General features: G+C 39.9%; 4 protein-coding genes across 5 annotated transcripts in view; all 4 read left to right on the plus strand.

The window, feature by feature from the left end:
• The first annotated feature begins 18,649 nt into the window (after nt 1-18,649).
• Nucleotides 18,650-25,915, plus strand: LOC142661625 (phospholipase A2 inhibitor NAI-like). The gene is made up of 5 exons (XM_075839046.1): nt 18,650-18,701; nt 22,778-22,897; nt 23,805-23,951; nt 24,731-24,868; nt 25,641-25,915. Exons 1-5 carry the CDS (start codon nt 18,650-18,652, stop codon nt 25,835-25,837), a joined length of 654 nt encoding a protein of 217 aa, XP_075695161.1. The 3' UTR covers nt 25,838-25,915.
• A 3,709-nt stretch (nt 25,916-29,624) lies between these two features.
• LOC142661626 (uncharacterized) lies at nt 29,625-38,267 on the plus strand. Its single transcript, XM_075839047.1, has 5 exons — nt 29,625-29,701; nt 32,890-33,006; nt 36,734-36,886; nt 37,257-37,397; nt 37,691-38,267. Exons 1-5 carry the CDS (start codon nt 29,647-29,649, stop codon nt 37,882-37,884), a joined length of 660 nt encoding a protein of 219 aa, XP_075695162.1. The 5' UTR covers nt 29,625-29,646; the 3' UTR covers nt 37,885-38,267.
• An 8,264-nt stretch (nt 38,268-46,531) lies between these two features.
• Nucleotides 46,532-55,357, plus strand: LOC142662692 (phospholipase A2 inhibitor and Ly6/PLAUR domain-containing protein-like). Its single transcript, XM_075840903.1, has 5 exons — nt 46,532-46,583; nt 48,247-48,363; nt 51,120-51,266; nt 54,020-54,160; nt 55,140-55,357. The coding sequence occupies exons 1-5, from the start codon at nt 46,532-46,534 to the stop codon at nt 55,331-55,333; spliced, it is 651 nt and encodes a 216-aa protein (XP_075697018.1). The 3' UTR covers nt 55,334-55,357.
• A 9,483-nt stretch (nt 55,358-64,840) lies between these two features.
• LOC142661627 (phospholipase A2 inhibitor and Ly6/PLAUR domain-containing protein-like) overlaps nt 64,841-72,089 on the plus strand; it is an 11,506-nt gene continuing 4,257 nt past the window's right edge. Inside the window, exons 1-3 of one of the 2 annotated variants that reach the window (XM_075839048.1) lie at nt 64,841-65,035; nt 68,567-68,641; nt 71,825-71,941. In XM_075839048.1, the coding sequence (XP_075695163.1) occupies nt 65,026-65,035; nt 68,567-68,641; nt 71,825-71,941 (202 nt within the window). In that variant the 5' untranslated portion in view covers nt 64,841-65,025. The remainder of the gene's footprint in view (nt 65,036-68,566; nt 68,642-71,824; nt 71,942-72,089) is intronic. The other variant, XM_075839049.1, reaches the window with a different exon arrangement.

Genomic DNA, 72,089 nt, shown 5'->3' on the forward strand with positions numbered 1-72,089 from the left:
CTACTTACCGAGAACTCCCTGCTTCTGTCTCCAGTCCGGCTTCCCAGGATGACGTTTCAGTCCAAGTGACGGCTGCAGCCAATCACAGGCCAATCCCAGGCTGCAGCCAATCACAGGCCAATCACAGGCTGCAGCCAATCACAGGCCAATCCCAGGCTGCAGCGGTCACATGGACTGCCGCGTCATCCAGGGAGGTCGGGCCGGATGCCGAAAGAGGGACGCGTCACCAAGACAACGGCCGGTAAGTATGAAATTCTTTTACTTTCACTAGGGAAAGTGCTGTCCCTTCTCTCTATCCTGCACTGATAGAGACAAGGGAAGCCCTCTTCCCCTGAATACGCAACGGCTGGTCCGCATCAATTTAATGCCCATTTTGGGCAGAGCCGCAACAGAATCTGCAACGTAGATTCTGTGCGGCATTGATGCGGACAGTTGCGGAAGAAATATGCCACGTATGGGCATGCCCTAATTCCGTTAGAGCAGCAAGTGTTCAATTCCTCTGCAGCGCCGCCAGAGGAGAAATGAAGAATTACACTGTTCTCATTGAAATCAATGAACTGTCGCTGTAATACACTGACATGCCGATCCCTCCAGAGGAAGAGACAGATACTCTTTGTAGCCATTCTCCTCCTTAATAGGGCTTGAATGGAGACCCACCTTTATTACCCAAAATTCCCTCATACAGTATACAAAAATGGGTTTTGTAAACTAGACAAACCTTAAAGCCCATGTATAAAGTTTGAAAAATACGGAAGAAAAAAAAATTGAAGATTTCATTCCTATGTCCAGCTATTGGCAGTTAGAATTCCAGAACTCATTCTAGATGAGCTCCTCTGCCTGTGTACCTATGACAACACTTCCTGCTTCTGAAAACTGGCAGCTCAGTGTTATCATAGGGACTGGACCTCAAAGCAAACAATTAAATCCCTTGTTTAATTTTCTTACCTGTGCTGGAAAAATACAAGCCAGACTCTGATTGGTTGTCATAAGGACCAATAAGTTAATGGTAATAGTGAGCGGCCAGTGTCTAGGGTCAGTAAATACAGTGAACACGTACCCAGATTATTAGGATTCCTGGCACTGCAGCACATAAGCACAGGATTTACAGAAGTGAATATAAAGCTTCATGATATGTGAACATAATCCCATAACTACAGTGAAGACTGGCACAGACCGTTCAGTAGGAGTGAGGAAGGAAAAAACATGGTATGTCTGCAGAACAAGGGAAATTTAAGTGATACTCGGGGTCTGCAAAAAGACATATGACAACTCCTATAGGCAGTGTAATGGCTGTTATTAAAGATTGGCATCTCGGGAGTAGAACATAAAAAGACTTCACACAAGAAGATGACTCTGAAGGAAATCATATAAAAAACAATAGGAAAGAATGTTTTCATGAAACGCGGCTCTACTGCTGATAAGTGAGGCGCAGAGTGAAGGGTCCGCACTAGAAAAGGATTTCCTTTCACTAAACATTAAAGATTGTAAGACAAGAGCTGCAGTCTAAACACTGACTTCTTGATTCAGAGGGTTCTGCTGTCTTTCTGTGGGATGTAAAACAATCTGTGCATTGTGACAATAGGGAAGACTCCACCAGCGCAAATATATACCTCCATCTAAATAAAAGGCTCATGTGGTGTAAAATGCAGAATTCTCCAACTTTACGAAATGAAAAGGAATTTTCATACATTGTTCTCCATGAAAACTCTCAACAAAATATAAATCAACAAAGGCAATTAAAGAGCAGTAATAATTGTACAACAAAACAAATATATATCTTGACAATAACAATTGCAATCATACTGCCCCCTTACAAGAATATAATGACTATAATACTGCCCCTATATACAAGAATATAACTACTATAATACTGCTCCCTATATACAAGAATATAACTACTATAATACTGCTCCTATATACAAGAATATAACTACTATAATACTGCCTCCTATATACAAGAATATAACCACTATAATACTGCCTCCTATATACAAGAATATAACTACTATAATACTGCCCTTATATACAAGAATATAACTACTATAATACTGCCCCCTATATACAAGAATATAACTACTATAATACTGTCCCTATATACAAGAATATAACTACTATAATACTCCTATATACAAGAATATAACTACTATAATACTGCCCCCTATATACAAGTATATAACTGCTATAATACTGTGCCTATATACAAGAATATAACTACTATAATACTGCCCCTATATACAAGAATATAACTACTATAATACTGCCCCCTATATACAAGAATATAACTACTATAATACTGCTCCTATATACAAGAATATAACTACTATAATACTGCCCCTATATACAAGAATATAACTACTATAATACTGCCCCTATATACAAGAATATAACTACTATAATACTGCTCCTATATCCAAGAATATAACTACTATAACACTGCCCCTATATACAAAAATATAACTACTATAATACTGCCCCTATATACAAGAATATAACTACTATAATACTGCCCCCTATATACAAGAATATAACTACTATAATACTGCCCCTATATACAGGAATATAACTACTATAACACTGCCCCCTATATACAAGAATATAACTACTATAATACTGCCCCCTATATACAAGAATATAACTACTATAATACTGCCACCTATATACAAGAATATAACTACTATAATACTGCTCCTATAAACAAGAATATAACTACTATAATACTGCCCCTATATACAAGAATATAGCTACTATAATACTGCTCCTATATCCAAGAATATAACTACTATAACACTGCCCCCTATATACAAGAATATAACTACTATAATACTGCCCCTATATACAAGAATATAACTACTATAATACTGCCCCCTATATACAAGAATATAACTACTATAATACTGCCCCTATATACAGGAATATAACTACTATAACACTGCCCCCTATATACAAGAATATAACTACTATAATACTGCCCCTATGTACAAGAATATAACTACTATAATACTGCCCCCTATATACAAGAATATAACTACTATAATACTGCCTCCTATATACAAGAATATAACTACTATAATACTGCCCCTATATACAAGAATATAACTACTATAATACTGCCCCTATATACAAGAATATAACTACTATAATACTGCCCCCTATATACGAGAATATAACTACTATAAAACTGCTACTATATACAAGAATATAACTACTATAATACTGCCCCTATATACAGGAATATAACTACTATAATACTGCCCCCTATATACAAGAATATAACTACTATAATACTGCCCATTATATACAAGAATATAACTACTATAATACTGCCCCTATATACAAGAATATAACTACTATAATACTGCCCCCTTACAAGAATATAACTACTATAATACTGTCCCTATATACAAGAATATAACTATTATAATGCTGCCCCCTTACAAGAATATAACTACTATAATACTGCCCCTATATAGAGGAATATAACTACTATAATACTGCCCCCTATATACAAGAATATAACTACTATAATACTGCCCCCTATATACAAGAATATAACTGCTATAATACTGCCCGCTATGTACAAAAATATAACTACTATAATACTGCCACCTATATACAAGAATATAACTACTATAATACTGCCCCCTATGTACAAGTATATAACTACTATAATGCTGCCCCCCTATATATAAGAATATAACTACTATAATACTACCCCTATATACAAGAATATAACTACTATAATACTGCTCCTATATACAAGAATATAACTACTATAATACTGCCCCTATATACACAAGAATATAACTACTATAAGGGCATGACCACACGTGGCGGATTTCCTCCGCAACTGTCCGCATCAATGCCGCACAGAATCTGCGTTGCAGATTCTGCTGCGGATCTGCACAAAATGTGCAGTAAATTGATGCGGACTAGCTGCTGCGGACTGCGGGAAAAGTGCTTCCCTTCTCCCTATCAGTGCAGGATAGAGAGAAGGGACAGCACTTTCCCTAGTGAAAGTAAACGAATTTCATACTTACCGGCCGTTGTCTTGGTGACGCGTCCCTCTTTCGGCATCCAGCTCGACCTCCCTGGATGACGCGCCAGTCCATGTGACCGCTGCAGCCTGTGATTGGCTGCAGCCGTCACTTAGACTGAAACGTCATCCTGGGAGGCCGGACTGGAGACAGAAGCAGGGAGTTCTCGGTAAGTATGAACTTATATTTTTTTACAGGTTGCTGTATATTGTGATCGGTAGTCACTGTCCAGGGTGCAGAAACAGTTACTGCCGATCGCTTAACTCTTTCAGCACCCTGGACAGTGACTATTTACAGACGTCTCCTAGCAACGCTCCCGTCATTACGGGAGCCCCATTGACTTCCTCAGTCTGGCTGTAGACCTAGAAATACATAGGTCCAGCCAGAATGAAGAAATGTCATGGCAAAAAAGCAGGACGCATCCGCAGCACACATAACATGTGCATGACAGCTGCGGACTTCATTGCGGAACTTAGAATCTCCATTGAAGTCAATGGAGAAATTCCGCCATGAGTCCGCCACTGCTCCGCAACAGACAGAGCATGCTGCGGACACCAAATTCCGCTCCGCAGCCTATGCTCCGCAGCGGAATGTTACGCATCGTCTAAACGAACACTTCTAAATAGAAGTGGAAGTCAATGCAGAAACGGCTCCGCTGCGGATTAACGCTGCGGAGTGTCCGCAGCGGAATTTAAGTGAAATTCCGCCACGTGTGAACCCAGCCTAATACTGCCCCTATATACAAGAATATAACTACTATAATACTGCTCCTATATACAAGAATATAACTACTATAATATTGCCCCTATATACAAGAATATAACTACTATACTACTGCCCCTATATACAAGAATATAACCACTATAATACTGCCCATATATACAAGAATATAAGTACAATAATACTGCCCCTATATACAAGAATTATAACTACTATAATACTGCCCCCTATATACAAGAATATAACTACTATAATACTGCTCCTATATACAAGAATATAACTACTATAATACTGCTCCTATATACAAGAATATACCTACTATAATACTGCCCACTATATACAAGAATATAACTACTATAATACTGCCCCCTATATACAAGAATATAACAACTATAATACTGCTCCTATATACAAGAATATAACTACTAATAATACTGCTCCTATATACAAGAATATAACTACTATAATACTGCCCCTATATACAAGAATATAACTACTATAATACTGCCCCCTATATACAAGAATATAACTACTATAATACTGCCCCTATATACAAGAATATAACTACTATAATACTGCCCCCTATATACAAGAATATAACTACTATAATACTGCCCCCTATATACAAGAATATAACTACTATAATACTGCCCCTATATACAGGAATATAACTACTATAACACTGACCCCTATATACAAGAATATAACTAGTATAATACTGCCCCTATGTACAAGAACATAAATATTATAATACTGCCCCCTATATACAAGAATATAACTACTATAATACTGCCCCCTATATACAAAAATATAACTACTTTAATACTGCCCCTATATACAAGAATATAACTACTATAATACTGCCCCTATATACAAGAATATAACTACTATAATACTGCCCCTATATACAGGAATATAACTACTATAACACTGCCCCCTATATACAAGAATATAACTACTATAATACTGCCCCTATGTACAAGAATATAACTACTATAATACTGCCACCTATATACAAGAATATAACTACTATAATACTGCTCCTATATACAAGAATATAACTACTATAATACTGCCCCTATATACAAGAATATAGCTACTATAATACTGCTCCTATATCCAAGAATATAAATACTATAACACTGCCCCCTATATACAAGAATATAACTACTATAATACTGCCCCTATATACAAGAATATAACGACTATAATACTGCCCCCTATATACAAGAATATAACTACTATAATACTGCCCCTATATACAGGAATATAACTACTATAACACTGCCCCCTATATACAAGAATATAACTACTATAATACTGCCCCTATGTACAAGAATATAACTACTATAATACTGCCCCCTATATACAAGAATATAACTACTATAATACTGCCTCCTATATACAAGAATATAACTACTATAATACTGCCCCTATATACAAGAATATAACTACTATAATACTGCCCCTATATACAAGAATATAACTACTATAATACTGCCCCCTATATACGAGAATATAACTACTATAAAACTGCTACTATATACAAGAATATAACTACTATAATACTGCCCCTATATACAGGAATATAACTACTATAATACTGCCCCCTATATACAAGAATATAACTACTATAATACTGCCCCTTATATACAAGAATATAACTACTATAATACTGCTCCTATATACAAGAATATAACTACTATAATACTGCCTCCTATATACAAGAATATAACTACTATAATACTGCCCCTATATACAAGAATATAACTACTATAATACTGCTCCTATATACAAGAATATAACTACTATAATACTGCCCCCTATATACAAGAATATAACTACTATAATACTGCCCCTATATACAAGAATATAACTACTATAATACTGCCCCCTTACAAGAATATAACTACTATAATACTGCCCCTATATACAAGAATATAACTATTATAATGCTGCCCCCTTACAAGAATATAACTACTATAATACTGCCCCTATATAGAGGAATATAACTACTATAATACTGCCCCCTATATACAAGAATATAACTACTATAATACTGCCCCCTATATACAAGAATATAACTGCTATAATACTGCCCCCTATGTACAAAAATATAACTACTATAATACTGCCACCTATATACAAGAATATAACTACTACAATACTGCCCCCTATGTACAAGTATATAACTACTATAATGCTGCCCCCCTATATACAAGAATATAACTACTATAATACTACCCCTATATACAAGAATAAAACTACTATAATACTGCCCCTATATACAAGAATATAACTACTATAATACTGCCCCTATATACAAGAATATAACTACTATAATACTGCTCCTATATACAAGAATATAACTACTATAATACTGCTCCTATATACAAGAATATAACTACTATAATACTGCCCCTATATACAAGAATATAACTACTATACTACTGCCCCTATATACAAGAATATAACCACTATAATACTGCCCATATATACAAGAATATAAGTACAATAATACTGCCCCTATATACAAGAATTATAACTACTATAATACTGCCCCCTATATACAAGAATATAACTACTATAATACTGCTCCTATATACAAGAATATAACTACTATAATACTGCTCCTATATACAAGAATATACCTACTATAATACTGCCCACTATATACAAGAATATAACTACTATAATACTGCCCCCTATATACAAGAATATAACAACTATAATACTGCTCCTATATACAAGAATATAACTACTAATAATACTGCTCCTATATACAAGAATATAACTACTATAATACTGCCCCTATATACAAGAATATAACTACTATAATACTGCCCCCTATATACAAGAATATAACTACTATAATACTGCCCCTATATACAAGAATATAACTACTATAATACTGCCCCCTATATACAAGAATATAACTACTATAATACTGCTCCCTATATACAAGAATATAACTACTATAATACTGCCTCTATATACAAGAATATAACTACTATAATACTGCCTCTATATACAAGAATATAACTACTATAATACTGCCCCTATATACAAGAATATAACTACTATAATACTGCCCCCTATATACAATAATATAACTACTATAATACTGCTCCTATATACAAGAATATAACTACTATAATACTGCCCCTATATACAAGACTATAACTACTATAATACTGCCCCTATATACAAGAATATAACAACTATAATACTGCTCCTATATACAAGAATATAACTACTATAATACTGCTCCTATATACAAGAGTATAACTACTATAATACTGCCCCTATATACAAGAATATAACTACTATAATACTGCCTCCTATATACAAGAATATAACTACTAGAATACTGCCCCCTATATACAAGAATATAACTACTATAACACTTCCCCCTATATACAAGAATATAACTACTATAATACTGCTCCTATATATAAGAATATAACTACAATAATACTGCCCCCTATATACAAGAATATAACTACTATAATACTGCCCCCTATATACAAGAATATAACGACTATAATACTGCCCCTATATACAAGAATATAACTACTATAATACTGCCCCTATATACAAGAATATAACTACTATAATACTGCCTCCTATATACAAGAATAGAACTACTATAATACTGCCCCTATATACAAGAATATAACTACTATACTACTGCCCCTATATACAAGAATATAACTACTATAATGCTGCCCCCTATATACAAGAATATAACCACTATAAGGGCGGGTTCACACATGGCGGATTTTCACTTAAATTCCGCTGCGGACACTCCGCAGCGTTAATCCGCAGCGGAGCCGTTTCTCCATTGACTTTCACTTTAATTTAGCAGTGTTCGTTTACACGATGCGTACAATTCCGCTGCGGAGCATAGGCTGCGGAGCGGAATGTGGTGTCCGCAGCATGCTCTGTCTGTTGCGGAGCAGTGGCGGACTGGTTGCGGACTCATGGCGGAATTTCTCCATTGACTTCAATGGAGATTCTAAGTTCCGCAATGAAGTCCGCAGCTGTCATGCACATGTTATGTGTGGTGCGGAGCGTATTGGTTTTTTAACATGACATTTCTTCATTCTGGCTGGACCTATGTATTTCTAGGTCTACAGCCAGACTGAGGAAGTCAATGGGGCTCCCGTAATGACGGGAGCGTTGCTAGGAGACGTCAGTAAATAGTCACTGTCCAGGGTGCTGAAAGAGTTAAGCGATCGGCAGTAACTGTTTCTGCACCCGGGACAGTGACTACCGATCCCAATATACATGTATCTGTAAAAAAACATATAAGTTCATACTTACCGAGAACTCCCTGTTTCTGTCTCCAGTCCGGCCTCCCAGGATGACGTTTCAGTGTAAGTGACGGCTGCAGCCAATCACAGGCCAAGCACAGGCTGCAGCGGTCACATGGACTGGCGCGTCATCCAGGGAGGTCGGGCTGGATGCCGAAGGAGGGACGCGTCATCAAGACAACGGGCGGTAAGTATGAATTTCTTTTACTTTCACTAGGGAAAGTGCTGTCCCTTCTCTCTATCCTGCACTGATAGGGAGAAGGGAAGCACTTTTCCCGCAGTCCGCAGCAGCTAGTCCGCATCAATTTTCTGCACATTTTGTGCAGATCCGCAGCCGTAATCCGCAACCCGGATTAGGTGCGGCATTGATGCGGACAGTTGCGGAGGAATTCCGCCATGTGTGGTCATGCCCTAATACTGCCCCCTATATACAAGAATATAACGACTATAATACTGCCCCTATATACAAGAATATAACTACTATAATACTGCCCCTATATTCCAGAATATAACTACTATAATGCTACCCCCTATATACAAGAATATAACTACTATAATACTGCCCACTATATACAAGAATATAACTACTATAATACTGCCCCCTATATACAAGAATATAACTACTATAATACTGCCCACTATATACAAGAATATAACTACTATAATACTGCCTCCTATATACAAGAAAATAACTACTATAATACTGCCCCTATATACAAGAATATAACTACTATAATACTGCTCCCCATATACAAGAATATAACTACTATAATACTGCCTCCTATATACAAGAATATAACTACTATATTACTGCCCCTATATACAAGAATATAACTACTATAATACTGCCCCCTATATACAAGAATATAACTACTATAATACTGCTCCTATATACAAGAATATAACTACTATAATACTGCCCCTATATACAAGAATATAACGACTATAATACTGCCCATATATACAAGAATATAACTACTATAATACTGCTCCTATATACAAGACTATAACTACTATAATACTGCCCTATATACAAGAATATAACTACTATAATACTGCCCTATATACAAGAATATAACTACTATAATACTGCCCCCTATATACAAGAATATAACTACTATAATACTGCTCCTATATACAAGAATATAATTACTATAATACTGCCCCCTATATACAAGAATATAACTACTATAATACTGCTCCTATATACAAGAATATAACTACTATAATACTGCTCCTATATACAAGAAAATAACTACTATAATACTGCCCCTATATACAAGAATATAACTACTATAATACTGCCCCTATATACAAGAATATAACGACTATAATACTGCCCCTATATACAAGAATATAACTACTATAATACTGCCCCTAATATAATTACTATAATACTGCACCTAAAAAATTAGAAAAATGGGGTGGACACTGGGCTAGTAGAGTGGACTCTAGAGAAATGAGGTGGATCAGAGTTAGTTCTAACAACATAAGTCAGTCTCATGGCCTCTACTCTTCATCTACCCAGGGTAGGTTTGGTGGATTTTAATTCTTTGTTTTTTTCAGGAAACCGTAAATTCTCAACCTTCCAGATCTTTTACTCCAAGCCAAAATAGATCTGGAGACAACAGGACACATCTAGAGATGGAGATTATGTTCCTCATGAGATGAAGACAGAACACTGGAAGGGAGCTGACCTTATTACAAGTTACAAATGAGGGAACTTTAGAGTGAAGTTTGGCAGTAGCTTTAGCAAGACCCTGTCATGGAGGAATCTGATGTATGAATCCACTGATGACAATTCCTGAAGATCCTCTATTCTTATAATAGATGTTACGGCGGACATATCACATGTGCAAACTATGCAACTGCACAGGGCCATCCGTCCAAGTCCATACAGGACAGCGAAAACAAGACGGGAGGGGCTATATGTCAATGGGAGGGGTTAGACATTGTGGGAGGGGCTGGATTTCAATAGGAGGTACTAGATGTCCCTTTAGAGGGTCAGGGGCCTCTAGTTAATTAGTGATTAATTTTATTAAATTCAAAATTTCCATCTGTCCTACTAGTACACAGGGGCAGAAATACCCCATTATTGTGCTGCTGGTGGGACGTACAGGAAACTGTATTCTGAAAACAAGGTTGATTGTATAGTAATAATCTGGATGCAAACCTTTTAATCTATACTGCCACCTAGTGTCTAATATTATAATTGCACGTACAATTCAAAATCAGCTGTCATATGAAGCAGCAAAAAAACAAAAAAAAAAAAAAACATTATTCAACCCGTTACTAGAAACAGCGATTGTGTCCTACTTATCAATTTACGGGGCAACTGAATAAAATTTCAATACCCTTTAAGTTTATTTTTACATCCCTTCTACTAGCAGTTCAGGATATACCTCCAAATAAGCCACTGATTTATATATATATGTAGCAGAGCTGAATTTGTTGTATAGATAATATGGCACGTTTATGAAGAACCCCAGATAACACTTTGTAATCTCACCGTGAGTTGTTGATGACCAGCTCAGCCCTGCTACATCTTCATAATAAAAGGTGTTCGGGTAAGGATACAAATTGTGAAACTATCACTCCCAGCATGCCGAGCACTGGACCTTCATGATAACTGGAGCCTCAGGTTGCAGCCACAGATCTTCTCCTATATAATGTATGGACTCTGCAGTGATTATAGGATACTATTACCTTATATACTATTATATTACACTATATTATATTATACCCTACACATTATATGGTATTTGACACATTTGCTACAATTTGGTGCAACATTTCCACATTTCAATATGTAGCGTCTCCACACAGATCATAGGATATTGTATTTATCTTCCTGAAATAAACTGGAATTTGCAAATTTGGCACAAAAAATATTTAAAATTCCATCTAAACATTACTTTTCCGGCCTGAGGCTTGTGATAAATATAACTGCTATAGTAAGAAAGCGAAAAATAATACAAAAGACATTTCTTATACTGTATGTCCCAGTAGAACAAGTTTTATATCTAGAAAATGTAATGCCTCCCATAAAAAAATTATAATAATAACATAAAGAAATAAAATAATTGTCATCTAAATATTTACTCTCGCCTTTTCTTCTTCATGGTTTTGCTTGAGTGTCAGTCTTTACTGTAGTTTTGGTATTCTATTTATAAACTCATGCTGATCTTGGAGACCATGGTGGAGGAATTGCCCGTGTTTGTTTACAGCCACATCTATTCCTGCTGAAAATGATCTGTTGGCATTGAAATGTATATACACTGCTCAGCCTGCTCAGCCCGGGGTGCAGGGTTGGACTTGGCCACCAGGGGGCTCAGACTCTAACACAATATTTAGGGAGCTGGATGACAAGTGACGGAGTATCTGATGCTGACAGTAGAGCAGGTCACTTGCTGCTGAGATTTAGGGTATGTTCACACGGCGGGGGTCCGTAACGGCTGAAATTACGGGGATGTTTCAGCCTGAAAACATCCCCGTAATTTCAGCCGTATCGGCATGTGCAGGCGCTTGAACGCCGCGTCAATTACGGCCGTAATTAGCGCTGCTATTCATTGGAGTCAATGAATAGCGGCTCCAATTACGGCCAAAGAAGTGACAGGTCACTTCTTCTACGCGGGCGTCTATTTACGCGCCGTCATTTGACAGCGGCGCGTAAATATACGCCTCGTGTGAACAGACAAACGTCTGCCCATTGCTTTCAATGGGCAGATGTTTGTCAGCGCTATTGAGGCGCTATTTTCGGGCGTAATTCGGGGCAAAAACGCCCGAATTACGTCCGTAAATAGGCCGTGTGAACATACCCTTATGAGACATGTATAATGGGAGGTCAATCTTGTGAATAATTTTATCTGGTCGGATCCATGTGCCTCAGTCCTGGCAGCGTCCATAAAAACAGCCGTGTGTTCAGTCCTGCTCCCCCAGACTCCCTCTACAAAAAAAATAAAAAAATCAATCTATCTATCTATCTATCTATCTCATATCTATCTATCTATCTATCTATCTATCTATCTATCTATCTATCTATCTATCTATCTATCTATCTATCTCATATCTATCTATCTATCTATCTATCTATCCCATATCTATCTATCTATCTATCTATCTATCTATCTATCTATCTATCTATCTATCTATCTATCTATCTATCTATCTATCTATCTATCTATCTATCTATCTATCTATCTCATATCTATCTATCTATCTATCTATCTATCTATCTATCTATCTATCTATCTATCTATCTCATATCTATCTATCTATCTATCTATCTATCTATCTATCTATCTATCTATCTATCTATCTATCTATCTATCTATCTATCTATCTATCTATCATCTATCTATCTATCTATCTATCTCATATCTATCTATCTATCTATCTATCTATCCCATATCTATCTATCTATCTATCCCATATCTATCTATCTATCTATCTATCTATCTATCTATCTATCTATCTATCTATCTCATATCTATCTATCTATCTATCTATCTATCTATCTATCTATCTATCTATCTATCTATCTATCTATCTATCTATCTATCTATCTATCTATCTATCTATCTATCTATCTATCTATCTATCTCATATCTATCTATCTATCATCTATCTATCTATCTATCTATCTATCTATCTATCTATCTATCTATCTATCTATCTATCTATCTATCTATCTATCTATCTATCTATCTATCTATCTATCTATCTATCTCATATCTATCTATCTATCTATCTATCTATCTATCTATCTATCTATCTATCTATCTATCTATCTATCTATCTATCTATCTATCTATCTATCTATCTATCTATCTATCCATCCATCCATCCAGTCTCTCTAGATCATATTTAATAACATCTATCTCTATGCTTTTCTTACCCAAATGTTTATACCTTAAAGGGGTTTTCCCACCAGTGACATTTAGGACATATCCACAGAATATGTCCTAAATGTCAGATAGATGCGGGTCCCACCTCTCTCTAGAACAGGGTCCCCTAAACCCTGTTCTAGCTTTTTGTGCTCACGCTGCCTCCCGGCCACTTACTGGTTACATGGCCGGGAGTTACGGAAACAGCGTAAAACTTGCTGTTTCTATAACTCCCATAGACCTGAATATTAGTTACGGAAACAGCATAGCTCGTATACTGCGCTGTTTCCGTAACTCCCGACCAAGTAATCAGTAAGTGGCCGGGATGCAGCGTGAGCACAAAAAGCTAGAACGGGGTTTAGGGGACCCTGTTCTAGAGAGAGGTGAGGATCCCAGAGGTATCTGACACATGACATATCCTGTGGATGTCATAAATGTCCCTCATGGGAAAAAAACCTTTAATACTCCCATACAATGCCTAATAATACTTCCACACAGTACAGCTAATCAGTGCCCAAATAAAATTGCCACACAGTATTTATAAAATACTACCATAAATCTGCCAACAAATGCCCCCACAATACTGCCAATAAAAGTGATGTTTTACTGCTCCACTTTCAGGTCCCTCCTTTGGGGGATGGGCGCTCCTCTACACAATGGGGTTTGCCACTATTACTGTCCTTGCATTTACAAGGGATCGATGTGTTAAATGTGAGCTTCCTCTTTAAATTGTAGAGATATTGTTGGGTCACTGTTACAATGTGTCTGTACTTTTTGTTCTGTCAGGAGCCGCCTCGTCACCTTGTTGACACTTCCTTACAGTTTTCTTCAGTGTCACCACCACACAATGTCTCTAATATCTTCTTATTTCTCAGAGCAGACAATGCAATTCAATCAGATCTTTAGTACAAACAATATAAGTCAGCGATCTATAAAACTTATGAACAATGAAAATCCGAGCTTCTGTCCACCTTGTGCAGGAGTGAACCCTCTGCTTTTCACCTGGGCTTGGGGTTTGTACCAGACTTAGGGCGGGTTCACACATGGCGGAATTTCACTTAAATTCCGCTGCGGACACTCCGCAGCGTTAATCCGCAGCGGAGCCGTTTCTCCATTGACTTTCACTTTAATTTAGCAGTGTTCGTTTACACGATGCGTACAATTCCGCTGCGGAGCATAGGCTGCGGAGCGGAATTTGGTGTCCGCAGCATGCTCTGTCTGTTGCGGAGCAGTGGCGGACTGGTTGCGGACTCATGGCGGAATTTCTCCATTGACTTCAATGGAGAGTCAAAATTCCGCAATGAAGTCCGCAGATCTTATGTGTGCTGCGGAGCGTATTGTTTTTACTACCATGACATTTCTTCATTCTGGCTGGACCTATGTATTTCTAGGTCTACAGCCAGACTGAGGAAGTCAATGGGGCTCCCGTAATGACGGGAGCGTTGCTAGGAGACGTCTGTAAATAGTCACTGTCCAGGGTGCTGAAAGAGTTACGCGATCGGCAGTAACTGTTTCTGCACCCGGGACAGTGACTACCGATCTCAATATACATGTATCTGTAAAAAAAAATATAAGTTCATACTTACCGAGAACTCCCTGCGTCTGTCTCCAGTCCGGCCTCCCAGGATGACGTTTCAGTGTAAGTGACGGCTGCAGCCAATCACAGGCCAAGCACAGGCTGCAGCGGTCACATGGACTGGAGCGTCATCCAGGGAGGTCGGGCCGGATGCCGAAAGAGGGACGCGTCACCAAGACAACGGGCGGTAAGTATGAATTTCTTTGACTTTCACTAGGGAAAGTGCTGTCCCTTCTCTCTATCCTGCACTGAATAGGGAGAAGAGAAGCACTTTTCCTGCAGTCCGCAGCGGCCAGTCCGCATCAATTTTCTGCACATTTTGTGCAGATCCGCAGCCGTAATCCGCAACCCGGATTAGGTGCGGCATTGATGCGGACAGTTGCGGAGGAATTCCGCCATGTGTGGTCATGCCCTTAAGGCCCTTTTACACCGGCCCATAAGCGGCCGATGCAGCGAGCGCCAATCAACGAGACATCGTTGATCGGCGCTCGTTTGCTCCTGCCACACGGACCTTTGGATGAGGAGGTGCGGTCGTTACTCTGATCGCTCGTCCCCGTACATTATTATCATGTCGGCACCGCGTCTCCCTGATTACACACCAAGATGTGCTGCCCACAACGATAATATTTCATTTTTTTAAAACGATACGACCAGCGGATGATCCAGAGTTTGCTCGTTCACCTGCTGGTCGTTCCTGTTTACACTGGGAAATTATCGGCACCGAGCGTTTTATGAACTTATTATTTGCCCGACAATCGGCCAGTGTAAAATTAAGTTTCATTTACAAGTAGCAATTTTTCAAACTATCTACAAACAATCAGTGATCTAAAAAAATATTGGACATTTCCATTTTCGAACATGAGTTTAATCGCATCAGCACATGTATCGTAAATGTAAATGGTGTTAGAGCGATATTTCCAATTATCAATAAATTAACAATGATGGTCAACGATAAGCGTAAAAAAACCACAGATAATTAAACAATTAATATAAATAATAAATAATGAAGACAATAATACTAATAATAATAATAATAATAATAATAATAATAATAATAATAATAATAATAATAATAATACTAATAATACAATTACAATAATAAAATAATGAATAAATAAGTAATAAATAACCTACTAATAATTTGATACAATATTAACCAATATGCTCCTACAACATCTAATAATAATAATTGTAATCAAAAGTACAATGTTTAATATTCTGTTAACTTATCCTCATCATCATCATCATCACCATCATTATTATATCACAATTAGTTGTAGTAGTATTTTGGTTAATATTTTATTAATTTATTTTAACCTGTTTGTCTATTATTTGTTTTATTTTTTTATTATTATTATTATTAGTTTATAGTTATGTATTCTATTTATTATTATTATAATGTGGTTATTATTATTTATTATTAGTTGTTATTATATGTGTTAACAACAACCACATTATAATAATAAAATAAATACAGTAAATAATAATAAACTAATAATAATAATAAACTAATAATAATAAACTAATAATAATAATAAATAACCACATTATAATAATAATAAATAGAATACATAACTATAAACTAATAATAATAATAATAAAAAAATAAAACAAATAATAGACAAACAGGTTAAAATAAATTAATAAAATATTAACCAAAATACTACTACAACTAATAATGCCATAATAATAATAATAATAATAATAATAATAATGATGATGATACTGATAAGCTAACAGAATATTTAACATTGTACTTACTGTATGATTACTTTTATTATTATTATTGTTGTTGTTGTTATTATTATTTATTATTATTTTTATTCTTATCATCGTTATTATTATCATTATTTATTATTATTGTTATTATTATTAATAACCTCATTATTTTAATACCTACAACATATTCTGCAGCAATTCACAATTAAGTGGAAGCAATAAACATCTAGAGATTAGAAATATTTCACAGAACTCTGACTGTTTCATATCGTACGTGTTCCCATCACCCCTGCCCTTCTGTTGAGCGGTTCCGAGGAAGTTTCTATCGGGTTATCCCCTCCACGGAAAGGCAAACAGAAACCTAAGCTGTCGCTTGTATCACCATTGATATTACTGGTGACGGAAACGCTGCTAAAGATTTCCGTTTGTCACCGTTGTGACAGGGTCGACTGCGCTATTGATTCCGTCAAAACAACAGAACCCCGTCACAACGGTGACAAACGGAAACCTTTAGCAGCGTTTCCGTCACCAGTAATATCAATGGTGATACAAGCGACAGCTTAGGTTTCTGTTTGCCTTTCCGTGGAGGGGATAACCTGAAAGAAACCTCCGACGGAACCCATCAACGGAAGGGCAGGGCTGATGTGAACAGGCCCTTATTTATTTATTTTTATTTGATCAAAAACGAATTACAAATATTTATATTTTTAGAGCAAATCTTCACAATATAACACTTCAAAGTCCCACATAGGAAGTGCTTAGCTGGTTACTGGTTCCCCAGTGGTTACCACTGTTGCTTTCCAATGCTGGGATCCTGGGTTTATATCCGACCAAGGGGAACATCTTCATGGAGTTTGTATATTTTCCCTGTTTTTTGGGTAGGTTTCTTCCCACACTCTAAACACATACTGATAGAGAATTTTGATCCCCAACCAGAAAGTGAGTGATGACAACTCCTGTACAGCGCCGCAGAATATGTTGGCACTATACAGTAACAGTATAAAGGTGATGTAGCAATAAATGTAACTTTGAGAATGTTTGTTCTTTTTTGCTATTTATGTTTCCTTTAGGTGTTAGAACATTGTTTACATGTGACGTTAAATACTTTCGTATCAAAAATGACAAAAGTCTTGTAGGTATGATACCTTCACATTATACATGACATTTTAAAGCACTCAGAATTAAAATTAAAATAAATAAATCCGAAATATAAAAAAAGTTCAATTTTCCTAGACCACCTTTTGCATGTCTGCAGGTTTACTGTCCCTTATTGGTCTGTTAATGCCCCCCCCCCCTTCCTTTCCGTGTTCATCCCCCCCACCCCCATAAATAAGGAGTCATTATCTTTACTGGGTTTTAACCCCGGAGTCTACACTCACTCTCTGGAATAGAGCCGACATGGCGTCCTCTTGGGTATTATTGGGCATTCTCTCAGCTCTTGCAAGAACAGGTAAATATTTTACATGTTTTGATGGGCGGAATATATTTTTGTTCAACATTTTTTTAGTGGCTGATAATTGTTATATAAATAATGACCTCCCCAAAAAAAAATCTAAATACCAGCACTGATGACAGATTTGAAAGGAGGAGACTACATTGCAATGAAAAATATTTAGGAAAAATCATTTAATAATAATTAAAAAAAAAATACAAAAATAATGAAAACAAATAATAATAATAATAATAATAATAATAATAATAATAATAATAATAATAATAATAATAGTAAAAAAACAATGAAAACCAACAATAATAATAATAATAGTAATAATAAAAAAAGAAAAATAATGAAAAATAATTTTCAAAAATTTATTTGGAATTATATCCTGAGGATAAAGGAAAGAATTGGGTAACTAGATGTATGTATTGCAGATAACATGCACTGGTACCGTATACCTGGATAATTTTAAATTTGGCATAATTTTTTTCAGCATAATGGATGATCAGGTCCAGATTTAGGCACCATATGGGGACATGGGGGGGGGGGGGTCAGCACCCAAATTAAATGATCAGCTTCTCAGTAGTAGAGACTTGGAATGAGAGGACACTCTAAGGGCATGACCACACATGGCGGAATTCCTCCGCAACTGTCCGCATCGATGCCGCACAGAATCTGCGTTGCAGATTCTGCAGCGGATCTGCACAAAATGTGCAGTACATTGATGCGGACTAGCTGCTGCAGACTGCGGGAAAAGTGCTTCCCTTCTCCCTATCAGTGCAGGATAGAGAGAAGGGACAGCACTTTCCCTAGTGAAAGTAAACGATTTTCATACTTACCGGCCGTTGTCTTGGTGACGCGTCCCTCTTTCGGCATCCAGCCCGACCTCCCTGGATGACGCGCCAGTCCATGTGACCGCTGCAGCCTGTGCTTGGCCTGTGATTGGCTGCAGCCGTCACTTACACTGAAACGTCATCCTGGGAGGCCGGACTGGAGACAGACGAAGGGAGTTCTCGGTAAGTATGAACTTATATGTTTTTTTACAGATACATGTATATTGGGATCGGTAGTCACTGTCCCGGGTGCAGAAACAGTTACTGCCGATCGCTTAACTCTTTCAGCACCCTGGACAGTGACTATTTACAGACGTCTCCTAGCAACGCTCCCGTCATTACGGGAGCCCCATTGACTTCCTCAGTCTGGCTGTAGACCTAGAAATACCTAGGTCCAGCCAGAATGAAGAAATGTCAAGTTAAAAAAGCAAGACGTATCCGCAGCACACATGACATGTGCATGACAGCTGCGGACTTCATTGCGGAACTTAGAATCTCCATTGAAGTCAATGGAGAAATTCCGCCATGAGTCCGCCACTGCTCCGCAACAGACAGAGCATGCTGCGGACACCAAATTCCGCTCCGCAGCCTATGCTCCGCAGCGGAATTGTACGCATCGTGTAAACGAACACTGCTAATTTAAAGTGAAAGTCAATGGAGAAACGGCTCCGCTGCGGATTAACGCTGCGGAGTGTCCGCAGCGGAATTTAAGTGGAATTCCGCCATGTGTGAACCCGCCCTTACTACTCTTTCCATTACACTTCGGTTGATGCCCCACTGCCCCTACAAGTGTCCTGTGCAGGTTCTCACCACTCATTAGAAAAGGACATAAGGTCAACCTGAAAAAGGGCCCCACGTTTCAGGGGCCCCCACAGGTGCCACATGTTTTTTCTCTATGATAGACCCTTTAGGAAAATAGAAAATGACATGAAATATTTGGTTGATATGTATAACATGGAGCGGCACTCTTCCGTTCTATTCTATTCAGCCGTTTCTTACTTACATCTGTTCCTAGGAAAGCTGGATGGAAACAAAAATGCAGGTTTCACAGAGGTTGTCATCCAGCTTTCCAGACGTCTGAATGGCCCATCTATCCAGTCAGAGCAGAGGATGTATGGCTGTATAACCCAGCAGGTTTGCGTTTTAGGGGACGGAGAGAGCTGGTTGACTTCAGTGAGAGTTGTAGTAGCATCAGCCATATTTGTTGATATCCAGCTTTCCCAGGAGCGGATGTAAATAAGAAACGTTGAATAGAATTTTTAACAACTTGACTCAAGAATTGACATCACCTTTGAAGTTTCTAAACTGCCAGGAATTTATGGGGGTCCAGCTGTGGCAATATAAGAAAATCCAGAGATCAAAAGTAACACCAATGTGTTTTATAGAGAGGAAATAGTAATAAAATAACCAAATAATAAAACACACTGTGTAAACAAGCACAAAGTAACAGACACGGGACACCCAGGAACGTGTCTATTTACTGGTTTATAGGGGGAAAACGTTTATCTGCATAAAAGCTGTTGTGTAATAAGATATACCCTGATTAGAGAAGCATTCAATAATTCCTGGTACAGATGTAGCCCTCTTTATCTTGAATGTATCACATTAAATACTCAGTGGCAAGAAAACTTTCACTTGACTTGTTCAATGGCTTTTGTTGGGTGATATCACGCTGCAGCAAGTGGTCAGTAACAAGATAAAGATGGCTACATCCGTATATTGTCAGTGTGATGTTATTTGATTCAGGGTAACAGGAAATAATTCCAATTAAAAATAATAAAAAAATATCATTTGAAAAAATAATTAAAAAAAATAAAGAAAAAATAAAGAGTGAATTAGAACTAAATGTGACATATGAATCATTATTATTTATTTTATAGCGTCATTATCTTCCCAGTGTCTAGGATTTCTGTCTCCATTTTTATTTTCTGCACGTCCTTTTTTCTTTTCCCTTCAACAGTTTTTGAAATGAGTGATAATATTAGGGCACATTCAGACGTGGCGGACAGTCCGCAGTGGAATTCTGCAGCAGCCGTTTTTTACATTTGTTTCTATACATTTTTAGGAAACTTAGTTCAGACGTTGCAGAAAATAACTGTGCGGAAATCAGGCCGCGGTGCAGAATTTCCCCTCCGCAGCAGGCACATTTTATTGCGGAGAAGCAGCGGAATTTCACTGCGGATTCCAGCCTTTGCAATGCAAAAACGGAAATCTGCGGCAGGTCCGCTGTAATATCTGCAACGTTTGAATTACCTGTCAATTATGCAAATATTGCTGCAGATTCATTGCGTAATTGCCGCAAATCTGCAGCAACATTTGCAGCGGAAAACGTCTGTCACGCCTGAACGTGCCCTTTTGGCATGGTCAGACATAGCAGAATTTTTCCACTGTAAATGTTGCAGCAGATTCGTTGCGAATTTGCAGCAACATTTTCATATTTGACAGTTAATTCAGACGTTGTGGATATCACAGCGGACTTGCTGTAGATTTCTGCAAATCCTGAAATCTGCAGTAAAATTTTGCTTCTTCTCCGCAACATAATGAGCTGCTGCGGAGGGAAAATTCTGCACCGCAGCCTGATTTCCGCACAGTTATTTTCTGTAACGTCTAAACTAAGTTTCCTAAAAATATATAGAAACAAATGTAAAAAAGCGGCTGCTGCAGAATTCCACTGCGGACTGTCCGCCACGTCTGAATGTGCCCTTAGGGCACATTCAGACAGGGCGGAGTTTTTCCGCTGCAAATGTTGGTGAAGATTTGGGGCAATTACGCAACGAATCTGCACCAACATTTGCATATTTGACAGGTAATTCAGACGTTGCAGAAAAGACAGCGGACTTGCCACAGATTTCAGTTTTGCATTGCAGAGGCTGAAATACGCAGTGAAATTCCGCTTCTTCTCCGCAACAGACAGTGCATGCTGGGAGGGAAAATTCCGCACCACAGCCTATGGTCCGCAGCGGAGTTTTCCGCATCGTCTGAACTAACTTGCCTAAAAATGTATAGCTTCAAATGTAAAAAACGGCCGCTGGAGAATTCCACTGCAATTCCGCCACGTGTGAACGTGCCCTTAGGCTGAGTTCACACGTTACAGAATTGTCGCAGATTTGTCGCAGACTTTCATTGCAAATTTTACACTTTGCAATGCAAAACGGTGAAATTTGCATCAAATCTGCAACAAATTCTGAGACAACTCCGCAACGTGTGAACTCAGCCTTATTATTATTATTATTTATTATATTTATTTATAAATAGGACATTGTCTTCAGTGCACACAGTGTATAGCGCTTGGACTTTCCTCCTGCACACAGGGGCCAACAGTAACGTGTACATCGGGCCATGTATGTACAAGTATGTATCAGCAGACTACCATAGGTAAGTACCAACTAATACATCATCATCCTGTCTTTCTTTCTTTCTTTTTCAAGGAAGTTTGAACAGCACATACCAGCAACATGAAAAAAAAAAAACATGTATACAGGTGCAAGTACGCCTGTGATGGCAAAACAATACACAAGAGTATGGCGACCGCACACTGCGAACACTAATGCCACCTGAAACACTGTATATAAATAAATCTGCATTACTGCTGAATCTACTTACAATAGGGAAGTTCTTAGTGCACATTTTGATCAAATTGTGTGAGCCCACCTGCCACGACAAGGCGACCTCTGTAAGGTTGGTCCATACTTTACTCATACACCCAGAACTGGGACTAAGCCTACATATATCTGGGGATGGTGGGAATGGGAGGAGTGCAAGAACAAAAATGGAGGCAATCACTAACCCCACATATATACAATACACAAGAAAAATTATATTTATCTATCTATCATCTATCTATCTATCTATCTATCTATCTATCTATCTATCTATCTATCTATCTATCTATCTATCTATCTATCTATCTATCTATCTATCTCATATCTATCTATCTATCTATCTCATATCTATCTATCTATCTATCTATCTATCTATCTATCTATCTATCTATCTATCTATCTATCTATCTATCTATCCATCCATCCATCCATCCATCCATCCATCCATCCATCCATCTATCTATCTATCTATCTATCTATCTATCTATCTATCTATCTATCTATCTATCTATCTATCTATCTATCTATCTGTCTGTCTGTCTGTCTGTCTGTTACTATTAATCTTATCTGAAGTCCTGAATATCTTACTTGAGTTAGGCAACAAATCATGGTCTTGGGGTCATTACTATATCGATTTTGCAGGCAAATATTCATGTTTTTGTGTTTGTTTGTTTTTTCAGATGGCAAGAAAAGTGAATTCTTGTACAGATCTTGTGGTCCAACATCTCATTGTGATAAGTCAGGAAGTTTCACTATTGTGAATAAAAGCATTAGATTGGGCGTGTCCTGCTGTTTCACTGACAACTGCACCTCCCCCTTACCTTTTTGTAAGTATCTTTTGTGCCTGTGTCTTTTTTTCTGCCTTTGGGGATTTTCACAACATTTCTGCATGCAGATTTACTATTCATTGGATAAAGGTAAAATCTACAAAATATCCACCTGAAAATACCGCACGTACAAGTGAAGGGGATTCTTCAATGAGGGTCCCAGGGATGACCAATCAAGCTAAATTATGTTGGGTAATGTATAAATTAAATAGAAAGCAGCGCCATCTGGTGGCACAAAAAACAGATATTAGTAATCTGTATTATCATGCTAAGTATAGGCTGTAAGTTGCAGCAACTGGCCCTAAAGTCTACCTCATGTTTTGTGTACACATTAAAATATTCATCTATTTATTATCTATCTATCTATCTATCTATCTATCTATCTATCTATCTATCTATCTATCTATCTATCTATCTATCTATCTATCTATCTATCTCTATCTATCTATCTATCTATCTATCTATCTATCTATCTATCTATCTATCTATCTATCTATCTATCCTTTATATGCCAATATCCATACTTACATTTTGGTTCATCAGGAGTACACCTATCCGTTTCCAAACAACAATTGGCAGCCATCTCTAATGTACCACCTGGGAAACTACTGCTCCCAGTTATGTTGCACTGATTCTTGGGTGCACAAGATCTGAAGAAGTTTTTTGCAGTTGACCCATCTGAAATACATCAAACTCAAATGTATTACTTATAAAATATATTATCAATAGAAACCTGTAACATCTGCTTATTACTGATGGCTCCTTCTTCTCATTATCAGTGCCACCTGCTAGCACCCGAAGAAATGGCAAAGTTTGCCAAATGTGTTCTGATGCCAATGAAGCTTGTACGGGATCCAAAACCATAGACTGTGTTGGGAGTGAAAATAAATGCCTTCTCCAAGTCTCTAAAATAAGAGGTAACAGAATGTTCTTCAGCCACAGGAGGCCATACTATAATTATAATGCAGTTCTAGCTTCATTGCCTCTGCAGATCCATTGTTTAAAGTCTTTTCATTGCTTCTCAATAACTTTTTTCCACCCTGATCTAATCTTAGGCTATAAGACATAATTGTGATGGTCGTCTCACTAGGCATCTACCTCACTCTACTAATATATATTGTATGTATGTACTGCCAATGGTGAGGATGACCACGCGTGGAGTCCTACAGTCTCAGATTGTAGGGTGGTATGAACATATACTGGATCATATCATTGAGTAGGCATGGCGTGGATTTTAGATTGGAGCCCTTGAACTTGACTTCTTAGTTTCTTACTTTGTCTATTATCTGGATGGAGGAATTTTCTGGTGCAGTGCCAGCTAAAGGTTGTTAGTTTAGAAGTCAATGTCTCACCTCGGCAGGAATTTTCCGATAGCTGGGCTTAGTGAGTATATAGCACAGGATCACTTAGGCTAGTGATCAGCTGCAGCTAATACGAGGGTATATGGGCATATCATCGCTGCAGTAAGGTCAACAAACAGCTGTGGGCAGGACCAGAGTAGCTTCGCTGGAACGCCTAGGGATCTGTTGCGTGAGTAAGGTCTCTTTTTTTGTTTAATTGTATTTCCAAAGGGCCCCCACAGTTACTTTTTTGATTAATTTGAACATTTGACCCTCAATGTTGACGATGCAATGTTTTCTCACTGGGGTTCGTAAGCAGCATCCTAATACATATCTCTTTGCTTCTGAGCAGGTACCCCCGAAAATGCAGAATCCTTCCGTGGATGTAGTACAGGAAGCATCTGCGAGATTGGGAACCAGAATATGAGTATTGGAATCCTGAGCATGGAATCGACATTTGTCTGTAGCGGTGGAGCCATAACCTTGCACGGAGGGTTGGACCTTTCTACACTTACCGCACTTGTGCTACTGATATCCCTGAATTAAAGATATTTCCAGTTCAAGTTCTGAATACATCGTGAAAAGCTACTGATATGCCAACAAGAATCAAGAAAATGTAGGTGAGAACCCATGTAGGAAACGGAATGGCAGCCATATTGGTGGTCACCAGAAACATTTATACCTACAAAAAAAGTCTAAATACATTTTATAACAGGAGAATGCAAACTTAAGGATTTATTGTACCATCAAGGTCATGTTCCCATGATACTCTGGTTTACCTCTTTCATATTATGTCTAAAATTGTTGCATTTTTTTAATGCTAATTGTAATTGTTTATAATAAAAATGTGTTGGTCTTTTTGGGATTTTGTCTTCAGTTATGACCTTTCCGGAAATCCTCTACACCTAATAAAGAACCTTAATGTTCTACTTAGTGCTGACCTAGTATTTCGACTTCTATGTTAGAGCCATAAATGTATGTCACTGTTTGGGCACTGTATGTGACTTTATGTGCTCACTGTATGGCGCTATTAATTCAGCATTGTATGGCAGTGTAATTCAGCACTTAATGGCAGTGATACTTAGTAGCTTATGTGATTATTATTTGGTCAGCATTATGGCAATATTATTAACTGTCTCCTAAGATTAGCTCAGTTTTTGATCTGTCCCTGTCTGTAGCAGTGTAGCGATTTCTTTTTTTTTTTTGCTTAAATTGGTCCCTGTTACCATTTGGTCTCAGGAAAAACACTATGAAAAATAATTGACAGCAAGCATTTTGACTCATTGATGTTATCAGAGATTTATATGAAACCCATAGGAAACTGGGGCGATCATACACATTTTAAGACAGTTTAAAATAACCATTGATTTAAATTGGTACTGGTGGTCCTCCAAAGAAGAAGTACTTGAAATGGACTTTGGCTCTGAAAAAATGGAAAAGGTAGGCAGCTGAATACTGGAAGAAACCACTGTTGATTCATCTACACCTCAACTGAGTGCTGCCTACCGTTTCCTTTTTTTCTGTTCTCTTGGGGATTCTGGGACCATGCCCCTGGTTTGGCGCGCACCACTATACTACTAGGTAATATAAGGAGTGCAGTCCCCATCTCTGCTTCTAATAGACATTGGCTCTGGCTGATAGGTGGTCTTGAAAGAAGTATCCTCTATCATTTTTAAGTGCACCAGTGGGGCATATGATGATGCTTAGTGTAACCCAGACAATCCTTGTGATTATTGATATATAAGGCGGTAGAAATTATAGAAGTCGTGGAGATGAGTTGGCTAATACATCAAAGTTGAGTTACCATTTCACGCACCTCGTTGTGATATCACATTGTGTTATTTGCCAATTTTCATAGGACTATACTGTAGGTAAAACTGCTGAGTAGTCAAATACCCAACAATTTTATTACAATTTCGGCTCTTCTTCTTCTTTATATGAGATCTTTCAACTTCCACCAATCTACTCCTTCTTTGGACACTTCCATACCACATAGAGTTAATTTCAATATTAATATGGATGGATGGACATTGTGGGTAGGTATAGGTGCTGAAAGCCATCTTATGAATCAATTCTCAAAAAATGTAAGATGTTCATACGGGACAAGCCATTGTTTAACTACAGATAAACCCTTAATGATTGACTGATATATCGATATTTAAGGAATTAAAAACATCACACACTTTTTATTTCTTATCATCTCCATTGATTTTGGAATATGTACAGACATACGTTTGTGATTTCCCAACCCCGAGTTGATGTTGAAATATCCAATGTAACAATTCACCGAATATTCCTTTTAAACGAAGCTCCAGCGTTGATTAATGTTCGATACATAGAAAATATAAAACATCTTCTGTCTGATAAACCTCATTAGTTCTTCAGCTCATTTTATTTTGTGCAGTGCATTAAATAATATAGTAAAGTATGGAGAACCTCAACAAGTAGGCTCGCTGCTGTTGACAGATCTAATTTTAGTTTGTGTGAACACACACAAAAGTCTTATAAGCACATAAATTCCTGATATACCTGGGTTAAATAATGTATTAAGGGGTGAATGGACCAATCAGAACCATTTTTTCATAGGATAGTATTGAATAGCGATATAAATAGATCCATCAACAGCTATTTGTTTGTGGTTTCTATGTAGCAACAAGGATTATTTTTATAACTGACATAGAATAAAAATATACAAAACATTTTTTTATTCTAGCATTCAAAAGGGACAACGGTTGAAACCCCACAAAGTACTATGACATACCCTAGTAATAACCCTTTAATAGACAGCACCATATACATTGAGGAGTTTAAAGGGGAAATCCAGTCAAAATGATCTTCTGATAGACGATCACATTGATGAAATCTTTGATATTAGACCACCGCTAGTGGTGACTGCAGGCTGACAGATTGTTTCATTTAACTCTATGGCCCACATTTACTAAGAGTGGCTAATCTTATGCCGGTACAGTTGGAGGGATTTGCAAAAAATTTATAAAAAAAAGTTATTAAACTTGGCGTTTTTGGAACTAAAATCAGAAAATAAAAATCAATAAATATTTTTTTTTACCGTTTTCTTCTTAATAAATAGAAATAAAATTTTTTTTTTTTACCGTTTTCTTCGAAATAAAAAAAACACGACATCTCCTTGGAGACCACATCTACTTTTTTTGTCACTGTCTTGTTTATTGTGTCATTTTTTTGTAATCATGTGCGACTCTTATTGCAACAGTTTACAACAAAAACTAATGTAAACTGATCTAAAACGCTTCGACTGGTAGATCGTTGCGGTTTGCTAATTCTTTACAGGTTCATGCGATTTCAATGTTATTGGCCACATTACCGGGCAGTCATTAACAATAAAAGTGCTTTTATCTGCATGTAGATCGGCAAGCTTTTTCGGCCACATCACAACCGCACCTTGGCCTGTTGCATCAGCAACGTGAGAAGCCATCCTCATGGTGCTCCATACGGTATCTTATAGATCAGGGGTACTCATCTACTTTTAGCAAAGGTCCACTTACCAGGTCTGCTGTCAGGTGAAGGTTTGAGCTGAAGACAAGTAGTAAAGATTTGTAGATAGTGCCACACATAGTGCCCCCTGGACATAGTGCCACACACCCACGTTGGACAGTGTGTGTCCTTAGGACACCGATACAATTGAATGCAGCAGTCGCCCGGGGATCCGCAGCACCGGACCAAAAATTCGGGACTTTTGCCCCGGATGTCCGGTGCCACTGGTCCAGACAACTGGCATCCGCCAGTTGAGGACCCCTGTTATAGGTTATTCTTTGAATTGCTTCTAGGGAAAACTATTTCCTTAATAAGTCCTATTTAACATGCCAAAATGTTTTTCTATCGAATTATATGGAATCTCATAAAATCTATGGATGCCGGATTATGGCTTTGTGTAACTCGAAAGTCGTCGGGAGCCATAATATGCATGAGACTTTAGTCATACTGCATCTGGCTGTGTATATTGATCTGCAAGGTTGTGAAAACTCCCTCCTAAGACTCTACAGTATGTACAATATCAGATATTTCCACCATAAGAACATTTATTAATATTTAACAGTAAAAATTCCGATAAGATAACAACCAATATCCATGTGAAGCTTCCGCACCAAATTCTTTTAACAGTAAAATCAATGGATACAAAACAGAATTATCAGTGACCGGTCATAGCTGTGAATAATTATGTATCCCCGTTAATGATAAATTGACGTCTTCCATGATGAACCCTGCACATTGGGAATTTCCGCCCAATTTTCATAGTGACATCATATATATATATAAAGGCTTGGGAATAGATAATAAACATTTACTGTGGAAGGATCCAACGTGGATTTCCGGACAGGATGATGATGTGCGCTCTGATAGTTCTGAGTGTCATCTTTTCTTTGGCATCCCCAGGTAAGCGATGATTTATTGTATCATGAACACTAGTATATTATGTTTTATGCTCTTACGAATTTCCAAATCTAATTTTAATTTTTGCACTCAATATCTCCGCTTCAGGGATAGAATTAGAATTTTCATTTATTTATACAGTATATAAATCTAATATATAGTGAAACTAATTGAAGCTAAGCCAAAAGGGGAGAGGATTCCGGAGAACAGGGGCAGCAGGAGAGAAGTCTTGGAGAAGTGGGAAAATTTGATGAAGGAAAAGACAATAGATGTTGGTCATTTATGGAACAGGGGACATGAATGGAGAAGTATACGGAGCTATATGAAGACTTATAACAAGGAGTAGAGTTGTGATTGGCTTTTCTGTGTTAGGGAAAAAACGATTCTAGACTAAATTAGAAATGATTAAAAAAAAAAAAAAAAAACTGTGTTTGACTTATTTTACCATTGACAAAACTTTAACCTTTTAATGACTGGCCAATTTTAAACCTCAATGACAAGCAATTTTTTTTGCGTTTTTCCATCGTCGCATTCCAAGAGCTATAACTTTTTTTATTTTTGCGTCGACATAGCTGTATAAGGACATGTTTTTTGCAATTTTTAATAGCACCGTTTTGGGGTACATATAATTTAATGGAAAAATAACCCATACATTTTGCCACTCTTTATTGCGTCTGAGATTTACGCCGTTTACTGTGTGGTATAAATAACATTAACTTTATTCAGTGGGTCATTACGATTGTGGCGATACCAAATTTATATAGATTTTGAATGTTTTACTACTTTGACACTTTTTTTTCAAAATTATTTGTTTTTGTGTCGCCATGTTTTAAGAGCCATCATTGTTTTATTTTTACGCCGATGCAGCTGTATGAGGGCTTGTTTTTTGCAGGACGACTTCTCGTTTTTATTGGTTTGATTTTAGAGTACATGCAACTTTTTGATCACTTTTTATCAAATTTTTTTGAAGGCAGGATGAACAGAAAACAGCAATTTTGGCATTGTTTTTTATTTTATTTCTTACGGCGTTCACCGTGCAGGTTAAATAACATAATTGCTTTATAGGTGGGGTCATTACAGACGCGGCGATACCAAATATGTGTAATGTTTTCATTTATTTTTTTTAATATTAAAGTATTTTATAATGGAAAAAGTGGGTTTTCCATTTTTTTTATTTGGGATTTTTATTTATTTATTATTAACTTTATTAAACTTTTAGTTAACTTTATTTTTAGTCCCACTAGGGGAATTCACTATGCGATCTCCTGATCGCTTTTATAATGTACTCCAATACTTCTGTATTGCAGCGTATTATTGCCTGTCAATGTAAAACTTACGGGCACCTGCTAGGTCATGCCTCAGGCTTAGCAGGTAACCACTACAGGCAGACCTGGGGGCCTTTGTTAGGCCCCTGGCTGCCATAGAAGCCATTGGCACTCTGCAATTGCAATTGCAGGGTGCCGATGGGGTGAGAGAGGGAGCACCCTCCCTCCAAAACCACTTAGATGCGGTGCTTGCTATTGAGCGCTGCATCTAATGGGTTAAACGGTTGAGATCGATGTTGAAATCAATCCCACCCATTAGTGCAGGTGTCCGTTGGTCTTTAGACCACCAGGACAGGCGCTTTAGCCGGCATAGGACACCCGTGCCGGGCTTATGTCAGAACGCCGTGAAAAGGCGTGTTGGCAGTTGTTAAGGGGTTAATGTGTCCTTTTAAGAAAATCCCAGCTATGTAAGTAAAATCACTGATTTTCACATTTTGTCATTATGTCACCCAGTATCCTAGCTGGACCATAGTCTTTAGATGCCACCGTCACAAATTGTCTGGTGGCTCTTAATTTGAAGGACAATAATAAAATGGTTCACAAAAATTAGACTTATAATATTGCTGTACAGTATTCTAATACCACTGCTATACAGTGCCTAAATAATGCCACCATAGAGTGCTCAAATAATAGCGCCATTCAATATTTATATATTACTGACATACTCACTGTAAAAACAACACCATATAATGCCCAAACCAGTAATCAACTTATGTTCTCCACCCTCCATGTCTACTTGACCATCAATTTTCTTAAAATTAAGTTGTCTGCCTCCCTGGCTCAGTATCTACCTAAAGATTCACGAGCCAACTAATATTGGGGAACCACAAAACCCTGATGCATGGCATGTGCCTCAATAGTAGACAGAACCAGGATGGTTAGGACACTCTACTCTGTGGCAAGTGATAATGGTAGGGAGAAAAGTGGAGTCTTCGAGAGGCGCTGCTACACACGGCATAACATGCAAACCAGTGAACAATGATAAATCACGTATGCAAATGAAAGTTCCAAAGGTTTATTATAGAAGTAAATGGCAATGCGTTTCAATGCTGGATCAGCATCTTCATCAGGCCAGATGAAGATGCTGATCCAGCATTGAAACGCGTTGCCATTTACTTCTGTGATAAACCTTTGGAACTTTCATTTGCATACGTGATTTATCATTGTTCACGGGTTTGCATGTTATCCCGTGTGTAGCAGCGCCTCTCGAAGACTCCACTTTTCTCCCTACCATTATCACTATTCACTGCGGTCTCCTGAAGGATCACCGGCATCGAGTCTTGGCAGCAGCACACATGATATTCAGAGCCTATATACATCCTCAACCAGGTTAGTAGTTCATTGGTCTGTTCTACTGTAATCCACCTGGGTAATCTGCACTATGTGGCGCCGTGTTTTTTGCTTTTATCTTCCTACTCTGTGGCAAGTGAGACCATCTTGATGGCCAATTTAAGGTATCCTGATGAGTGGGACACATATGGTGATAATGAGGTGGCGGTAGAGTCCTCTAGATGATGAAAGCCCAGAATCAATTGCTTATTTTGACCTACTATAATGTAGTTATTGTATAACTAAAGCATGTTCTTATGTTCATCAGCTTCCAAGCATGGCTACAGAACTTCATCTACCGATGCCCTTAAACCTTGCCCCTCCTCCCCGACTATCCTCATTAGCAGATAGCCAACCTCCATGATGTGCTGTCTTTCCTCGACCTGTTTTAGGGTTCATCATCCTGTAGGATTGGTCCATTCTTTTTATGACATATAGTTTCAGACATGCCCCCTATTATATAATTTAAGGTATAGCATGAAGTAATATGTTGGTCCCTCCTTAAGGTAATAGTATTTGTATCACTTTATGTTTCAGGTCATTCCCTTCATTGTGTATTGTGTGTGGCCTTAGAAGGTACACATTGTTCTGGGAACTCTGTTGCCTGCCCTGATGGAAATATTTGTGGGTCTGTATACACAGAGACCACTGATGGTATGTATGAGAATTAGGATAAGACAAGAAAATAAATGAAGGAAATTCAAGGTGAACCTACATTTACTGTATACTATGGGATTATATACTGTATATTGCAATACTCTAATGTTCACCTATTATTGTCATTGCGCCATTTCCAGAAGAGGCCAAAAATAAAATTCCCTTCCAGTGGGACTTTCTGCAGAATGTGGGTGTCATTAAAGGTCTATGATCCACATTCACCTTGGATGAAGTTTTTCTAGTCATTATCACGGTATAGTTTAGTGTGATATATTTTGTGAAACTGCTCCTGTCTTTGTGTATATATATCAAGATCTAATGCAAAGACACCTTGGAAAAACTGTAAGGCTTGCTTTAAAAAAAAAAAGATAACCCTTTCATGACCACGGGTCATTGATGCCCCTGTGTCCAGGTCAAATTTTCCATTTCTGATATGCACTTCTTTAAATGATAATATCTTTCCAACCGCTTTGATTATCACAACTATTTATACTTTCTTTTTTTTTTTACAAAACTTTTGAGGCTTTCATTTTCTAGATTAGTTTAATTAATTCCATGTGTTTTTATGTTTATTATGAGCAGACAACCCACAAAAAAATTTGAAAAAAAAACTTTTTAGTATTTTTTTCTATATATATGTTATCTGTACATAGTTATATGTATATATATATATATATTATATATATATAGCTATATATGTATATATATATATATATATATATATATATATATATATATATATACATACAGTGAAGGAAATAAGTATTTGATCCCTTGCTGATTTTGTAAGTTTGCCCACTGTCAAAGACATGAACAGTCTAGAATTTTTAGGCTAGGTTAATTTTACCAGTGAGAGATTGATTATATAAAAAAAAAAAAAAAGAAAATCACATAGTCAAAATTATATATATTTATTTGCATTGTGCACAGAGAAATAAGTATTTGATCCCCTACCAACCATTAAGAGTTCAGCCTCCTCCAGACCAGTTACACGCTCCAAATCAACTTGGTGCCTGCATTAAAGACAGCTCTTACATGGTCACCTGTATAAAAGACTCCTGTCCACAGACTCAATGAATCAGTCTGACTCTAACCTCTACAACATGGGCAAGACCAATGAGCTTTCTAAGGATGTCAGGGACAAGATCATAGACCTGCACAAGGCTGGAATGGGCTACAAAACCATAAGTAAGACGCTGGGTGAGAAGGAGACAACTGTTGGTGCAATAGTAAGAAAATGGAAGACATACAAAATGACTGTCAATCGACATCGATCTGGGGCTCCATGCAAAATCTCACCTCGTGGGGTATCCTTGATCCTGAGGAAGGTGAGAGCTCAGCCGAAAACTACACGGGGGGAACTTGTTAATGATCTCAAGGCAGCTGGGACCACAGTCACCAAGAAAACCATTGGTAACACATTACGCCGTAATGGATTAAAATCCTGCAGTGCCCGCAAGGTCCCGCTGCTCAAGAAGGCACATGTACAGGCCCGTCTGAAGTTTGCAAATGAACATCTGGATGATTCTGAGAGTGATTGGGAGAAGGTGCTGTGGTCAGATGAGACTAAAATTGAGCTCTTTGGCATTAACTCAACTCGCCGTGTTTGGAGGAAGAGAAATGCTGCCTATGACCCAAAGAACACCGTCCCCACTGTCAAGCATGGAAGTGGAAACATTTTGTTTTGGGGGTGATGCTCTGCTAAGGGCACAGGACTACTTCACCGCATCAATGGGAGAATGGATAGAGCCATGTACCATCAAATCCTGAGTGACAACCTCCTTCCCTCCACCAGGACATTAAAAATGGCTCATGGCTGGGTCTTCCAGCACGACAATGACCCGAAACATACAGCCAAGGCAACAAAGGAGTCTCTCAAAAAGAAGCACATTAAGGTCATGGAGTGGCCTAGCCAGTCTCCAGACCTTAATCAAATCGAAAACTTATGGAGGGAGCTGAAGATCCGAGTTGCCAAGAGACAGCCTCGAAATCTTAATGATTTACAGATGATCTGCAAAGAGGAATGGGCCAAAATTCCATCTAACATGTGTGCAAACCTCATCATCAACTACAAAAAATGTCTGACTGCTGTGCTTGCCAACAAGGGTTTTGCCACCAAGTATTAAGTCTTGTTTGCCAAAGGGATCAAATACTTATTTCTCTGTGCACAATGCAGAAATATATATATAATTTTGACTATGTGATTTTCTTTTTTTTTATATAATCTATCTCTTACTGGTAAAATTAACCTAGCCTAAAAATTCTAGACTGTTCATGTCTTTGACAGTGGGCAAACTTACAAAATCAGCAAGGGATCAAATACTTTTTTCCTTCACTGTATATATATATATACTGCTGCAGTTCTGTAACAATTAGTCTTCTCTCTCCGTCAGTCTGGATCACTGTGTGGGAAGAGCGAAACCTTCTATAAGGCGATATTCACACCACAGTGGAAAAAAAACGTCCATTAAAAACAGATCAACTGTCAGTATTTCATGGCCATTTTGCATCCGTGTGTCTCCAAATTTCCATTGGTTTCCCGGCCGTTTGACAATTTTTAACCGCCGTTTGTCATTCGTTTGCCATCCGTTTTCCATGCCCGTAAAATTTTTTATACATTTTATTAGTCATTGTTTCTTTTGTCCCAACCCCCTGAAAACACCACAGTGCCCATGTAGATAGTGCCACACACAGTGCTCATGTAGATAGCGCCACAGAGTCCCCTGTAGATAGTTCCGATATAGTGCCACAGTGCCCATGTAGATAGTGCCACCCCCCTTGCAGATAGAAGCACTACCCCTGTAGATAGCGCCACACCCCCCCCCCCCACCTGTAGATAGGGCCACACACAGTGTCCATGTAGATAGAACCATAGTGTCCCCTGTAGATAGTGCCCATACAGTGCCACAGTGCCCATGTAGATAGTGCCACCCTACCACTACCCCTGTAGATAGCACCACACCACCCTGTAGATAGTACCACCCCCCTGTAGATAGAGCCACCCCTCCTGTAGATAGCACCTCAACCCCCCTTGTAGATAGCACCACCTCCCCCTGTAGGTAGCACCACACACTGTCCCTGTGGATGGTACCGTACCCTCCCTCTTCCCCCGTAGATAGGACCACTGGGGCTCCATCTAGAAGAGAAATTCCAAGCCAAAGGGCTGCCAGCTTGACGTTAGGGGCTCCCTCTAGGAGCAGAATCCCCGACCCGCTGTCTACAGGGGGGATGGCGCTATCTAAAGAGGTGTGTGTGGTGCTATCTACAGGGTGGTGTATTCCGGCATCTCAAAGCCCCTAACGTCACTGTCCGTATGTGAACAGTGACATCAAGGGCTTTCTTAAGACAGGAGTCCCCGACCAGAGCTGCTCTGGCCGGGAACTCCATTGAGGAGAGAGCTGGCAGAAAAGAAAGTGCAGCGCTGCTGCTGCACACATTAAAGCCTGTTCCATGCTGCCAACGTTAATATACGTAACAGCTGCACAGGGCATCGGCAGTTGGAACGTATATAGCTTTACAACTAATGTGAAGGTGTTAAGGAACGTCCCATTACGATGGTAGACTCTGATGACTGTGTTCAGGTCAAGATGTTCCTGATAATAAGGCTACTCCTACTACTATGATATTAATTATGTATCTACGGTTGGAGTCTTACAGAAATTACTTTGTTAATTGTTAATTACTTGTTATATTGAGGTTTAACATCAATGTTTTGTCCTATTAGCTTCATCAACCCAAACTTCAAACGTCTTCATGAGGTCATGTATAGTGGAGGATCAGTGTAATACAACTGGAAGCATTACTTCAGCCAATGTAAAGGTGAAGACAGCTATATCCTGTTGTAACACTGAGAATTGTGACCCACCTCGACCCATATGTGAGTATCTCAATAGCATGTCAATATGGGGCTCACCAATGTGGGGGAATTTGTCCCTTGAAGAGGATTTTCCAAGTTGGAGTTTTCTTCTTCAGTCAACTTCTGAAAAATTGTATTCAACTTTTCTATAGTTCCACGGAATAAATATGGCTTCCCTTGGCGTTTGAGTTGCTACTCAGCTTGTTACTTAGAAATCCCCAGTTATATAATGATACATCCTGTCAATCTGTTCTTCAGTGTATTCTTAGGTAATAGTGGGATGATCCTTCTTTAAGTTTCCGACTCTATTAAGACACTAAAACGAGCATCTCTTTTGCCCTTCGAGATCAGCCCATTGAGGAATTGTACATTGACTTTTTTACCATTAAAGTTACAGATGATGATCATGAAGGGAATGGAAGAATTTGCCGATCATGTTCAACAAAAAATTCCGACTGGTGCTACAACAGTGATACTATTGAATGCACTGGAAATGAGACGATGTGTCTGCTGCAGATCACAAAACTATCAGGCAAGTGAGTTGTCGATTAACTATTATTCGGACACCTTTTCCTTGCTTTTCGAGGGATTGTCCGACAAAAGGCATGGGGCTTATGCAAATGTGCCCCAAAGAGGGTGATTCTGGGAGGATCTATCTATAAAACCATCTATTTATCTATCTATTATGTATATATATATATATATATATATATATATATATATATATATATATATATATATATATATTTACACAAGTCATAGCAGAATATATCTTCCGGTCCTCTTGACACATAGTAGCTAAAATCTGCTATTTATCTTATTCAGGAACCGTATCTCTTCAAACCGCCATACGTGGATGTACAACAAGAAGCATCTGTGATCGTGGCTACCATAGAACGGAATCTGGAGGCACAAGGGTGGATGTGGAGTATGTATGTACAGATGACGTATCTAATCTCCAGCAAAAGTCTTACATTTCCGGACTCCTTGCTCTTGTTTTATTGAACTTTTTATATTAAATGGTACCGACACTTTTCCAGTAGACCACGCGGAAAAAGATACAATGGGCCTGTAGTGCAGTAAATGAAAATTGGATTCTGATTGATCACTAAATTGGCAGCTGAATTTTGATTGGTTACTTAAGAGCTTCCTTTTGATTAGTTGCTCGATATGGTCATTTGAACTCTGATTGGTTGCCAGAAGGAAGGCTGTATTTTAATTGGTTGACACATTGATTAATAGAATATTGTAAGTTTTTAGCAATCCATGTCTATATTTTGGATCATTTCAGATTACACGTACTTCTATCCATCTATATCTTTGCTGAATTATTTTTTCCCCATTGTAGTAATGTTAATAAATAACTAGAACAAACTGAAAATATAAAAAATATCCCAAAAAATGTAAATTATTGATTTGTCCTCTTCTGTCAAGTTGCTTAACCTTGTATTCAATCATTTCTTAGTTATATCTGGGAAAATTAGATGATAACCAATATGTCTGCCATTATAGCTCTCCCATGGTTATCACCCAGTATTTCTAGACGCCAAGACTTTATTTTAGGGGTCATTGCTTTTTATAGGATGCCCCATTAGGACAACCACTAAAGGCTCTTGCACATGACCGAGTGCCACTCGGGCCATTTTTCACAGCATCCAAGTGGCACCCGATAGTTTTCACGGACCCCTTCACTTCAGTGGGTGAATCGGGTCCGTGAAAACAGACCGGACTCTCCGATCCATGGAAAGATAGAACATGTCCTATCTTTCCACAGAACATGGATGGGACTCAGGGGGCACACACAGTTGTAAGTCCTGCAGAACAAGTGTTGAAGCATCTCTCGCCTGTATGACGTCCAGATGCCCTAAAATGGCCTATCGAAAGAGGTTGTCTATATGGTATGATAGAACTTTTTAAACCTTTACATCAATTTCAACTTGTCAATTTATTATTTTAAGATCCATTACAACTGCTTGAAACTCATGACACTTTAGTGACAATTCAAGGCTCAAAGAGACAATTAAAAAAATTGTGATTCAATATATAAAAATAGTCTTCTATATATATTTACCTAGGGACATTTATTTTGTCACCAAGGTCTTACAGCACGGTAAGTTTGGAAAGAGGCTTGGACAGCCTTATGTTTGACATGGGAGCAGATTGCTTTAACAGAAACCTCCCCTATTATTCTGTCTACATTGCCCCACCCCAAACAATATTCCAGGCAATTATTTCCTTGGATTGAAACCAAGAGTTAAAAAAATAAATTCTGTCTGTATTCTGTTGGTAATTTCATCAGTCAATGGATTCCCTGATCCTCAATGGGTTGAATCCAAAAATACAAGTACCTAAGGGGATTACTGTAGAAACCCTGTCCAAAACCTCTGCTCAGTGCAGATACGGTATCTTTAATGGCTTTATGCTTGTCTTCTTTCTCCTGGTGTGGGTCGTGTCATGTTGGGTTGTTCTTGGCCCATAACTAAACAACTGGTTCTGTATCTCTTCTACCAACCCAGGCCAAAGATATGTTGCTATATGGGACTACAACTTCCGAGAATGTCTTATTTGGGTGCTTTTGTTAAAAAAAACCTGGCTCCTCCATAACATACATAAGACTCCTCTATGATAACTAGTATATCTGTCCTACCATATCCAAACACAGCCTTCTTCTTTCACACACCCTACATCATGGTACATCTCTGAAGGCCCTAACAGTGGCCACCTCAGTTCTAATCTGAGGACCAGAGGATGCTTTAGTGGAACCAGTGTGTGTGACGTTATGGTCTTGCCTAACCACCACATGGACCATGAGGTCCATCATTGGACAAATTAATCTGAAGTTAACAATGATGTAGATCACTTTCTTCTTGGGTTTAACAATTCCTTGGGTTATTTGACTAATAACGTAGTGTACCAGCCATTGGTATTAGTGTGTAATGGAAGAAGCAAAGCTCACTACGTTACTAAAATCTGACAGGAACCGTTATATTAATGTCTTCTAGTGGTAGTCCAAGGTACTGCACTCATACCTCATCTACTGCTGCTTTACTACTGTCTTCAAGCCATAAAACAGCAATCAAGTAGGAGCCCACCATTACTATTTCTAAGGCTTTGTTGTCCATTTAACCTAAAATCGAGGGACAATGGTAGGTTTTAAAAAAACTTTCATGTTTTCATAGTATTCACCAACAATATCCCCTGAAAATTCAACTGCTTGGCATAAGAGGGTGGCATAGTGCTTGATAGCATGTACGAGGTGGCACTGTGATTGACAGAGGAGCTTGGGCATAATTGCCTATCAAGGCCTAACAACAACCATTTGAATGATATTGCTGGCTCTCCAACATATCGGGGCAGATTTAATGTCGGCGTTTCATACATCAGTCTTAGCTATCTGCTCCACTGGAGTAAGAGGCAACAGATTTATTAAGAGGTGCATGCCTTTTAATAAATCCGTCACATTTTTTTACTGGCTATGCGCCATATATCCCCCCACATAGAACATAAAATAAAAGTAAGTATATTCACCTAACCGCTCCTCTTCTCCCCTCTGTGTCCCCTCAGGCTCACTCCGCATGCTCCGGCTCATACAAGTTCCTGACGCTGCTGGGCTTCAATACGTTTCACGAGCCACATCTTGTTGAAGGGGCCCGGAGGGGAGAAGAGGAGCATACATTTTATTTTTAATTTATTTAATTGCCCAATATGAGGTTAATCTGATGAAGGGTAGTCTGATCTGGGGGGAGGCAAGGTATGGGGCCTAATATGGGACTCTACTTGCTTTGCCATACAGAGTAAAATCTGTGCCAGCTAGGAGCTGATTTTCATTATAATTGACGTCATTTGTCAGGCCATAGTGACCCCACTCCTTTGTGAAACCACACCCCATTTTCACAAAAGTGGTGATTGTGGCAAAAAAGGCAATTAAAAATTGTGACTTTTGGGTTATTTTGCGACTTTTCTAGGCCAAAAAACTGGCAAAGGTTGATAAATTTCTCCCTAAGTCCCATGAACAATGGTGGCAGGATATGGCAGTCCAGCCGCTTCCACCACCCAAGATGAACCGACCACTGGACTGATCTATAATACAATTCTAATATACTCTGTACAGAGAGCACTACAACCTCCAACATTACCTAACCACTGGACATGACTTTTATACAATTCTATTATACGCTATACATAAAATACTACAACACCCAACCACTGTACATGACCATCATACAATTCTATTATAATCTATACAAAAAACACTACCACCCCCAACATGACCCAACAACTGGACATGACCATCATACAATTCTATTATACTATACATAAAACACTACACCTCCCAACATGACCCGACCACTGGACGTGTTAATAACAGAGTGTCAATGTCCATTTGTTTGATTACAGGTTACTCTCATTACTGCTGGAAATATTTAACAGAGGATACAAGAGCCTGCTACGGGATATTCGGCGTCCGCCTTCCTGGTTATGTCCGATCATCTATATATTCGGAAGAAAGTCCAAGTATGTTAGTGATCAGATATCCCTGAAATGACCAACTGGTGCAGTTAAAAATGTAATTTTAATAGATACAATAAAAATGAGAATGAACATTTGTATTTTTATCTCCAAGCTAATACAACCACAAAATAATATATCATAGAAGGAACGTAACAAAATTCTGGTCCTATTAAGCCCTATCACTGGCTCTCATGGACAGCCGGAAAGTTCTGTCCATGTACTTTATTCCCTAGACCTTCCCTGACCGGCAGAATGGACTTTGACAGACTTAATATTTTATATTTGTTTTATCTTAGTCATAAAATTCAAATGTCTTGACTCTTTTTTTATTACATCTGTTAAACATTACGTTTCAGTCTACACCGGTGAGTCATTTCAGTGATAGCTCGTATTTATACAGGTTCTACTCATCCAGGGGGAGGGTAGTATATATTCCTCATTCAGTGATAGCATGTTTTCAGTTTTTAATTCAAGGGTATAATGGTATAGGGACAAGAGAGGGTCTGGCTGTGGTGTCTGGTCGCCGTTGTCAAGCGGTAGGTTGGTTATCAATAAGGGCCGGAGTCATAGGACGGAACAGGAACAACATTTTCCTAAATGTCTTCTCTGACATGTAGTGTGGACTTTGACAGATTTATTATTTTATGTTTGTTTCAAATGTCCTTGCTCTTTTTTATTACATAGTTAAATAGTTTGTACGGTTGAAATTAAAAAAAAGAAATATGTCCATCATCAAGTTCAACCAAGGGATGGGAAAGGGGAAGTAAAAACAATTCTACACATAGGAGCTAATATTTGTTTGTTCTAGGAAATTATCTTTGCCTTTTTTTGCAGCATCTCCTGTCCCTGCTGTGACGGCTCCTGCGGTGTCTCCTGTCCCTGCTGTGACGGCTCCTGCGGTGACTATTCCATAGATTCACAGTTCTCACAGTAAAGAAGACTTGTCGCCTCTGCAGGTTGAACCTTTTTTTCTCCAGACGGAGGGAGCGCCCCCTTGTTTTTTGAGGGGGTTTTACATGGAACAGGATTTCACCATATTTTTTGTATGTGCCATTAATATATTTATATAAGTTAATCATGTCCCCCCTTAGTCGTCTCTTTTCAAGGCTAAATAGGTTTAGTTCTTTTAATCTTTCCTCATAACTTAGATTCTCCATCTTATTAGCTTCGTTGCTCTTCTTTGTATTTTTTCCAACTCCAGGGCATCCTTTCTATGAACTGGAGCCCAGAACTGAACTGCATATTCTAGATGAGGCCTCACTAATGCTTTGTAAAGTGGCATTATTACATCCCTGTCCCGCGAGTCCATGCCTCTGTTAATACAGGACAATATCTTGCTGGCCTTTGAAGCAGCTGATTGACATTGCATGCTGTTATTTAGTTTATGATTTACAAGTACACCCAGATCCTTCTCAACAAGTGACTCCCCCAGTGTAGCTCCTCCTAGGACATATAATTCTGCAGGTTGTTGGTACCCAGGTGCATAACTTTACATTTATCTACATTAAACTTAATTTGCCAAGTGGACGCCCAAACACTTAGTGTGTTCAAATCAGCTTCCAATTCACAAACATCTTACATCTTACATCTATTAAAAGGTACATTATTTTCTATCTATCTATCTATCTATCTATCTATCTATCTATCTATCTATCTATCTATCTATCTATCTATCTATCTATCTATCTATCTATCTATCTATCTATCTATCTATCTAATCCAAAAATCCAGCAGCCCTGGCGATCTGTGGGTGCAAGCCCTAGGGAACCGACCAATGTCCCGTCTATATAGAACAAAATATTCTGGCAGCACTCTGTAGAATTTCAGTGAACAAAAGTGGGGTACTTATTACCCTAGTGCATCACTTCAGCTCACAATGTTGGAGCCTTTCTCTCTGAGGGGGTGGCACGCCACTGAAAACAGCCGCCGCCACCCCTTCCTGCACTATAATTGTACCTGCGTATATAAGACGCAGATACAATTACATGCATAAGCGCTGAAAGGCAGGGCACTGCCCCACTATTCAGCGCCTTTCAATTATGTAATCGCGCCACTTGCGCCATTAAATGACACGGCAAGGCAGCCTGTCAATCAATGCCTTTCAACGACGCAATGTTGAAAGGCGCTGATTGGCCGGGTTGAATTACTTGCCCTGCCACTCAGTACCTTTTAACGATGCAAGTGGTGCAATGACGACATATCGCCGCTTGCGTCCTTCACCCCCAGCAGACTTGCTCAGAAGAATTTTTTTTCTGTTAAAAGTGTGAAGGGCTATATGTGGAGCACTATATATGGGGGGGATATATGTGCAGCAATATCTACAAGAGGTGGGGCTGTATGTGGGGGCTATATGTGGAACACTATCTACAGGAAGTGGGGGCTGAATTGGGGGCTATATGTGGAACACTATCTACAGGAAGTGGGGGCTATATGTTGAGCACTATCTACAGGGGGGTCATATGTGGGCACTGTCTCCAGGGGAGGCTATATGTGGGGCACTATCTAGTGGGGCTGTATGTGGGACACTATGTAGGGAACTATCTACAGGGGCTCTTTGCGGGGCAGTATCCACAGGAGTTTATGAAGGTGGCACTATGTATGTGGGGCACTGTCTACAGGGGGCTCTATATAAGGCACTGTCTACAGGTGGCCCTATGTGGGGCACTGTCTACAAGGGGCTCTATAGGGGCACTGTGTGTGTGTGTGTGTGTGTGTGTGTGTGTGTGTGTGTGTGTGTGTGTGTGTGTGTGTGTGTGTGTGTGTGTGCGTGCGCGTGTGTGTGTGTGTGTAGGGGTGCAGTGTATGGTGCTACTATATTTAGGGGCATTGTGTGTGGCACCATGAGAAATGTTATCTTCGTTTATAGGTGCAGAACTGTTTGAAAAGTGAGAAGCTGTGAAGACATATGAGAGGAAAACTGACGAAATGGGCCATGGCTGGGAGAAGTCATCATAGAGGTCTGGATCGGAGGGAGACATCCCCTGTGCATCACTTAATGTAAGTGTTTATTCTGCCTCTAATCAGTACGGTAGTCACTGTATGATCTGCAGCGAGCTAATGGGTGGTATGACTTTTTTGGTAGCACCCATTTTCTCACTGCAGACCTTAAAAGTGAACACAATACTGATGGTGCCCAGTCAGAGAAAGAATAAACATTTACATTCAGTGACTCACAAGTGACTTCTTCTCTGATTATAGACGTTATCTTTCCCTTTTCTTCTCCATTCGGCCTAGACCTTCATGACAACTTCTTACAGCTTCGTCTCGCCTCTGCAGAGTTTGCTGGCTAGACATCTTAAGCGCCTCAGTTTTGCAGTATATTCTCCTTCACTATATTAGGACAACCTCCTCATAGTGCTTCACACTGTGCCCCCTGAATATAATAATGTCACACACTGTACCAACTGACTATCATAGTGCCGCACAGTGTGCCCCCAACTATTATAGTGTTACACACGGTGTCCCTGAAAACAATGCTGCTACACACTGTACAACATGTTAACACAGGCTCCACACAATGTGTCTTCTGTATATATTTCTGAAACAAACTGTGTTATTTAAAAATAATAGCTTCACACACTGTGGCCCAGACAAAAGTGCTACACATGATGCTCCCTGAAACAATTAATACATTAAAATTTGGCACTAAAATAAATAATAAAATATACTGTGACTCTGAACAAAATAATACTGTACACTGTGCCCCCTGAAATAAATAATACTATACACTGTGCCCCTGAAATAAATAATACTGTACACTGTGCCCCCTGAACTAAATAATACAATACACTGTGCCCCATGAAATAAATAATACTAAACACTGTGCCTCCGGAAATAAATAATACAATACACTGTGCCCCATGAAATAAATAATACTGTACACTATGCCCCCCCCCAAATAAATAATACAATACACTGTGCCCCTGAAATAAATAATACTGTACACTGTGCCCTCTGTAATAAATAATACTATGCACTGTGCCCCTGAAATAAATAATACTGTACACTGTGCCCCCTGAACTAAATAATACAATACACTGTGCCCCATGAAATAAATAATACTAAACACTGTGCCTCCGGAAATAAATAATACAATACACTGTGCCCCATGAAATAAATAATACTGTACACTATGCCCCCCCCCCAAATAAATAATACAATACACTGTGCCCCTGAAATAAATAATACTGTACACTGGGACTGTGAAAGTAAATAATACTATATACTGTGCCCTCTGTAATAAATAATAATGTACACTGTGCCCCCTGATATTATTAATACTTTACTTTGTGCTTCTGACATACATAATACTATGCTCTGTTCCCTCTGGAAAAAAATATATTATGCATTGTGCCTCTAAATAATACTACACTCTGTGCCCCTCATATAAATAATAAAATGCACTGTGCCCCATAAAAAAAATAATGTGACTCTACTGCCCTCTGAAAATAATTGTGCCCCCTACCTCATCCAAGTAAAATATGTTCACCTGTCCCAGATCCTGAGCTGTCATCTAGCGATACAGGTCTGGCTCTTGTGTAATGATGCAGGCGGTGCGATGATGTAATCCAGCCACCTGCATCACAGAAAAAGGGAAGTGGGTCGATGGATTCCTTGCACCTGCCGGTCAGTGCCTGATTGCTCAATTATATTCGTGTCCTAAGATAGTGGATATAATTGAATCAATGGGGAATCGGGAAGGGATAATGCCGGATCCCTCGCCTGGACTTCCTGCTTTTGCAGTTGCTACCTGGCATCAACCCCATAATACTCAGTTAAAATGAGCTTAATCCCAAATCTGTTTCCCGTGTATATGTAATGATCAGTGTCCAAAATGGACACACCTCTATTTCTTGATGTTGGTTGGTCCACGTAACTATGGACTATGACTCAAAGGAAAAAATGTGCCAGCAATCGAAGTTCCCCATATAAAGCAATATTCTTTGTTAGATAACGCAAATAAAGTACAGCTTACTGACGTAGGTTTCAAGTGTAACCTGCCCTTAGTCATTGCATTTGTAAAAAAAAAGGGATAATTTCCTGCTGAGCAAGTCCGTGAAATTATTTTTATGACCCGCCACGAAAAAACTATAAATGAAGAACCTCGACCAAGTTTTTCTTCCCACACTAGGAGCTGTCGACGGGAATTGAACAATGGCTTCCCTGATCGCAATTCTGAGTCTTCTCTCAGCTCTTTTAGCACCAAGTAAGTTTTCTAAAAAAATCGTATCATAAAATTATTTGTCTCTTTGGTTTATTTTTTAGGGATTTATTCATAATATTGTTATTAACCTCCGTCGATTTAGCGGTATGAGGGCTTATTTTTTGCAGGGCGAACTGCAGTTTCTATTGGTACCATTTTGGGGTACTTTTTGACAACTTTTCATTTTATTTTTTTGCAAGAGATGAAGTGACAACAAAACAGAAATTCTGACTTTTTATATTTTATACGGCGTTCAATGTGCAGACTAAATAATGATATATTGTAATAGTTTCCATACCAGTTATGTTTAAAAAATAAATTTTCATTGCGCTTGAGGGAAAATGGGGAAAAAGGGATTTTTTTGAACTTTTAATTTTTTTTCTTTTTTCTTTATTAAAAAAAACTTTATTTTACGGTTTTTACTTGTCCCCTAGGGGATTTGAACCAGTGATCGCTGGATCGCTTGCACGATTTACTGCAATACTAATGTATTGCAGTATATCGTGATACTGACAGTCTCCTATGAAGCTCTGCTGGAGGCAGGGCTTCATAGCAGTACGAAGATGGCGGACGTGGGGGCCGTCCTCAGTCCCCCAGGCTGCCACGCCAACCAACGGCACCGCCCGATCGTGCCGCGGTGGGGGGCATTGGAACGTAACAGGAGGTCGTCCCACTGTTTTTTGTCATTTAAATGCCATGGCATTTAATGGTTAAACGAGCAGGATCACGCTTGAGCAGCAACCTGCTCATTACCCAGAAGTATCGGCTGTAATACACAGCCGACACGTTCGTTCTATGGAGCGGGCTCAGCCCGTGAGCCCGCTCCATACTCCCCCAGCCGACGTGTGCTGTATATATATATATATATATATATATATATATATATACACACACGGTGAATGAAGGGAAGGGGTTATTAATAATAATATAAAATAGAATTATAAAAAATAATAATATAATTATATAAAATAAAATAATAATAAAAAATAATAATAGTATAATAATATAAAATAATAAAAAAACAATAATATAATACAAAAAAAAATAAAAAAAATTATATTAAAAAAAAAATAATAATAATAATATAACAATATAAAATAAAGTTACATAATAACTATTTTATTAATAATAATAATAATAATAATAATAATAATAATAATAATAATAATAATGTCCAGTAGACTCTCCAGAACAATAAGTCTCTGTAGCACAGGTGTTACCTCTACTCCTGTTCATGAATTTAGGCTTCCTTCACACACAATTTTTCTGTGCCGTTTTTTTAGGGGGCTTGTAAAAAGACTTTTTTGTAGTCACACATTTTTTACCTGCTTTTTTTTCTGCCATTTTTTCTTTCCTTTAGAGAAGCCTATGGAAAACACCAGTAAAAAAAAAAAGCCCCTGCTGCAATTAAAAACAAATCGCCACTGCTTGTAGTGTGCTTAAATATTTCCTATTGACTTCACACAAAATCACGGCAAAAAAACGACGGCAGGAAGTATGCCGTAAAAAAATGTGTTGTATTTCCTTAAAACGCTACGTGTGAAGCCCCCCTTAAACATTTGTCTCAGATGTCGCTCATCTCAGTGACATTACAGCAGAAAAAAAAGTTTTGGCAAACAACAGAGTAATAATTGATGGATGTGCTGATCGTGTGACGTCTCTTTAGGTTACGCTCTCACGTGTACCGTGTGTTCGTCTACATTGGCCTCCACGTGCTCAGGCAGCAGCAATACTTGTCCTTCGGGCTCTGTGTGTGGATCCTCATACAGTGAAGCCAGAGCAGGTGAGTTATATGACTTAGTACAATCTTTGCCGTTTTTTTTAAAGGGGGGTTCCAGTTTTATGTAAACAAATCGTAATCATTGTATAAAGTTTTGTGATTTTCTAATAAACTTTGTTTTTCAATTCCTCATCATTTTTTTTATATCCCTTCTTGTGGGCAGTAAATGGGCACATTCCTGTTAGGAAGACAGAAGTTTTGATTGGTGAGGGTCTGAGCACTGAGACCCCCACCAATTGCTCAAACTAAGCGGCAGAATTGCTCGTACCCTCTTCATGTCTCTTTGGCTTTTTCCAGAAAGCCGATGTATCGGAGTACAGGCTCATAAACTTTCTATTGAGCCCGTACTCCGATACATTGATTTCTGGAAAAAGTCGAACAGAAACGAAGCGGCTGAGCGATCACACGAGCACTTCTGACGCTTTGTTTGAGCGATCGGTGGGGGTCTCAGTGCTCGGACCCCCACCAATCAAAACTTCTGACATGTCACTATGACATGTCAGAAGTTTGTCAAACATTTAGTTACCCTTTAAAGTTACTGAGATCATTTATCCCTATTCTTCTGCATCTTGTCGGTATTATATCACCTGTTCACACAGGGAGATGTGCTGCCGACAAGAGACCATTTTTATAACATCATAAAAGTTGCAATCAGCCGAATATCTGATGTCTGCTCGTTCGTCGCCTAATTGCTTTCCTGTTTACATTGGCCAATGATCAGAAAGGAGCACACGTGCCAGCGCTCCTTCACCTCATTGTCCTGTGTAAAATGGTCTTAAAAGATGGCGGGAGCGACGCTTCCCAACCTGCAATGTGGGAGGAAAGGGTAGGCAGTTGCTTAGAGGGGGGGGGGGGTGTAATTTATAGATTTAAAGAAGGTTGAAAAAGTGAGCATCGGATGGCAGAATATGTATATACTGTATGTCCTACTGTTCACACTGTCATCTTCAGGACTTATTCCCTACTCTGAAATTGACTATTACACAACATTTAAAGGAACACTTCACTAAATCGCAAGGACATTCTTATGTTCGCTAAAACATTTCTATTTTTTTTTTAATGCTGTGCAATGGAATGATTGTAGTTATTATTTCAATAAAACTATGTATGTGTTAAAAAAAAATGAAAAACTATTTTTATACACCCTAAGGCTATGTTCACACGCAGAGTCAAAAACGTCTCAAAATACGGAGCTGTTTTCAAGGGAAAACAGCCCAATTTTCAGCCGTTTTTTGAGCAACTCGCGTATTTCGCTGCGTTTTTCACTGCGTTTTCGCTGCTTTTTTACGGCCTTTTTGGAGCAGTTTTCATTGGAGTCTATGAGAAAACGGCTACAAAAACGTCCCAAGAAGTGTCTTGTACTTCTTTGACGAGGCTGTAATTTTACGCGCCGTCTTTTGACAGCGATGCGTAAAATGACAGGTCGTCGGCACAGTACATCGTAAAGCCCATTGAAAGTAATGGACAGATGTTTGTCGGCGTAATGGAGCTGTTTTTTCAGACGTAATTCGAGGCGTAAAATTTCTGAAAATAGGTCGTGTGAACCCAGCCTAACAGTTAATAGAGGGGGGTCCCTTGTTCAGGATCTTTATATCTTGGCCACAGTGGAGAGCGGATTTAAAGAACATCTCTATCTCTCTGGAGGACCTGTCCTGGCCTTCATTACACAGACAACACATTGATATGAATGGACACTGTGTAATGCTTAATTTCACCTGTGGTGGCGCTGCAGGGAAATTGAACACCTACTGTCAGGTTTCCCCACAGATCACAACAACCTAAACAAAAACCTCACACCAAAGATGGCATAAATTGGGGTCCCTTATAGTATATAAACCTAAAAACGGAGATGGAGATGTTTCCATCACGTGGCACCTGTCACATGACGCGCGGCGCGTCCCGTGATGCGTGTGCCGCCCGGTGGGCGTGTCGAGCGCCGATTTTCATTCACCGCAGGTGAGCCTAACTCTGTCTACTTATTATTTAAACCCCTGGATTTTTAATGTATGTAGCCTCTAGCTCCTGATGAAGCCGGTCACAGGGCGAAACGCGCGTCGAGGCGCTTGTTCACCCATCCACTCCTTTGAGCCTTCACGCCTTTCATCATGTCTCAGGGTATGTGCATAGGTTTTTTCAGCTTTGTGTAGCCTCCACAGTATTGTGCTTTGTCATTCAGCCATGTCAGCTATATTTTTCTTGGCCATTTGAGCCGTCATACTATCTGCATACGTTTACAGCTGCATTCGTTACGTACTACCATATATACTTTGCAGGTTTTGTACGTACTACCACATTCACTATATTCTGTGCAGGCTACATTTCTCCATACGTTGATATTTTAGCTGATAGCATGGCACTATGTATGGGACCTACCACCCCATACCCCTGGACTTACTGATTACTTATTTATACTCAAGCGTGCTATAGGTCATCAGTGGACGGTTGATTTTGTTGGTCTTGGTCTATTTCCATCTGACCCTGTTGTATATGTCTCCGTATTTATTGTATCATATCTCTTTTTCATCATTTGTCATTTGTTATTATATTCAATAAAGATTTTTTGTACTTTTATTTTTGGAGTACATTACTTTTCTAAGGGCTATGTCCCATTTTGGTTCATTCCCCACAGATCACAGCTGATCGCTGGGGTTCCCAACAAGGAGACACTTCTAACAAGTACAGATTGTACAAAACAATGAACCCCATTAACAATTTTTGTAAGAAAAAATTAATTGTTCTGTTTTGTTTTTTTTTTGTAGGTGGAGTAACGACTCAAGCTTTGGTCAGGGAATGCACACCTACATCTCAATGTAACTTCATCGGCAGCATCGGCATACCACAAGGACAAACCAGGATGGTCACTGCGTGTTGTAACACTGACAACTGTACTCCTACAATTCCTACATGTAAGTCCTCCATTTCTACTCTTATCTACATGTACCTGTAGTCTACGAAAGGAAATCGTTCATTGACTCTAGGAATCCAAGTTTACTTGCATTAACCGATTAGGAATTACAGCCATTTTTTATTACATAGTCTCTCCTTTGTTTTCCCTTAGGGTACGAACATACACGCCGTAAACACTGCGGATTTTCCGCAACAGATTATTTGCGGAAAATCTGCAGCGTAATACAGTAGCAGCAGTGTGGGTGACATTTCAACAAATCTCGTCTCCACACTGCCTAAAAAACGCACATAAATTGACTTGCGGTGCGGTTTCGTCCGCCGCAGCATGTCAATTAATGCTGCGGAATTGCAGCTCTTCTGTTGAGAGTTTGCCCCATTGAATTCAATGAGGTGCTTAAAGACACAACAAAGTGGTCTGTGTTGCGACCTTAGCAATTCCGCCGCAAAAATCTCAGGTAAGAGAAAAATAATGATAGTTATACTTACCCAGATTTCCCTGCCTCTTCTCCAGTCTGGCCTCCTGGGATGACGTTTCATGCAATGTGACCGTTGCACCCAATTACAGGATACAGCGGTCACATGGCCTGCAACGTCATCCCAGGAGGCCAGACTGCGCGCAGAGAAGAGGGAGGGGTTACAAATGAAAGTTTTTTGTTTTTTTTTCCGCTGCTGCTTTACAATGTGGTGCAAATGTTCGGGCATTCCCTGTTGTGTTCAAGGAGGATATGCTGCAAAGCTTGACGCAGTGTATTCGCCCAGAACACGGCAAGTGGGTTTTTTACCCTTACGATGATGAAAATCCATTTTTGCCTCATGAAGATTTTTGCCTTCCTCTGGATCAACCTTATCATTATCAACTATATTACAATGTTACCCTGCTGCTTAGTGCTTATCAATGGGACACAGGAACACGAGCCATGTGACTTTATACAGAGCGTTCTTGACCTAACACTAACACTATAGTTTGATTATTTCTAAGTAACCCCTTCCCGACATCCACCGTACTTACAACACTCAACCATACATGTATGGGCTGTGATGGCGCGGGTTTAGGAGATGAGCCTGCGCTATTGGCAATGGGTGTTAATTATATATTACAGTTGGCACTGTGCTGCAATGGCTGGGATTGGAGTTAACTCTGATCCCTGCCATTTATCCCCTTACATGCTGTGGTCAATAGCGGCTGCAGCAACTAAGTGGTTAGACAGAGGAAGGAGCTCACTCAGTCACCCCATTGCCCACCCGCCAAATGATATCAGAGTGCCGATGAGTAGCTATGGCAGCCAGGGGCTTAACAATGACCCCTAGGTCTGCCATAGTACGCCTGTTAAGCCCTAATAGGATGTCTGTCAGCAATATACTAAGGCATAATACACTGCAATATTGAAGTATTGCAGTGTATTATATGAACGAATAAGAGATGGCATGGTAAGGTCCCCTAGTGGGACTAACAAAAAAAAATAAATATATATATATATATATATATATATATATATATATATATATATATATAAAACATTTAATAAAATGAAAAAAATATAGAAAAAAATTTAAATTATACACAGTTGGTATTGCCATGTCTGTAACGGCTTGGAGGATACATTATTATGTTATTTATCCTGCATAGTAAATGGTAAAAAAAGAAAATGCCATAATCATTGTTTTGTTCATCTCGCCCCCCAAAAAATGTATTCAAAATAATTTAAATGACTTATGTATAGTACCATAAAATTATAGCAATGGGTATGTTCTACAAAAAATAAGCAACATTAATAAAAAATAAAAAAGTTATGGTTCTTGGAATCCGTGAAAGAAAAACAAAAAAAAATTGACTGGGTCGCTGAGTGGTTAAATGTGAATTTAGAGCAATTTGGATTTAAAGGCTATGTAAACCTTCGAGCACTTTTTTTTTTTTTAAATAAAACAATGTATTAGAGGATTTAAAACAACTTTTTAATTGTTTTTATTATTTTCGTTTTTTTCACCTTCTGAGATACAGCTTCTATGTATCCTTGATACACTGAATCTGTATCTTGCGCAAAAACCCTAATCCGTCAGATTAGCGGGCTTGACGGCTTTGGTAACAGCGGGTCGGGCGTCTCTCTGACATGCAGGATCACATCTGTGTTCATGAACTTAGATGTGATCGATAACCGGTGGATCCTGCTATCACCAAAGCCGGGAGGACTGCTGACCTGATGGATTTGGGTTTGAGTGCAAGATACCGCTTCTATGTATCCAGGATACATAGAAGCTGTATCTGTAAAAAAAACTTTTTTAATTAAAAAAAAAACTATTAAAAAGTTGTCTTAAATTCTCTAATATTTTTTTTTTTTTTTTAATGCAGTCGAAGGTTTACATAGCCTTTAAATGGGATTTCTGCCTTGGGCAACATCATACTATGTGTCTTCATAAGGAATGTATAGGTAATACAGGTGGTGCCTCTAGCAAGTCATCATAGAGACCTGTTGACAAGAGAAGTTCTCACTCTGGAGGACCACAAGTGTCTGTGTACGGCGTTGAAGCTCCATGGTTTCCATCCATAGAGAAGGTGACCACTGACCAAGAAGTGCCCTGGGCAAAACCAACTGATTGAGATGTTAATGACCTCTAGCAGACGGGCAACCTCTTTATCATGGAGAAGGTGGATGATGAAAGTTCTTCATAGGTTCATACAAAAAAATACATGATCGACTAAATGTTATGAAAAAAACTCCATTTTTATTTCTGTTCTTCTCCTTTTCGGTTCCAGTACCTTCACCAAGCTCTGTCCCCAATGGACAGGTCTGCCGATCCTGCATATCTCTTGACTCTAACTGGTGTTACACTTCAGATACATTACAATGCACAGGAAACGAGAATATGTGTCTTCTCCAGACAACAAAAGTAACAGGTAACAAGAATTTTAATGTTTTTTTATTTCACTTTAAAGGGGACGGTGCTTTTATATGGCTTGATACCAGCCATAAAACGAGTGCTGATCGACGATACAGCCGCAATCCATTCACAAGAGGCAACGATTGTTAATGTATGGGAACAAGCAATCATTAATATTTGTCCATCCCCATGCATTTGCTTCTGGATGAAATCACATCTCCCTGTTTACACAAAGTGCCGACTGGCGCCCATTTTTTTGGCCGCATAAAAGATCCAATCAGTGAATTGACTGCCCATCCCCCTGTTTACACAGCGAAATTATCTAGAGTTCGTACGAACGCTTGTTTTCCCCATTATTGGCCCATGTAAAAGGCCCTGAAGGTTTACAGGTCCTCCAGATAAGATTTTTCTTATCAACACTGAGCTAGAGAGCACTTTTTTGCCCACTAAATAGTTTTCCGATATGCCCATTAGGGGGCCAGTAAAAAGATTTACTGTCTCTATGTAAGGAAATAACAATAACAGGAAAGCACATACATATGGGCCCCTTTCATGCTGCTGATTGGCATTGAGGGCTCACAGAAGTAGAGATAATTGAAAAAAATATTTCTATTAGCTTGTAAATTTTGGCAAGACATCTCTTTTTCATATTCAAAACTGTATGGAGGAAGGAAAGTGACAACCTGTCAAACCCAAAGTGATGTCACATTTAACCTTTGATGTTTTCCATGGGGGTTAGCGAAGATGCTGCAAATCATGAACAACTAACGCATTTATCGACATTAATAAATAAAATATACTAAATAAATCTAGTTTATAAAACCTGTCTAAGAGAAAATTATCCAATGACAGTGCAGCTTTTATTTTTAGGACAATTTAGGAAATGAAATCTGCACTGTGATTGGCTGCTATGGTCTACAAGGACAGTTTTTCTGTTACTCAATCTTCATATATGAGGCTTAATATTGTAACATTTCTAATTGGTATTCTTATAGGATCAGTCTCCCTTTCAACAGCCATTCGGGGGTGCGCAACAAAGAGCGTCTGTGATATTGGCAGCCAGTCCCAAAGCGCTTCAGGAATATCATCCGAAGTTAAGTTCATCTGCACCAGTGCCGGTATGAGTCTCCATAAAGTCGTCCTGACTCCGGCCATTGCGTGTCTTCTACTGCTGAAATTCTTCTTCTAACAGTTGTTGAGAATCTTGGATTAATGGGGCCAAAAAACATTACAGATATTTGCAGATAGAACTTTTTTTTATATTGTTCCTATCATTGTCAGATTTTTCCCAATAAATCTTGGCTGGGAAATATCTAAGCACAAAGAAATATAACAATTGTCTCCTGTTCCTATTGCTTTTCATTCTCTTGTAATTTTACTATTTTTGCAAACTGCTTCAAGTGATGATTCGAAACTTTGTGAAATTTCCCCTCCCCCACTTCCCCAATTGCTGAATGAACCGATCTAATAAATTGTACACCAAGATCTCTACAGCAATAATTACCTAAATGTAAGGAACAATAAATCTACACAATACTGTGGAGTTTTCTCTTTTACGTATTCATTATTTATATTAACACTGGTTGAAATAAACATATCTTACTTTACTGCCTATAGTAAAAATGGTATTCTCAGTGTCAGTAGGCAGAGGGTTAAGCTGGTTATAAACTTTAGGTGGCTGTCAGTCAAACAAATGAAATAATGTCACCACAGGAGACTAGAAGATTTACACAGTTCACACTAACATCTTATTGAAAATGTGTCTTCGTAATGTGTATAAGAAGTAGAATGGCTTGCACTGCAGCTGGTGTGTAGGGGTACTCTCGAATAATGGTCTAAGCCCACACGTAAGTCCAAAATTATAACTCAGCACTCTTCAAAGATGCATAGATAGGTCGGAATCATCACCAATTGGTATTATATGTGGATTATTTTCTTCTATATACATATTCAACTCAAGGGTGTCTCTTCCAGTACTTATTAGAAAATTTGAGCAATTCAATTTCCGAAGCCTTTAACATATCAACATCCAACGATTCGGTGGAACACTTAAACATTGATTTCACTTTAAATGGCAATCTAGGGCTATTAAGTGCCTGGAGGTTTATATTCCCTTGGACTTGTCCAACCTTAATACAGTGAACTACCTCTCTTTTTTAAAGCGGACACTTCAAGATCTAAAATCTTCTAATCGTCTCCAATTATCATGGTTTGATCAGATCAATATAATTACAATTATCACACTGCCGACGTTCTTGTACCTATTGCAAATTATTTCCATTGTCAACCCGAGTACATTGTTTAAAAGTATACATACAGTCAAACAATTAGAAATTTTGTCTGGGGTTAATTGAGACCTCAACTGAAATCTAAGGTTGGAGCTGGTCGTCTAGATTTTTATAAAATTAGGTCGTCCTCTTGATGAGAATAGTTGATTGGTTCCACAATGGCACTGACTATCAGTGGGTGGGAATAGAGAAATCATTCACAGACCCATCTCTGAAGTCCTTACCTTGGATATTGCCAGGCTAGTTTCCAGTGATTTCACTCTCTTGACCCAACAACGCCTTAGCTTTGAGATAAGATGATCGTCGGGTGAGGCTTATTCCATAGGCTGGTCTGATGAGCCCACTGTTTGACAACCCGGCCTTTCCTCCTGGTGTAAGCATGAAATCCTTTGTGGCTTTGCATTCCTCGTGCGCCACAATGCTGTGCCAGGTGATGACTGATAGCTTTCGACTCTCTCCATTTTAATGCTTCAGGGGACCTGTCCGGAGAGGATCACTCATGGTTGGAATATGCTGCATTGCACACAGTCTCTAAAGCGTTTGAATCCCCATAGCTTCAGACACTTTCTCTCATATCATAACGTTTCTTTATGGTCTTCTGCTGAAAAAAAACCCCCCTGGGAATGCAAACTCAATATAAGTCGGTCTGAGGCGGATTGGCAGCAAATCATTATCTTAATTAATAAGATGTCAATAAATTGCCAGGTCCAAGAGAAAAACGATGAAATCTTGACAAGAGGGTGCAGATGTCCTGACATACGTCATACATTTTACCCAGTGGTTTCTTACCTTTGTTGACATTGCAATATGGAGACTGGTGCAACGTTACATTTTTGGAGGACTTCCAATCTTGCAGCCATTTTCACAAATAATATTTGAGATTTCCTACCAAGTGACAAGTTGTACAGTGACGTCCACCCCCCAGATTGCCAGATTGCGCTATTATCTTTAATAATGGGCCCAGTATCTAAGACTAGAAAAAGATTCTTAGACACTTCTTGAGTGCTGCCCATATGGTAATCCCTGGACACTGGAAATCCGTATATGCCCTTTTGATCAGCGAGTGGATTTCTGAAATTGTCAGGAATAAGTGTACAAATAATCCGCTATCTCAAGTCCATCACTACTCTGATCAGCAGAGTCTAAGGCTACTCTATGGTCTTCACCAGAGCCCACCGCAAGGCAGGTTAGATTTGGCTGCATAGAACCCAGGTTGCATTAACAGAATATGGTGTTGGACAGGAGGTGCAATGCAGGCAATACCAGAACTGAAAACCAGGCAGCCAGAAGGTAAGCAGCAAACAGAGTACACAACCAGGAGAGACTGTAAGTCTAAATCAGAAAACAGAAGAATAGCAGGAGTTGCAGATGTCAAAACCAGCGAAGAGCAGAATGTCCAAATCAGTAAGCAAAAGGGTTAATCTAAAGACAGAGCCGGGGTCCAGTTCCAAGAATCCAAATAGTTAGGTAATACAGGGTGTAGGCAGGAGTTTGGTACAAGTGACTAAGGTGGCTTTTAGTTGGGGGCGGGATGGGGCAAATAAACAAAGCCCTTTTTTTTTTTGCTCTATTTTTGTGCCGCCCAAGCGTCCTGCTCAGATCTGGCATGTCTTCCGTAAGTGCGGGAGCTCTATAATGGGAAGTGCAAGGCAACTGTTTGCTCCCGAATGCTAGCTTCTTCTGGCCAGCATCATATGCGGTGCCCTGCGTTGCACGCTTACAAGTGTGATGCAGTGATGTCATCCTCAGCATGTGAGCATAAAACTGCAAACTGCCAGGGTTGAGGACAAGTATAGGCAGTGCTTGACTCCTTGTGGGAATGTGAATAAGCAAGTATTGTAAATAAGGTCATAACTTTATATAGGGCATTATACTGTACTTGGCACAATTTCATGTGGAGTACTACAGAGGAATATCTATAGGATACAATTTTATAGGGGGGCATTATCTGCATTTTGGTTCCATTTACAATAAGGCACCATAAGTACAATGTGATTTACTGTGGGGCACTGCCTGTATGATGCTAATAACTATGGGGTACTTTCAAAGGGGTGTTGTGTGTATGTCCCTATTAATCATGGAGCACAATCTGTTTGGTGTTATTTACTGTGGGGCACAGTGTGGGGCACTATGCGCATAGCGCTTTTTACTGTTAGGCACTGTCTTTTACTCCACTTGGGGTCACTGAACGTCACAATAGACACATTTTTAGGGGGAGCTGTAAGATGACACTATGAAATGAGGCAGCAGGATGGAGGTTTATGTAGAGTTTGGGTACGTGCTGGAAAAGCATGAAATAACGATTATTTTTATGGCATCACAATTGATAATCAATGATAGACAATAGTTTATTGTTGATCTTATCTTTCATTAACACTGGCCAATAATTGTTCTAATTGCACAGAAACAAGCGAATCATGACGATAATTGGCGAGTGAATGGTCCTTGGGGTGTATTCCAGTTGAGTTCCTAGGGCTACTGATGTTGTTGTAAAAGTTGTGAACAGCTTCGTCCTTAGGGTATGTTGTCATGTAGCACATACAGTACATGTAAAAAAGATACTTCCCCACAGTGGTGGGTACAATGCAGGAGCTCCCACACATCCTGGGGTTCAGTGGAACCGTACGTCAGACGTGGAACTACAAAGGGATACAGCAAAAAGACTATAGGGTGAACACATACTCCAGTACTGACTAGCAACGTGAAAAAAGTAAAAAATGGTGCCATTTCCACAGAGCCCCAAGATGTGCGAGAGCTGCTGCATTCTCCCCACCACTGGGGGTAGTATGAGGAAGTGTATTTTTTGAATATTTTCTATATATATAACTTTTGGACCCTGGTATTTGCTCATTATTTGCTCTAGACGAGAGCTAGTTTATATGTAATTTATTTTTTGATCTTTGACCCCTGCCACACTAAGAGCCTATATAGATGTGTCAATCTTTTCTATACAGTCTGTGAATCCCCTGATGACTCCCATGACGGAAGAAACGCGTTGGGAATAGTAGGATAATGTATAGAGCTGTAAAGGATCTGCCAGGCACTGCTTCAGGGTTAACTCCCAGAATTAATCAGTCAACACCTGAGTGTACATCCCTGAGACAGACACCAGCTTCCTCCACTCAGGCTGGCAGGCTTAGGAGTGGGAGAGCCTATCGCAACCTGGCCAGACTCAGCTAGCTCCCGCCCTCGGTCTATTTAAGCCTGCTCTTCCTGTCCATCTGTGCTTGTGAATTCTTTCCTTGAGGTTTCCTGGCCCAGCTACAGCTCCTGCTACTTTTTGATCCTGCTCCATACAGACCCTGGCTTACCGACTACTCTTCTGCTTTTCGCTTTGTACCTCGCACTCTCCTGGCTTGACTCGGCTCGTTCACTACTCTGTTGCTCACGGTGTTTCCGCGAGCAACTGCCCATTTCCCTTGCTTGTGTTCCCTTGTTTGTTTGTCGTGTTTGTCATGCACTTACTGAGCGCAGGGACCGCCGCCCAGTTGTACCCCGTCGTCTAGGGCGGGTCGTTGCAAGTAGGCAGGGACAGAGTGGCGGGTAGATTAGGGCTCACTTGTCCGTTTCCCTACCCCCCCCCCCCACCATTACAAATTCACAAGCCCTATACCTAGTCTACCCTGGTCCCTGACACCATTATGGAACCCCGTGAAACCCTGGCTCAGCAAATGCAGGGTCTCTCCCTACAGGTCCAGGCCCTGGCTCAGAGGGTCAACCAGCCTGATGCTACCTTGGTAGTTCCCCTCACCGCACCCCTTGAACCCCACCTCAAGTTGCCCGACCGGTTCTCAGGTGACCGGAGGGCTTTTCTCTCCTTTCGGGAGAGTTGTAAGCTTTACTTTCTCTTAAAGCCTCACTCCTCAGGTTCTGAGAGCCAGCGGGTGGGTATAATTATGTCCCGGCTCCAGGAAGGGCCCCAAGAGTGGGCCTTCTCCTTGGCTCCTGGCGCCCCTGAACTTTCCTCCGTTGATTGTTTCTTTTCTGCCCTCGGACTTATTTATGACGAGACTGACAGAACTGCCTTTGCCGAGAGTCAGCTGGTGACCTTACGTCAGGGTAAGAGACCTGTTGAGGAGTATTGCTCTGACTTTCGGAAGTGGTGCGTAGCTTCTCGGTGGAATGACCCTGCCTTAAGGTGCCAGTTTAGGTTGGGTCTGTCGAACGCCCTGAAAGACCTGCTAGTTAGCTATCCCTCTTCTGACTCCCTAGACCAGGTTATGGCTTTAGTGGTACGACTTGACCGACGTCTCAGGGAACGACAACGTGAACGTTTATGTGTTTTTTCCTCCGACTCCCCCATGATGCCTCCCGAAGTCCCGTTGCTTCGTTTGTCCCCTAAAGACTCAGAAATACCTATGCAACTCGGGGCCTCCGTGTCCCCTCAACAACGTAGAGAATTCCGCAGGAAGAATGGTCTCTGCTTCTACTGTGGGGATGTCAAGCATCAAGTAAACAACTGTCCCAAGCGTAAGAATGCTGCCAGAGAGCTCCCGCGTCTAAGTGATCATCGGGGAGGTCACTTGGGCGCACAGGTATTTCCCGTAAATATGAAACGTACTAAGATATTGCTTCCCTTTCAGGTCTCGTTTGGTGGTAGGTCTGCTACCGGCAGTGCCTTCGTGGATTCAGGGTCCTCTACTAATATCATGTCTGTGGAATTTGCTATGTCTCTTGCTATGCCTCTGATTGATTTGCCTAAACCTGTTCCGGTAGTGGGTATCGACTCCACTCCTCTTGCTAATGGTTATTTTACACAGCATACCCCTGTTTTTGAACTCCTTGTTGGCTCCATGCATTTGGAGCAGTGCTCTGTACTATTGATGCAGGGATTATCGTACGATTTGGTTCTAGGTCTTCCCTGGTTGCAGTTGCATAATCCCACGTTTGACTGGAATACTGGGGAGCTAACCAAATGGGGTAATGAATGTTGTACGTCATGTTTTTCTGTTAATTCTATTTCTCCCCCTAAGGAGGTGAATACGCTACCCGAGTTTGTTCAGGACTTCGCTGATGTTTTCTCTAAAGAGGCCTCCGAAGTATTACCGCCTCATAGAGAATACGATTGCGCTATCGAATTGGTACCAGGAGCTAAGCTTCCTAAGGGTAGAATATTTAACCTTTCCTGTCCCGAACGTGAAGCCATGAGGGAGTATATCCAGGAATCCCTGGCCAAGGGTTACATTCGTCCCTCTTCTTCTCCGGTAGGTGCTGGCTTCTTCTTCGTAGGGAAGAAGGATGGGGGTCTTAGGCCATGCATTGACTACCGTGGCCTGAATAAGGTCACGGTAAGGAACCAGTATCCCCTTCCTTTGATTCCTGATCTCTTTAATCAGGTTCAGGGGGCCCAATGGTTCTCTAAATTGGATCTACGGGGGGCGTATAACCTTATTCGCATCAAAGAGGGGGATGAGTGGAAGACTGCGTTTAACACGCCCGAAGGCCATTTCGAATACCTCGTCATGCCCTTTGGGTTGTGCAATGCCCCTGCGGTCTTCCAGAACTTCATAAATGAGATTTTGAGAAATTACCTGGGGATATTTCTTGTAGTGTACCTTGATGACATATTGGTGTTTTCCAGGGACTGGTCCTCCCACATAGAGCATGTAAGGAAAGTGCTCCAGGCCCTTCGAGAAAACAAACTGTTTGCCAAAATCGAAAAATGTGTATTTGGGGTACAGGAGATACCATTTTTAGGTCAAATCCTCACTCCTCATGAATTCCGCATGGACCCTGCCAAGGTTCAGGCTGTGGCTGAATGGGTCCAACCTGCCTCCCTGAAAGCGCTACAGTGTTTTTTGGGGTTCGCTAACTATTACAGGAGATTTATTGCTAACTTCTCGGTCGTCGCTAAGCCTCTTACGGACCTCACTCGCAAGGGTGCTGATGTCCTCCATTGGCCCCCTGAGGCCGTCCAGGCTTTTGAGACCCTCAAGAAGTGCTTTATCTCGGCCCCCGTGCTGGTTCAGCCCAACCAAAGGGAGCCATTTATTGTGGAGGTTGACGCGTCCGAGGTGGGAGTGGGGGCCGTCTTGTCCCAGGGTACCAGCTCCCTCACCCATTTCCGCCCCTGTGCTTACTTTTCTAGGAAGTTTTCGCCCACGGAGTGTAACTATGATATTGGCAACCGCGAACTTTTAGCCATTAAATGGGCATTTGAAGAGTGGCGCCACTTCCTGGAGGGGGCTAGGCACCAGGTAACGGTCCTTACCGACCACAAGAATCTGGTTTTCCTAGAATCTGCCCAGAGGCTAAACCCGAGACAAGCTCGATGGGCGTTGTTTTTTACCAGATTCAATTTTTTGGTTACCTATAGGGCCGGGTCTAAAAATATTAAGGCGGATGCACTGTCGCGTAGCTTCATGGCCAGCCCTCCTTCGGAGGAAGATCCTGTTTGTATTTTGCCTCCAGGTATAGTCATTTCCTCTATCGAGTCCGATTTAGTCTCTGAAATTGCTGCTGATCAAGGTTCAGCTCCTGGGAACCTTCCTGAGAACAAGCTGTTTGTTCCCCTGCAATTCCGGCTAAGGGTACTTAGGGAAAATCACGACTCCGCACTATCTGGCCATCCAGGCATCCTGGGTACCAAACACCTCATTACCAGAAATTATTGGTGGCCTGGTTTGCCTAAAGACGTTAAGGCCTACGTCGCCGCCTGTGAGGTTTGTGCCAGGTCCAAGACTCCCAGGTCCCGACCAGCGGGCTTACTGCGTTCGTTGCCCATTCCCCAGAGACCTTGGACACATATCTCCATGGATTTTATCACCGATTTGCCTCCATCCCAAGGCAAGTCGGTGGTGTGGGTGGTGGTAGACCGCTTCAGTAAAATGTGCCACTTTGTGCCCCTCAAGAAACTACCCAACGCCAAGACGTTGGCTACCTTGTTTATCAAACACATCCTGCGTCTCCATGGGGTCCCCATCAATATTGTTTCTGACAGAGGGGTACAATTTGTTTCATTGTTTTGGAGAGCCTTCTGTAATAAGTTGGGGATTGATCTGTCCTTCTCCTCTGCCTTCCATCCTGAAACCAATGGCCAAACGGAGAGGACTAATCAGTCTCTAGAACAATACTTAAGATGTTTTGTCTCTGACTGTCAATTTGATTGGGTTTCTTTCATTCCCCTCGCCGAATTTTCCCTTAATAACCGGGTCAGTAACTCGTCAGGGGTCTCTCCCTTTTTCTGTAATTTTGGGTTTAATCCACGGTTCTCCTCCGTTTCACCTGGTTGTTCCAACAATCCCGAGGTGGAGGTCGTTCATCGGGATCTGTGCACAGTCTGGGCCCAGGTTCAGAAGAACCTAGAGGCGTCCCAGAGCATACAGAAGGCTCAGGCCGATAGAAGACGTTCTGCTAACCCCCTGTTTGTGGTCGGGGATCTGGTGTGGTTGTCATCCAGGAACTTGCGTCTCAAGGTTCCGTCCAAAAAGTTTGCTCCCCGGTTTATTGGGCCGTATAAGGTCATTGAGGTCCTCAGTCCTGTCTCTTTCCGGCTGGAGTTACCCCCGTCTTTTCGTATACACAACGTGTTTCATGCCTCCCTCCTGAAACGCTGCTCCCCGTCCTTGGCCCCCTCGAGGAAACCTCCTGTTCCCGTCCTCACCCCTGAGGGGGTGGAATTTGAGGTGGCCAGGATCGTGGACAGCAAGATGGTCCAAGGCTCCCTCCAGTACCTGGTCCATTGGAGAGGATACGGGCCCGAGGAGAGGACTTGGGTACCCGCCCGGGATGTTCACGCTGGGGTATTGGTCAGGAGGTTCCACCTGCGTTTCCCCAGTAAGCCAGGTCCACTTAGAAAGGGTCCGGTGGCCCCTCATAAAAGGGGGGGTACTGTAAAGGATCTGCCAGGCACTGCTTCAGGGTTAACTCCCAGAATTAATCAGTCAACACCTGAGTGTACATCCCTGAGACAGACACCAGCTTCCTCCACTCAGGCTGGCAGGCTTAGGAGTGGGAGAGCCTATCGCAACCTGGCCAGACTCAGCTAGCTCCCGCCCTCGGTCTATTTAAGCCTGCTCTTCCTGTCCATCTGTGCTTGTGAATTCTTTCCTTGAGGTTTCCTGGCCCAGCTACAGCTCCTGCTACTTTTTGATCCTGCTCCATACAGACCCTGGCTTACCGACTACTCTTCTGCTTTTCGCTTTGTACCTCGCACTCTCCTGGCTTGACTCGGCTCGTTCACTACTCTGTTGCTCACGGTGTTTCCGCGAGCAACTGCCCATTTCCCTTGCTTGTGTTCCCTTGTTTGTTTGTCGTGTTTGTCATGCACTTACTGAGCGCAGGGACCGCCGCCCAGTTGTACCCCGTCGTCTAGGGCGGGTCGTTGCAAGTAGGCAGGGACAGAGTGGCGGGTAGATTAGGGCTCACTTGTCCGTTTCCCTACCCCCCCCCCCACCATTACAAGAGCCTTTATAGTGTAGGGACAGGGTTACGTTTTTAGGGTCAGTGACAGGACTGAATGGCCGTCCTGTTGTTCTAGGATCAGGGTGAGATAGGGACAGATTTGTCCCTCTGTATTCAGATCTGCTGTGGTTTAAAGTACTGGAGCCGTCCTGTGACCAACCCTGACAGGTGTCAGATACTGAATTCGTACATGAAGTCTGGTAAGATCCATCAATATTTTTCTGTTCTTTTTGTCATTTATCATATTGACGTGAACTGGATGTTTTTGTGGCCGTATGGTGGCAGGAATCTATTCTCAGCCTTATCATTTATAGGGTGGGATCCTTCTTCTAACAGGGTGCTGCTATGTTATACACCCTAAAAGTCTTGTATGTGTTGTTTGTATCGTACATATCTATTAATGGTAATGATTAAAGGTTATTTTTAGTAGCTACCTCCGCTGTTTTCAGAATCGTTAGAAGACACAGCCGTGCACCTGTGTATCCATCACATGAACCTGTAACCAACCATGCACCTGTGTGTCCATCACATGAACCTGTAACCAACTATGCACCTGTGTGTCCATCACATGACCATGGACAGAGATCTTAAAAATCAGGGCACCAACCCCCAAAAAAAGGCGACCTTTAAGAAAATAGTTATGGTTCAGTTTTAGTGCCACTTTTCTACTCCCTACAAAGTAATACCTCCCTATGTGCTCCCACACAGCAGTAATGTCCCATTTTTGCCCCTAAATAATAGTAGTTCTCTTTCGTGCCCCCAGACAATAGTTGTGTCCCTATTTATTTTTTAGGTCTCCTTTGTGCCCCCATAAATTAGTTAGGACAAGGGGCGTTGCTAGGGTCTTAAAAGATCAAGGGCACAAGCCCTGAGACATATATTTACCACCCCCCCCCCCCCCAAAAAAGAAATTATTATTTTTTACATACATATCGGAGATAGCATATCTATAAGACCAAGGCTCCTATAGCTACACCACTGGATAGAATTGGGTGCATTGTCTCAGCAGACAGTATCACACATGCTGGGCTTAGATACATGGCCCCAGCAGACAATATCACACATGCTAGGCTAAGATACATGGCCCCAGCAGACAGTATCACACATGATAGGCTTAGATACATGGTCCCAGCAGACAGTATCACGCATGATAGGCTTAGATACATGGCCCCAGCAGACAGTATCACACATGATAGGCTTAGATACATGGTCCCAGCAGACAGTATCACGCATGATAGGCTTAGATACATGGCCCCAGCAGACAGTATCACACATGATAGGCTTAGATACATGGTCCCAGCAGACAGTATCACACATGATAGGCTTAGATACATGGCCCAGCAGACAGTATCACACATGTTAGACTAATATACAGAGCACCAGCAGTAAGTATCCTAGTACTAACATATGTCCACCCACAAAAAAAATGTGTGCTAATGTGTGTGTGTGTGTGTGTGTGTGTGTGTGTGTGTGTGTGTGGTTGTGTGTGTGTGTGTGTGTGTGTACATATATATATATATATATATATATATATATATATGAGACAGCATACCTGTAGCACATTGACCCTATAACTATGGATAGGATTAGATACAGTGGCTCAGCAGACAGTATCACACATGATAGGATTAGATACAGTGGCTCAGCAGACAGTATCACACATGATAGGATTAGATACAGTGGCTCAGCAGACAGTATCACACATGATAGGATTAGATATAGGGCCCAGCTCGCTGACATTGCGGCTCCAGCACTGGACCCAGGAAAGGTAAGTATAAGAATTATTTAGCTTTTTTTATACGTTACAAATTTTTTTTTGTTTTTTTTTTACGGGATCTGATGTTGGACTACTTCCGATTCGAGGACTACTTTGGATTTGAGGACTACTTCGATGACGGCGTTTTTTTAATCTCAGTAAAATGTTTAATGAGGGTTGTGTAGGGATTTTTATTTCAATAAAATATTTCTTCCATGTCCTTGTATTTTTTTTAAACTTTATTACTACCAGCTTCATAATAGGTGCTGGCTGATTAACAGCGTCCATTACTAAGGCGGGGCTTAGTGTTAGCCGGTGCACAGGCTAGCACTAACCCCCATTATTATCCCGGTACCCACCGCCACCATCTGTGGTGATGGTTGGAAACTGGTGCGGTCACAGGCTGGTGTTATTAGACTCGGAAAAGCCAAAAACAGTGGCCCTTCCCATCCTGATAATGCTAGGCTGCTGCTGTTGTGTTGTATCTGGCTGTTTATAAAAATGGGGGGGGGGGGCCCGATGTCATTATTTTTTTGTTATTATTATCTTTTTAAAATAATTGTAAAAAATGACTTGGGGCCCCCCCCCCCCATTTTTATAACCAGCCAAATACAACACAGCAGTAGCCGCCTAGCATTACCAGGGTGGGAAGGGTCACTGTTTTTGGCTTTTCCCAGTCTAATAACACCAGCCTGTGACCGCACCAGTGCCCCTCCATCACTATAGATAGTCGGGTATTGGATCATACCCGGCTCTTCCCAATACCCCTGGTGGCGGTGAGTACTGGGGTAATAATGGGGGTTAGTGTTAGCCTTTATACTGGCTGACATTAAGCCCCGCCTTAGTAATGGACGCTGTCAATCAGCCAGTGGCCATTACTGAAGCGGTAGTAATAAAAGTTTAAAAGAAAATACAAAGACGTAGAAAAAACATTTTATTGAAATAAACCCCCCCCCCCACACAACCCTCATTAACCATTTTATTGAAAATAAAAAAAGCTGTCATCAAAGTAGTCCTCGAATCCGAAGTAGTCCAACGACCGAACCTGTGAAAAAACACAAACACAAAAAAAAAATGGTAACACATGTGGTAGGCTTAGATACAGGGCCCACGTGTGCTACTGTCTGTTAGACCATGTATCTAAGCCTACTTAAAGGTAGGCTCAGCGAAAGGGGCCATCAGACAGTATCATACATGGACATAAATACATACAAACAACATACATACATACAACATAAATACATACAACATAAATACATACAAACAACATACATACATAAAACATGCATACATACATACATACATACACATACAACATACATACATACATACATACATACATACACACACACACATACATACATACATACATACAACATACATGCATACATACACACACATATAACATACATACATACATACATACATACATACATACATACATACAACATACATACCTCCATATAGAAGTTAGTCCGTTGTCTGTGCTCCCATATAAAACCTAATCCCCCAGTTTGGTGCCTTTTCTCCAAGAAAAATAATGAAAACCCCCTCAGCTAACGCGTTCCCCCGCCGAGCTGAACGGTCCCGTCACTGCCGTCTTACTGGCGCCGCTCACAACCACAATAACATAGCGGTGGGCGCAGATGACGTAATCACGTCATGTTCACGTCTTCTGCGCCCACCGCATTATAATTGTGGATGCAAGAAGCAGCAAGTAGCAGTAAGAAGCCAGTGACGGGACCGTTCCGCTCGGCGGGGGAACGTGTAGGTGAGGGTTTTCATTATTTTTATCTGCTCCTCTCTGCAATCTACCACGGACGGCTCTAGGTTATACAAGCATCCGGCGGCCGAGTGCACCCCTACAAGAGCAGTTCGCCGGGTGCAAACGCCGGCCCTGGGGTCTGGGAAATTATGTCCCGCCCAAAAAAAACTATAAATTAAGAACCTCAACTAAGTTTTGCTTCCACACTAGGAGCGGTCTACAGGAATTGGACAATGGCTTCCCTGATCGCAATTCTGAGTCTTCTCTCGGCTCTTTTAGCACCAAGTAAGTTTTCTGACAAATCGTAACATTAATTATTTGTCCCTTTGTTTGTTTTTTGTTTTTTAGGGATTTATTCATAATATTGTTATTAATAATAATCATTTAATATAAAATAATAAAAAAATATAAAATAATAATATAAAATAAAATAATAAAAAAATATAATATAATAATAACAAAATAATCACAATAATTTCTAATGATTAAAACCAGTAGGCTCTCCAGAACAATAATGGAGGGATAAAAGCAAAAATGCAAAAAAAGGGCGTTTTCCATGCGCTACTGATCAGTATAGTTACCCATACACGTAAAACCAAAATCCTCAAAGATACCAATGTGGTCGGTATTATAGGGATTTTATTGGTACAATGGTAAATATAAAACACAACTGTTTAACAGTGAACAGTTTCGAAACCGAACCGGTTTCTTCCTCAGGTAGTATATAAATAGATGGGTGGGGTGCCAGTTAAATAACCTAGTGAAAGGTCAGTTAGAGGCAAGAACTACCGGGTCGGTTCAGAGATAAAAGACCAACCCAAATTACATAACATACATATAATCACAACTGATAAAACAAAGATAAAAAATATATATATATGAAACATATATGTATATATATGTCCAATGAAAAACAATTATTTATAATAGTTAGAAGTTGTCTGATTGGTAAAGACATACTATATTAACGTAATTGAACATATATATATACAAAATATATACAAAATTCTGCACATATATAATTACATTGTCTAAAAATATAATTTAATAGTGGATTAAAAACGAATTATTTAAAAAGGAAAATATGTTATAAAATATTTTTAAAATATATTGATTAAAAATGAGGAAAAAAGTAAAAAATGCACTACCATTTTTTACTTTTTTCCTCATTTTTAATCAATATATTTTAAAAATATTTTATAACATATTTTCCTTTTTAAATAATTCGTTTTTAATCCACTATTAAATTATATTTTTAGACAATGTAATTATATATGTGCAGAATTTTGTATATATTTTGTATATATATATGTTCAATTACGTTAATATAGTATGTCTTTACCAATCAGACAACTTCTAACTATTATAAATAATTGTTTTTCATTGGACATATATATACATATATGTTTCATATATATATATTTTTTATCTTTGTTTTATCAGTTGTGATTATATGTATGTTATGTAATTTGGGTTGGTCTTTTATCTCTGAACCGACCCGGTAGTTCTTGCCTCTAACTGACCTTTCACTAGGTTATTTAACTGGCACCCCACCCATCTATTTATATACTACCTGAGGAAGAAACCGGTTCGGTTTCGAAACTGTTCACTGTTAAACAGTTGTGTTTTATATTTACCATTGTACCAATAAAATCCCTATAATACCGACCACATTGGTATCTTTGAGGATTTTGGTTTTACGTGTATGGGTAACTATACTGATCAGTAGCGCATGGAAAACGCCCTTTTTTTGCATTTTTGCTTTTATCCCTCCATTCATTATTGAGACTTTGCTTTCCAAGTTCTCAAATCGGGTTCTATGCTGCAATTGGATCCTGCCACCAATACGTCGTGGAGGCTACCTGTCTGGAATCTACTACACTGGATGTTATGCTCCCAGCATAACTGCACCAGGTGAGCACTATCTAACACCTTGTTCACACGTGTACCATCACAGTGTCATGCACTATTGTGCGCTTTGTGTTTTTTCTACCTTTCTCCAGAACAATAAGACCCTGTTCACACAGAGTTTTTTTAACACGTTTTTTTGATGCGGAAACCAGGTCAGAAAACGTGCCAAAAAACTTCCAAAAATGCCTCCCAATGATTTCAATGGGAGGCGTGTTTTTTCCTGCAATCGGTAAAAAACGCTCGCGGGAAAAAGAAGCGGCTTGCCCTATCTTCGGGCGTTTACGCCTCTGACCTCCCATTGACCTCAATGGGAGGCAGAGAAAGCGTATTTTGCAGCATTTTTGACCGTGGCGCTCAATGGGCGCGAGCGAAAATCGCAGCAAACGGAGTGCAGGCAGATCAAAAAAACTCTGTGTGAACTCAGCCTAAGTCTCTAGCACAGGTATTACCTCCGCTCCTGTTCGTGAACTTTAAGGGTAGAAACACGCACAGCGTTTTCAGGGCGAATACGCTGCATCAAACTGCGCAGCGTACATCCACTGTGTACTCCGCAGCGAATGCCGTCAGAAATCAAGCAACCAATGTGGTGCTTTTTTTCGGGCGTAAATTCCGCTGCATAAATTATCACACATACCTACCCCTTCCTCTGATGACCGCTCCGGCCTCCCTGGATGACATTGCAGGCCACGTGACTGCAGCCTGTGATTATCTGCAGCCGTCACATGGCCTGCAACGTCATCCAGGGAGGCGTTTTTTTCGGCGGCATTTTTCCGCAATGTGGGGACGAGATTTCTTGAAATGTCACCCACACTGCTGCTACTGTATTACGCTGTGGATTTTACGCAATTAATAAGTTGCGGAAAAAATCCACAGAGTTTACGCAGTGTGTGTTCGTACCCTAAGGGCTTGCTTCAGACAACAGGGAAAGTCTTCCATGTGACGGACTTTTTTTTAGAGTTCGTCACACGGCTGCATTAAAATTAATGCAGGTCTATGGAGCTATTCACACGGCTGTTTTTTTAACTGACCGTGTGAACGGCCCTGGAAAAAATAGTATTTAGCATGTCCTATTCTTGCCCGTTTTCCCGAATACCTGAATAGACTCAAGCCTATGAGGGATCCGTGCAAATGGCTCCCGCACCGGTGCAAATCGGCCATGAGAAACCGCGGTTTCCCAGGTCAATTTGACACTCGGTTCTGTGTATACAGTGAAGGAAATAAGTATTTGATCCCTTGCTGATTTTGTAAGTTTGCCCACTGTCAAAGTCATGGACAGTCTAGAATTTTTAGCAGCCTAATTTCCGCAGTTATTCTCCGCAAAGTCTGAACTAAGTTTCCTAAAAATGTATAGAAAGAAATGTAAAAAACGGCTGCTGCAGAATTCCACTGCGGACTGTCCACAGCGAAATTCAACAGCAATTCCGCCACGTCTGAACGTGCCCTTTGTCTTTTGTCTCGGATGACGCTCATCTCAGTGTCATTGCAGCAGAAATAAAAGTTTTGGCAAACAACAGAGTAATAATTGATGGATGTGCTGATCGTGTGACGTCTCTTTAGGTTACGCTCTCACGTGTACCGTGTGTTCGTCTTCATTCGCCTCCACGTGCTCAGGCAGCAGCATCACTTGTCCTTCGGGCTCTGTGTGTGGATCCTCATACAGTGAAGCCAGAGCAGGTTAGTTATATGACTTAGTACAATCTTTGCAGTGTTTTAAAGGGAACCTGTCACCTGCGCAAAAGACTGCAGTTGAAATCTCAGTTAGATTGCAGGCGCCTCACGGATTCTGATGCTTTTTATTTTTTTCTTCCAGCCCCCACCGTTC

Source organism: Rhinoderma darwinii, chromosome 10 (genome assembly GCF_050947455.1).
Source record: "Rhinoderma darwinii isolate aRhiDar2 chromosome 10, aRhiDar2.hap1, whole genome shotgun sequence".
NCBI lineage: Eukaryota > Metazoa > Chordata > Amphibia > Anura > Rhinodermatidae > Rhinoderma > Rhinoderma darwinii.

Excerpts from the sequence above, each read along its gene's own strand:
- LOC142661625 (XM_075839046.1), top strand. The coding sequence starts at position 18,650 with ATGGCGTCCTCTTGGGTATTATTGGGCATTCTCTCAGCTCTTGCAAGA. Across the intron at positions 18,702-22,777 it reads CTCAGCTCTTGCAAGAACAG|GACATTGTCTTCAGTGCACA; the intron begins GTAAATATTTTA and ends ATTTATAAATAG. Across the intron at positions 23,952-24,730 it reads CACCTCCCCCTTACCTTTTT|TGCCACCTGCTAGCACCCGA; the intron begins GTAAGTATCTTT and ends TCTCATTATCAG.
- LOC142661626 (XM_075839047.1), top strand. The coding sequence starts at position 29,647 with ATGATGATGTGCGCTCTGATAGTTCTGAGTGTCATCTTTTCTTTGGCA. Across the intron at positions 33,007-36,733 it reads ATACACAGAGACCACTGATG|CTTCATCAACCCAAACTTCA; the intron begins GTATGTATGAGA and ends TTGTCCTATTAG. Across the intron at positions 37,398-37,690 it reads GCAGATCACAAAACTATCAG|GAACCGTATCTCTTCAAACC; the intron begins GCAAGTGAGTTG and ends TATCTTATTCAG.
- LOC142662692 (XM_075840903.1), top strand. The coding sequence starts at position 46,532 with ATGGCTTCCCTGATCGCAATTCTGAGTCTTCTCTCAGCTCTTTTAGCA. Across the intron at positions 48,364-51,119 it reads ATACAGTGAAGCCAGAGCAG|GTGGAGTAACGACTCAAGCT; the intron begins GTGAGTTATATG and ends TTTTTTTTGTAG. Across the intron at positions 51,267-54,019 it reads TACTCCTACAATTCCTACAT|TACCTTCACCAAGCTCTGTC; the intron begins GTAAGTCCTCCA and ends TTTCGGTTCCAG.